We start from the raw sequence: 72,089 nt of genomic DNA, 5'->3' as shown, positions 1-72,089 counted from the left end.
TCCAAACCACAGAATATCTTGTAGCTATTATTAAAATAAGTGAATTACATTAATGTATAAAACAAGTATGTGGTTTTTTGGTACCAAAAGTAAGCTGCAGGGGTCTAATCCAGTTATGCTGCACATATATGTGTTTAGATAGCTAGGTAACTGTCACATACAGTTCCTCTCCATGGATGGATTGAAAATGAAAGTGTATTTATTATTTATCATCTATCATTTTTTATTAGTTTGAATTTTGTACAAGTGCATTTTCTATTTACAAACAGCTGAAAATAAATTTATTTCATAAGAAAAATAGCATGCTGTAATTTAGTAATACAAAAAGGGAATATACTAAAAATAAAAGTCAGTTCAATTATGAGATTATTTTCTCTAAAAATGGATTCTTCTTTTTTTTTTTTTTTTTTTTTACTATTAGGTCATCAGAGTTTGTCTTTTAAATTGTGATTTATGTTGAGGCATCTTTATGTGTGCAGGTATAAACTCTTTGCTTGAGATCCTAGGAGCAAAAATAATAATAATGACAGTAACACAAAATGAAAACGTTAGAAGATGCCATCAATCCAAACTCTAACCGTGATTAATGTAAAATTTCTCTAAAGCTATAATGTGTCAGAGAACATACCCCACCTACAAAAAACTCACTTAAACCTAAATTGTATAAAATTGCATGTAGGGCTGCTTTTAGTAAAATTCACCTGCATTTGTGCTTGTTCAGAGACCAGTACCTCTCTTTCCAAGGCAGCTCCGTTCTCTTTCTTTGGAGGCCAGCACACCTTCCAGCCTCCTCAGGGGAATTATTCTTGCATACACCACTTGATATTTGCACCAAAGAGCAGGCGGGAGAGCCCTGGGCTTCTTTTCTCTTCAACATTATTTCAATGTTTAATGATTTTTTTGCATCTTTTGAGTTTGGGGCCCCCTCTTCTGGACAATGTGCTTCACAACTCCAATTTGCTTCTGTAAAAGCTGAGCACGAAGATGACTGAATGTTCTGGGCAAAATGAAATCAAAAACATAATTTCTAACAGTTAGTGGTAATCTTATTTCTAATGTCTTAAGTAAATGGTTTGCTGCGGTCCCACAGGAATCAGAGAAGGTCTTGTAGGCTTTAAAAGCAAGAGCTGGGCGCCTGGGTGGCTCAGCTGTTTAGCGCCTGCTTTCAGCCCAAAAGGTGTGATCCTGGAGTCCGGGGATTGAATCCCACATCAAGTTCCCTGCATGGAGCCTGCTTCTCCCTCTGCCTATGTCTCTGCTTCTCTCTCCGTGTGTCTCTCATGAATAAACAAATAAAATCTTTAATAAATAAATAAAAGCAAGAGCATCTGAAATTACAGCACGCAACCCAGACCTCTGAGCACCATCAGCTTAGAGCACTGTGACTAAGCATTCTGCTGTAACACAGAGAGACCACAAAGAAGCTGCAAAGGCAGCATGTTCAACAAAGCTGCTCCTAAGGGGATGTAAATCAGGCCTGGTGAAATCCAAATTCTTCAGAGCACTTGGGACTGTTTAGGGCCCTAGCACACATACTCTGTTATTTTATGATTTTACAGGGGCATCCCAGTATGCCCAAGCAAAGAGAGGCATCATGTCTGAAATGCCAGGGTAATGAGGCTTTGGGGAAATGGTTTGGGAGTAGGGGTGCAGCCTAGTTATTGATGTTAGAGCTCTGGTCCCCTGGTCAGGAAGCTTGATTCTCCTTCAGACTCTGCCACCAGCTGGGTGCTAGACACTGGTGGATCTACACTTCTTCATGTGTGACATTAGAAACCTAGGTCATGAGTGGTACCTTCTGCTGCTGATGACTTTGGCTGTCTGCAGACTGCTCAAGCAGGTGACTGAGATAAAACAAATCCTTCTGTGTGAGAAGCTGGAATGTACCAAACATCTGTCCAATTTTCACATGGCTCCTAGTAACTGGATTCATCTGTAGGAACAAGCTGGAAGCCATGTAGGCAAACACAGGACACCTAACTACATGATGAAACTCTTAGTAAAAAACTTTGGCTTAAACACTGTGTGGGAAAAGCCAAGTCTTGTTAACAGGGTAAGGAGGAGGCCACGGCTACACTTGGCTCTTTTGATTTTGGCAGATGTTCCCAGACATCAGAAGCCCACTAGGGATGTGGTAATGTCAACACCACATTGTCATTAACAGCTTCATTATAGGCAGGCTCATTGTTCTTGTCAATGGTTGATGGCCATTCTGATGGGTGTGAAGTGAATCTCATTATGGTTTTGATTTGCATTCCCCTAAGGACTAGTGATATCAAGCAATTTTTCATGTACCTGTTGGTGATTCATTGATATTCTTTGGGAAAAATGTCTATTTGGGTACTTTGCCAGTTTTTTAATTTGTTTGTTTAGGGTTTTTTTGCTAAGAGTTGTCTGGGTTCTTTATATATTTTGGATATTAACCCCTTATCAGAGATCTAATCTGCACATTAATTCTCATTCCATAGACTGTCTTGTCATTTTGTTGTCTGTTTTGGTGCCAAAATCAAACTCTTTTGATTAATAAAGCTTTTTAATGTAGCTTAAAATCAGAAAATGTGATGCTTCCTACTCTGTTCTTTCCCAGGATTGGTCTGTTTATTCAGGATCTATTCATGGTTTTATATACATTTTAAGATTTTTTTTTTTTTACTTTTGTAGGAAATGCTATTGGAATCTTGATAGTGATTACATTGAATCTATAGATGGCTTTTGGTAGTATTGACATCATAACAATATTAATTCTTCCAATCTATGAACTCAGGATACCTTTCCATTCATTTGTATCTTCTCTTTTTTTCATCAATATCTTATAGTTTGCAGAGTAGGAATCTTTTCCTCGATGAAATTTACTCCTGAGTATTTCATTGGTTTTGATGCTATTATAAAGGAGATAATTTTCTTTATTTCTTTTTCAGATAATTTGTTGTTGGTGTATAGAAACACTACTAATTTTTTGTTAGTTTTGTATCCTACAACTACTGAATTTGTTGGTTAGATGTAACAGTTTTTTGGTAGAGCCTTCAGGGTTTTCTGTATATAAAATCATGTCATCTGTGAATAGAAATAATTTTACTTCTTCCTTTCCATAATTGGTTTCTTTTATTTCTTTTTCTTTTCTGATTGTTATGGCTAGGACTTCTAGTACTGTGTTTAATTGGAGTGATGAGAATGGGCACCCTTGTCTTGTTACTCATTTTAGAAGAAAAGCTTTAAACTTTTCAGCATCAAGTATGCTCTTAACGATGGGCTTGTCAAATATGGCCTTCATTATATCAAGGTATATGCCTTCTATTTCCACTTTGTTGAGAGTTTTTATCACAAATGAATGTTAAATTTTGTCAATGCCTTTTTTGTGTACGGAAGGTATCCTGTGATTTTTTCTTTCATTCCATTCATGTTATGTATCACATTGATTGATTTATATGTGTAGAATCATCCTTGCATTCCAGGTATAAATCCCACTTGATCATGACAAATAATCCTTTTAATGGGCTGCTGAATTTGGTTTGCTAGTATTTCATTGAGAATTTTTGCATTTGTATTCATGAGGGATATTGGCCTATAGCTTATTTTCTGGTGATACCCTTTTATGGTTTTGTTATCAAGGTAATGCTGGCCTCAGAAAATGAGTCTGGGAGTTTTTCCTACTCTTAATCTTTTTTTTTTTTAAGAATATTAAAAGGATTAACAATAAATCTTCTTTAAATGTTTGGTAAAATGCATCAGTGAGGTTATTTGGTCTTGAGTTTCTGTTTTGGGGGTATTATTGGTTACTGATTCAATTTCCTTACTAGCAGTTGTTCTATTCAGATTTCCTACAGCTTCTTGATTCAATCTTGGTAGGTTGTATGTTTCTAAGAATTTTCCTATTTCTAGATTTCCTCTTTTGTTGATGTAAAGTTGTTCATAGTAGACTCTTATGATCCTTTGTATTTCTGTGATACCTGTTGTAATGTTAATTTCTCATTTATAATTGTATTGGTTTGAATCCTCTTTTTTTCCCCAGGTTATCTTAGTTACAGCTTTATCAATTTTATTCATCTTTTCAAAGAGCTAATTCTTGATTCTCTGATCCATTGGTCATTTAATAGAGTGTCAATTTCTATGTATTCATGAATTTTCCAGTTTTCCTCTTGTAATTGACATCTAGTATAATGCCAATGTGGTCACAAAGGATAATTGCTAGATTTTAATTTTCTTGAATTTGTTAAGACTTGTTTCATGGCCTAACATAAGGTCTATCCTAGGAAATGTTTCATGTGTACTTGAGAAGAATGTGTATTCTACTATTGTCAGAATATTTTGTTTGGGTCCATTTACTCTATAGTGTTGTTCAAATCTGCTATTTCCTTATTGTTTCCCTGTCTGAATGATGTATCCATTGTTGAGAATGGGATAGTAAAGTCCCCAACTATTATTGTATTGCTGTTTACTTTTGTTTTTTAGTTCTGCTATGTTTTGCTTTATATATTTAGATGATCCAATTTGGGGTACATAAATATTTGCTATTGTATCTTCTTGATGTATTGATCATTTTATCATTATAGAAAAACCATCTGTACCTTTTCATTATTTTATTTTAAAGGCTATTTTGTCTTATATAAGTATAGCTATCTATGTTTTTTGTTTGTTTTGTTTTGGGTTATTGCCATTTGCTAGAAATACCTTTTTTCATCCCTTCACTCTCAGTCTGTGTGTGTTTTTGAGGCTAAAATGAGTCTCTTGTAGGCAGCATATCATTAGATCCTGTTTCTTAAACTTCAGCTATTCTGTGTATTTGAATGGAGAATAATTCATTTATATTTAAAGTAATTATTAGTAGGTAAGGACCTACTACTGTCCTTTTGTCCATGGTTTTTCTTTCTTTCTTTTTTTTTTTTTGTAGATCCATTGTTCTTTGTTTCTTAACCTACTGTCTTTTTGTGTTGTTGTGTGGTTTTGATGTCTTTAGGTATTACTACACCTGACATCTTTGTCATGATTTTTGTGTATGTATAATTACTGCAGGCTTTTTTTCTTGTGGTACCCCAAGTCTTACACAAAATATCTTAAAATTATAACTCCCTATTTTAAACTAACAACTTGTCATTCTAGTATGCATTTATTTTCATGTCCTTTGTTCTCTTCAAATGTTGCAAGTTAAAGAGTGAATGAATCCTAAATATTGATTAAATCAAAATATTGGTTCTTGGACTAGGGAAGCCAGAGAAGTAGTGCTCATTCAAAATCCTGTTAGTTACAACTTATTTCTGTCTAGGAGGGCAAGACATTACCCTTTCACATATATTAATTCATTTGGTCCATCCAAGCAGGTGTTATTGCCCTTTATGAAAAGAGATATTTAAGCTTACACATAATAATAAATGATTTACTATTCAGCATTTCTCAGACGAAATGCCACTGAAACATGGATTATCTATTCTGAATTCAGTGGTTACAAATAGTGCCTAGAACAGCATTTTATGACACTTTGAAAAAATATTTGTTACATATATTAAAATTAATAAAGTGGATAATTGTTCAACATTTAAGAAATAAAATAAAATACATTTTAAAAAATTAAAAATAAACTCAATAGAATCCCTAAGCTTTATACTTCTACTTCTCCTTCCCCTCACATTTTAGATTATTGATGTTACAATTTACATATCTTTTATATTGTGTAATTAATAACAGATTATTGCTGTTATGGATTTTTTGCTATGTCTGTTTTCTAAGTTTTATTTTTATTTTTTTAAAGATTGTATTTATTTATTCATGAGAGACAGAGAGAGAGAGAGACAGAGACATAGGCAGAGGGAGGGGTGTCCCTGTTTTCTAAGTTTTAAACTAGAGTTATAAGTGGATTACACACCATTATTATCATGTTATAGAACTTTGACTGCATATTTACACTACCTTCTAATGTTTTTATGAAGTTAATTAGCATCCTTTTACTTCCACTCAAAGAACTCCTTTAGCATTTCTTGCAAGGCAGGTCTAGCAGTATTGACCTGCTTTTGTTCAAGAAAGTTTTTAGGGACACCTGGATGGATCAGTGGTTGAGCATCCGCCTTTGACTCAGGTCATGATCCTGGGGTCCTGGGATCAGTCCCACATCTGGCTCCCTGCAGGGAGCTTGCTTTTCCCTCTGTCTGTCTCTCTGCCTCTCTCTGTGTCTCTCATGAATAAATAAATAAAATATTTTTTTTTAAAAAAAGAAAGTTTTTATCCCTTCCTCATTTCTGAAGAGATGCTTCACTGAGTGAGGAGTTCTTGGTTGTCAGGTTTTTTTGTGTTTTTTTTTTTTTTTCAGCATTTTAAATACGTTGTTTCATTCTATACTGGCTTGAGAAGTTTCTGTTGAAAACTTCATCTATAGTTTTAAGGGGATTTCCTTGGATGTACCTTTTGTCTTTTCTGTTGATGCCTTCAAAATTCTCTCTTTTTATTTGACTTTTAGTCAAATTTAGTTCTAATGTATCTGGGTAGCCATATTCAGGTTCAACCGATTTCAGTCTCATGGATTTTGATGTCTATTTTTCTCCCCAGGTTTGGGAAATTTTCAGCCATAATTGATTCAAAGATAATTTCTATATATCCCTTTATCTTTCTCTACTCTTTATGGAATTTCCATAATGCTGATATTGTTGGAAGTTTTTTCCTTTTTTTCATTGTGTCTTATAAATCCCATAGGCTTTCTTCACCCTTTTCATTCTTTTTCCCTTTGTCTGGATACTTTCAAATGTCCTATCTTCAAGGACATGGATTCAGTCTGCTTTTGAAGTACTCTGTTGAATTCTTCAGCTCAATCACTGTATTTTTCAGCTCTAGAAATTCTGGGATTTTTTTAATGGTTTCTATTTCTTTGCTGAACTTTTTGTTTCATTTATACATTATTTTCTTCATTTCATTTAGTTGTCTCTCTGTGTTTCTGTAGATCACTAAACTTATTTAAGGGGATTATTCTAAATTCTTTGTCTGACAGGTCATAGATCTCTATCTCTGTAGCATCAGTTATTAGAGCCTTATTAGTTTCATTTTTTAGTGTCATGCTTGCCTGATTTTTTGTGATCCTTGAGTCTTTATGTTGGTATCTGTGCATTTGAGAAAGCAGGCTCCTCTTCCAGAATTTACAGGTTTGTTTTTACAGAAATAGTTCTTCACCAGTCAGCTCAATTTGGATTTCTGGATATGTCTGCTGATAATAGACAGGTGGGAACTGCTATTAAGGTCTATTTTGGGGTAAGCTCAGGTTGGAGGTGATTGTGCCATTAGCTGGTAACAGCTGGATTGGACTGCTGGCTTGGATGCCTGCCCATGTGAGGCTATAGGATGGCCTCCAAAGTCATCTGGATTTGTAGATCAGGACTGGGTAATATATTTACCAATATATGGGGCTATTTAGCCATAGTGGGGCTATGATTTAACTTCCCTGGCCTGGCAGGGTAGCAGGCAAAAACCAGGGCCTACATGACTTGTTCTTTGGGGACCTGAAGCAGGCAAGATTGTGCTCTAAATTCTCTGGTCAGATGAGGCCATGAGTTTTGCTCTGTAGAAAGAGAAAGCCACAAGCTGTACTCTTTGTTCAAGTGTCACTGTAAACCAGGCTGATAGTTGGGCCCCCAGCTTCTCATACACTCTGATTAGGTTCTCTAGTCAGGCAAACTGAAGGCTATATTCAGCAATGAGTTGGTCTAGAAATTAGTTTGACTGCCCATGTGCAGTGAGAGAAGCAGCTCCAAGGCTGGTAAGGCTCTGCTTACCTACCTGTTGGCTCTAGCTTTGCTGAGTTACACAATTTCCAGGTATTTTCAACAGCTCTTCTATTTAGATGGAGCCAGGAGCCATGCCCCATTGCCAGTGGGTCTTTGACCCAGATTCTCTGGGATCTGGGCATGGGCAGATAAGGTTATAGGACAGCAAAGTGCTCATTCAAGGACCTGAAGCAGGCAGATCTGCACCCCTGGCCACACTGCACTACTGATTGGTTCTGCAGGGGAGCAAAGCCACTGATTGGAACTACTATTTGGGCTTTACAGGTAGAAACTCAGTCTGCCAATATCTGAGTGCTAGATGCTGGAAGCTGCTCCCCCTTCTCTGCCACAATCAGATTCCCAGTTGTTGACCTGCAGATTCCCCTGTAATTCCTGTGAGGCCAGACCAGAGTAGAGGCCCCCACAAAGTGACCCACAACACCGGAGGAGCTGGATATCATCTCTTAGCTCTATTTTCCCACTGTAGGCATAGGCACAGAAGAAACCTCCGTGCTTGGGGCTGTGCCAGCCTAGGGGAAGGACAATACAATCAGTATGTATCTGTTTCCCTCACCCCTCTACCGCAGTCTGCTTATCTGTGCAATAAAGGGGGGTGCTTCAGCCTTACTCCCATGTTCTAGAATTCTCTCCATGGTATCTTGTTCATGAATAGTTGTTAGTCATTCTTCCTTTGAGAGGAAGTGAATTCAGGAATGACCTATGTCACCATCCTGGTGACATCACTTTTTTTATTATGAATTATGTATTTATTTATTTATTTATTTATTTATTTATTTATTTATTTGAGACGGAGAGCACAAATGGGGAAGGGGCAGAAGGAGAGAGAGAAAATTAAGCACACTCCACGCTGAATATGAAGCCCAACACAAGACTCAATCTCATAAGCCTGAGATCACAACTTGAACAGAAACCAAGAGTCATTCAACCAAGCCACCTCAGCACCCCTAAATGTTACAATTTTTTCAGTAATGGAGTTATTTTTATTTTACCAAGATTATTCAGACTGTGAGTCTGACTTTAATATGTTTATTTAAGCATTTTTAAAAAAGATTTTATTTATTTATTTATTCATGAGAGACACACACACACAGAGAGAGAGAGAGAGACATAGGCAGAGGGAGAAGCAGGCTCCATGCTGGGAACCCATGTGGGACTTGATCCTGGGCCTCCAGGATCACGCCCTGGGCTGAAGTCCCCTCCAAACCACTGAGCCACCCAGGCTGCCCTATTTAAACATATTAAACATATATTTTTCTCTATGATATTCCCATTATCTACAGTTCCAATAATGTTATATCTAATTCCGCTTGTATTTTTCATCACAAAGGTTTGTTTTGGTATGTTTTGTGGAATTTAATTGTTAAAACAGATTCCTTGGAATTTTATCTATAAAAATTATTTCAGTATTGTTTTTAAATTAAATTATTGTATAAAGGAATTTCATTCATTTTTACCAAGCCCCTGGTGAACATATTTGGAGTTTGCTGTTTGGCACCATGTATGTTGTGTGAATTATACTCGTATGTACATATAATAGTGGGTTTGTAGTTTGGAATGCTCTCGAAATAAATTAGGCTGAAATATCTATTTTTGTACAGTATAGGATAAAGTATTTTCCATTTCTCAACTGCTAACGCTATTTTTAAGTGAGGTCTTAAATTTACAAAGAATATCATATTGAATGGCTCACTGTTTGGAGCACCACCAGACTTCATCTTGCCATAGGTTGAGGATCAAACCTATGCCCCATAAACTTCAAACTCTTGTACACCAGACATTTGCAAATTCCCTACATAGTGAAAGTGGCTTCAAAGCTCATTAACGTTCCCATGCTTGTCCTTTATAATGTCAGAATTTCAATTAATTTACTGCTAATTTACAAATAAATTGAGGAGTGAATTTTATTTTATCTAAAATTTTTATGTGTTCTGCATTTGGAGTATGCTTCTGAACACATAAATTCTGTCATAATGTTGAGAGTAGAATCCAAAGTCATATTTCAGAATTTAAAACATGTTCATAAAAAAATAGTCCATTTGTACATACTTTTAAATTTCTTGGCATATAGTTTTCTACATTATTCTGTTATTAGTTTTCAATTTGTGGTGATCATAAAATTATATCACTGTGTGTTGCTAATATTGTTTTCTTTTTCTATTTTTCCTAGCCTTATAAAACATTTTCTTATTCAATTAAATTTTATTGACAAACACTCTTTGATTTTGTTTTGTTTTGTTTTATTCTTTATCATTGTTTATTCAAATTTCATCACGGCCTACCATTTATATTCTTTGGTTGGCTTTGTTCTTTCTTAACTCCTTATCTTCAAATATGTATCCTATTATTAAAGTTAACATATTTTGTTTTTAAATAAAAGACATTAGAGATATGAATTTTCACCAAGGTTCTATTTTAGTGGCAGTTTGAGTATAAGCATCAACTTTGTAGTTTTCCAATATATAGCACAGCACAGTTACTTAGTTTTTAGAATTAACTTATAATTCTATCACATTACATTCACATAACATATACTTATAGTACAGATTATTTGAATTTTGAGACTTTATTTTTATATTATTTTACAGACACTAAGTAAATACATAATTATTAATTACAAGTATCTGTATTTTATTTTGATCATACATATATTTTTCTTTAATATTTTACATAGTATTATTACTTTACAGTTTGCTTTATTTACTTATAAAGTTTTCTGGTGCAGCTGCTTGAAAATAGTATGGAGGTTCCTCAAAAAGTTAAAAATAGAACTACCTGACAACCAGTGATTACACCACTAGGTATTTATCCAAAGGATACAAAAGTACAGATTCAAAGGGGTATGTGAACCCCAATGTTAATATTAGCATTACCTGCAATAAGCAAATTATGAAAACAGCCCAAGTGTCAATTGACTGATGAATGAATAAAGAAGATGTAGTGTAGTCCACAATGGAAAGTATTCCAGTGTATATATATGTGTGTATATATATATATATATATATATATATATATATATATTCACACTGAAATATATATATATATATATATTTACTCAGCCATAAAGAAGAATGAAATATTGCCATCTGCAATGACATGCATGGAGCTAGACAGTATTATGCTAAATGAAATAAATCAGTCACAGAAAGACAAGTACCATATGATTTCAGTCATATGTGGAATTTAAGAAACAGAACAGATGAGCAAAAGGGAAAAAAAGAGAGACACAATCCAAGAAAGAGACTCTTTTTTTTTTTATTGGAGTTCAATTTGCCAACATATAGCATAACACCCAGTGCTCATCCCATCAAGTGCCTCCCTCAGTGCCCCTTACCCAGTTACCCTCACCCCCCGCCCACCTCCCTTTCCACCACCCCTTGTTCGTTTCCCAGAGTTAGGAGTCTCTCATGTTCTGTCTCCCTTTCTGATATTTCCCACTCATTTTTTTCTCCTTTCCCCTTTATTCCCTTTCACTATTTTTTATATTCCCCAAATGAATGAAACCATATAATGTTTGTCCTTCTCCGATTGACTTATTTCACTCAGCATAATACCCTCCAGTTCCATCCACGTTGAAGCAAATGGCGGGTATTTGTCATTTCTAATGGCTGAGTAATATTCCATTGTATACATAGACCACAGCTTCTTTATCCATTCATCTCTTAATGTACACCGAGGCTCCTTCCACAGTTTGGCTATTGTGGACATTGCTGCTAGAAACATCTTGGTGCAGGTGTCCTGGCATTTCACTGCATCTGTATCTTTGGGGTAAATCCCCAGCAGTGCAATTGCTGGGTCGTAGGGCAGATCTATTTTTAACTCTTTGAGGAGCCTCCACACAGTTTTCCAGAGTGGCTGCACCAGTTCACATTCTCACCAACAGTGCAAGAGGGTTCCCCTTTCTCCACATCCTTTCCAACATTTGTTGTTTCCTGCCTTGTTAATTTTCCCCATTCTCACTGGTGTGAGGTGGTATCTCATTGTGGTTTTGATTTGCATTTCCCTGATGACAAGTGATGCGCAGCATTTTCTCATGTGCTTGTTGGCCATGTCTATGTCTTCCTCTGTGAGATTTCTGTTCATGTCTTTTGCCCATTCCATGATTGGATTGTTTGTTTCTTTGCTGTTGAGTTTAATAAGTTCTTTATAGATCTTGGATACTAGTCCTTTATCAGATATGTCATTTGCAAATATCTTCTCCCATTCTGTAGGTTGTCTTTTAGTTTTGTTGACTGTTTCTTTTGCTGTGCCAAAGCTTCTTATCTTGATGAAGTCCCAATAGTTCATTTTTGCTTTTGTTTCTCTTGCCTTCATGGATGTATCTTGCAAGAAGTTACTGTGGCCAAGTTCAAAAAGGGTGTTGCCTGTGTTCTCCTCTAGGATTTTGATGGAATCTTGTCTCACGTTTAGATCTTTCATTGATTTTGAGTTTATCTTTGTGTATGATATAAGAGAATGGTCCAGTTTCATTCTTCTGCATGTGGATGTCCAATTTTCCCAGCACCATTTATTGAAGAGACTGTCTTTTTTCCAGTGGATAGTCTTTCCTCATTTGTTGGTACTGTACATAGAAAACCCAAAGACTCCACCCCAAGATTGCTAGAACTCATACAGCAATTTGGCAGCGTGGCAGGATACAAAATCAATGCCCAGAATTCAGTGGCATTTCTATACACTAACAATGAGACTGAAGAAAGAGAAATTAAGGAGTCAATCCCATTTACAATTGCACCCAAAAGCATAAGATACCTAGGAATAAACCTAACCAAAGAGGTAAAGGATCTATACCCTAAAAACTACAGAACACTTCTGAAAGAAATTGAGGAATACACAAAGAGATGGAAGAATATTCCATGCTCGTGGATTGGAAGAATTAAGATTGTGAAAATGTCAATGCTACCCAGGGCAATTTACACGTTTAATGCAATCCCTATCAAAATACCATGGCCTTTCTTCAGAGAGTTGGAACAAATCATCTTAAGATTCGTGTGGAATCAGAAAAGACCCCGAATAGCCAGGGGAATATTAAAAAAGAAAACCATAGTTGGGGGCATCACAATGCCAGATTTCAGGTTGTACTACAAATCTGTGGTCATCAAGACAGTGTGGTACTGGCACAAAAGCAGACACATAGATCAATGGAACAGAATAGAAAATCCAGAAATGGACCCTCAACTTTATGGTAAAGAAACAGACTCTTAACCGTAAGGAACAAACCTATGGTTACTAGAAGGGAGGTAGGTGGAGGGATGGGGAAAGAGGTGATGGGGATGAAGGAGGGCACTTGTTGTGATGAACACTGGGTGATGTATGGAAGCACTGAATCCCTGTTATACACCTAAAACTAATATTGCACTGCATGTTAGCTAACTGGAATGTTAGTACAAACTTTTTTAAAAAATAAAGGTTTATTAATACCTCCATTAATATGTTTGGGGATTATTTATTACTTTACTATTTTCAACATATTTTGAGTGAACATTCTTAAGTTCATAGGTATTTTGGATAACTGTTGCTTCTTTGAAAATTGAAAGCTTTGTTGTGAATTGACCTCTGTGTTATTTCCAGTTTGGGGCTATTATGAATAATGTCGCTAAAAAAAACTCTTGAACATTTCTTGGATAAATATATGTCTGCATTTATGTTGTGTATGTGCTTTCACATTTGTGCTCTGAGCCCTTTGCCTGGGAAATTAGACTTCCAAGGCTTACTGGTTAGGATTCCATGTAACTGGCACACCTTCAGCAATTTCAAGGCCTTTACAGCTTTGCTAACAATTATTATTTGTGGGGGGGCTGAGAAAAAGAAGTGGGGATAAAATGGTCTCAGACAGTTCCTTCCTCCTCCCCACTTTTCAAATTCCAGAGTCTCTTCCTAGAGACTCATCTTAGAAAGGGTATCACTTCTCATTTACCTGCTCACCTCTCCTATTGTTCCACATCCATTATGACAGTGAAATATTAGCAATTCACAGAGGAACTGATCTTCTCCAGAAAGAGAATGCACCAGGAGTCTTGATCCTTCAGAATTTTGTCAGATAATAAAGACAAGGGTCATGCAGCACATTTGAGAGTGGATTCTGTAGTAAGCATGTTACTTATTTCCTGTATTTTTTTTAAGATTTTTTTAAAGTAATCTCTATTTTTAAGGTGGTGCTCAAACCTTGAGATCATGAGCAGCACGCTCTACCGACTAAGCCAGCCAAGCACCACTATTTCCTATATGTTATAATAGTTAGACATCCTGTGACCTGGAAAGACTGCCTATCGGAGGGCCAGCTAATTCCTAAAAGTAATACACAATTCCCCTGGGAATATCCTTTCAGAGAGGTCTGGAGCATTCAGGGTGGAGTGTGGACTTAGGCAGGAGTATACTCTTTATATGCAAACCAACCAATTCAAAGGCCACATACATACATACATTATCTAATTTTCACACATTAAGACATTTCCCCCCCACCCTAAAATCACAGTAGGGTCAGGTAGTAGGCACTAGAGACCACCCCTATCACTCAGGGTCCAGTGAAACTGCTGAACTAACCTATTCTAACCTTGCTCAGACTTGCCTACCCTGTCTTGACCATTCCTTCCAAGGAAAATGCAATAAGGGCCCTGAGTCATGCTCTTTCCTTGCTCTTTCGGCCTCTTGAATGACTGTGGTACTTATCAATGACAAACATGCCCAGCCACTTGGAAATCTAAGTAATAAACTTTCCTTTCAAAGGCAGTTGTCTCCAAGTCTGTCACCTTACTATAACTGATTAAAACAATTTTCAGGATGTTAGACTACAGAGGATAAAATATACCTGGATCAAGTCATATTTACTGATATGGCTGTACCAGCTGTGGATTCAGGAATTAATGTGTTAGCTTTGAGTCTGTGGGAGAAGCTCTGACAGTTTGCCCAACTGGTTTATTGAATCAAGGATTAAATGTTGGTCTACAGTACATAAGATTGAGATTCCAGAATGTCCAATGTATACTTAAAAGAATAGACTGGAAGTTCATGGTGATGTGAATGATAGAGTGAATATATTACTTGTGTTGCCCTATACTCTTTAAACAGATCCCAAAGAGGCCTGGAGAACACCCTCTCAATCAACATGAAATGCATTGAAGAGGGAGACACCTGAAACCTTGAACAGCTCTATGATGACCATATTTTTAGGTTGAAAATGATGGCAACAGACATCTATTGAAATAGGTCCTTGAATTTCATTGAGAATTGAGCTCATTAGGAGTGGTGGAGCTCCAGTGGCAGCATTTAACTCTCAGTGGCAAGATGACTTCAATTAATGTAATAGGTGCAGCATGTCCACAAGTGATGGGAACTAGAGCAGTGGTTCTCAAATGAGCTTTACATTAGTATTCCTTAAGGCAAACTTTGAGAGCCAAAAAGACTTGTAGGGATTTTTCTTGGGGGCTTCTGGATTGTTAGGTCCACTTAAATGAATTAGATACTGATTTTACCATGACACTTCAAGTATATATTGTATACATATATTTTCAAGACAAATGTGGAGTAAAATAACAGAAGTCACCATAATAGATATTTATAGCTGCTTTCCCACTTTTCTGATACAATCCAGTTTAGACTAGAGGCTTCATCTCAAGGACAGCCTGGGTTTCTTAAAGTCTTCTATATCATAGACGCCCACACATAGAGAGAATCTTTCCCTTCGCATTCCATATGGTAAGGCATATACCAAGATGTCTGCATTTTTGTGGGGAGGGAAGGAGATATCTAAATATTTTCTGTTGTTCTTATATACTGCTTATGGAGTGATACAACTCTCTAGAGATCTAAAATGTGATCATGTTCCTTTTCTTCCAGTGGAGAATTTTGGCTGGAATCCGTTTCAGTATGGTCCCAGAAATGAAAGGGATACATTTTCTGGTTACTTCCATAGGCCCAGAATATATAGTGGGATTAGATATACTCTATAACTCTATAATGAGCTGATCTCTGTGTCAATGGAGTAAGGGTTAATGAGGGAAGAGAGTCTAGGAAGAAGTTATTAGATAGCCACCAAAGCACTACAATATACCAGAGGGATAGCGGAGAGCGGTGCCACAAAAAATAAAAATAAATTTAAAAAATTCATAATTTGCTACAGTGGTAGTCTCTATACATCCCCATTTATTTCAACTCTTTGGCTGATAAAAAGCCAGATGATTTTGGAAAGTAATTCAAGAACCATTAATTTAATTTGGTAGTAATGCTATTCATGGTTATGATTCCAGATGTGATAAAAAAAATTTAGCATTTTACCTGCCACTCCTGAATAAGTGTTTACTCCTCTATTTTACCAATATGGAAAACCAGAAGTGGGCACCCAGGTGGTTCAGTGGTTGAGCATCTGCCTTCAGCTTGGGTTGTGATCCCCAGATCAAGTCCAGCATCAGGATCCCCAGAGGGAGCCTGCTTCTCCCTCTACCTATGTCTTTGCCTCTCTCTGTGTGTGTGTCTCTCATGAATAAATAAATAAAATCTTTTTAAAAAAGAAAACCAGAAGCCTTTGCTTTTATAAGGGACAACTGAGTGTGATCACTGTTTTGAGTAGGTCTATATCAACTCTTCTGCTTTATTTTAAAACAATCTGGAGGAACCTTGACCCTCTTGATATTTCAGAGAATATTACTTTGGTCTATAAGAGATGACATTATGTTAATTAGAAAACTGGTGAACAGGAAATAGAAGCCCATTAGATTTCTAAGTAAAAAGTATTCATAACAATCAGTGGAAATTGGGATTTAAAAGTAAAAGAACTATTATAAAAATGAAGTCTCTAGAGGTTCGGTAGTCTGAGTATATTCAAATAGCTCCCCAAAAGTGAGAAACAATTTGTTGCATTTTTGCAATCCACCACATAGGTGATGCCAAAGGCTTGATGGGCGTTGTTAAATTCCGGAGGCAAGTTACAACAATTTTGGATAAGCTACTTTGATCTATTTTTTGGATGTCCCATAATGCTGTCATTTTTCAGGGGGGTTGGAGCAACGGAAAGTTCTGCAGGTAGTCTAGAACATGATGCAAACTGTGTTGTCCTGTGAGCCTTATGACCCACTGGACTCAATAGCATTGTAAAGGTCTCTGTAGTCAGAGATCAAGTGTGGAACCTCTAGTAATGCCCACAGAAGGAATACAGTCCAGACTCCTAGAGTTTTGGAATTAGGCATGCTTTCTGCTTCTGCTGAGTATTCTCCATTGAAACAAGCAGCTTCTTGGGACACATGGGGGGCTCAGTGGTTGAGCATCTGCCTTCAGCTTAGGGCGTGATCCTAGGGTCCCGGGATCAAGTCCCACATCAGGTCCCCCACAGGAGGCCTGCTTCTCCCTCTTTCTGTGTCTCTGCCTCTCTCTGTATGTCTCTTATGAATAAATAAAACCTTAAAAAAAAAAGAAACAAGTAGCTTCTACCTTGATACTGTGCCCTTGTACAAACTAAATTACTGATTATGAGATGGTGAGAGACTATGTGACCAAACTTCTCTGTCATTACCTGCTATAATCTGTGTGTGATGCTGGTACTCTGTTAAAATAAATGGTAAATACAAGACTGACCAAAATAGAACCAGAAGATGTAAGCACACTGCTTGAGTAAGTGGTTTACATTTGAATGGTAACTACTCCTACTCCTTAACTCCTTGTCTGTCAACTCTCCTTATGGTCTTGTGGGGAGCTTGCTATACTGGGTTAACAAAGGAGGGAAAAATCCATTTATAGATAAGTCTGCAAGGTATGGCAACATAGGCTGTAAGTGAAAAGCTGCTTCCTTACAGCCACACACAGTCAGGGTCACCCTGAAAAGGTGGGGTGAAGGCAAATCTTCCCAGTGCACAGAGTTTGGGAGGGATTTTGACTAACTGTATTTGCTGAAGAAGGGATGCCTTAACTTTATATTAATGTTGATTTATGGCCAATGGCTCCTTACCTAAGAGTAAGAGAGGACTAAGAAAAAATAGGCTGGAAATTTGGTATAAAAAGGTCTAGAGTGAAGGTGTATGGATAGAACAGGCACAGAATCGAGAGATAGAAATGTGTATACTGGGGATAGGAGATTAGAAGATGGATGAGAAGCAGATTTGCTTCACCTCTCCCTGTGCTGAGCCATTGGCTAGCCATGGCAGAGCTCTTCAACATAACATCTTTGCTCTGAATGGAGGGGCCTTTATTGCCAGACTCTGTTAATATTCTCCCCTTTCCTTCAGAGGGTGGTAATGTCTTCCTCTTGTCACCAGTTGGTGCTTCACCATCCCCTCTTGGTTTCCCTTAACCCTTTCTATGCTTTGTTAAGAGTGGTTTATTAAATTTTCTCAGGTGTCTGATGTAAGGATAACACTTATTTGTTGTTCAGATCCTGATTGATAGATTCCCATCACCAACCACAATCATAAATTCCATTGAAGTAGGGGTTTTTATTTATTTTATTCTCTCCTTGTTACTGTGGTATATAAAATGATGTATGTCATACAGCACATTTCCAAAAAGTATGTTGGATGAATGTATATATTGACCACTTTCCATTAGTAATCTGTATGTTAGCTCTAATTTATATAGCTCCACCAGCCTTTTTGTACTTAACTATTTTTTTAATATTTTATTTATTTATTCATGAAAGACAGAAAGAGAGAGAGAGAGAGAGAGAGGCAGAGACACAGGCAGAGCAAGAAGCAGACTCCATGCAGGGAGCCTGACGTGAGACTCGATCCTGGGGCTCCAAGATCACCCCCTGGGCCGAAGGCAGGCGCTAAACCGCTGAGCCACCCAGGGATTCCCCTATTTTTTAGTTCATTAAAGAATGACAAATCATCATAAATATTGGAAAAAAGCAGGCAAATTTGTCATTATTAGCATGAAATCCAAGATAACTAATAGAAAATCTAGTGAAACAATAACAGAATTCTGCAAGAAATGCTGTTAATGCATAAAAATAGGCAGCTTTCCTATATGTAAATAAGTATATTTGTTTTTTTTGTTTTTTTATAAGTATATTTGTTAGAAAATATTTGAAAAGTTCCATTTATAATCATATCAAAAATCAAACTGAAAATAGTAAACTTAGTTGAAATGTTTATGTATGTAAACATCTGTATGAGCATCTATAAGAAAAACTATTAACTCATGATAAGAGATTTAAAGAGATAAAAGATTATATTGATGTTAGACTGGAAGATGTCATTGCAGTTATAAAATATATCTAGCCAATTAACTCATAAACACAGTTTGATTCTAATTGAAATCTCAACATAAGTTTCTTTAGAGGTTGGACCCTAAAAAATTATGTTAAAGTTTATTTAAATGAATAGCACATGAGAACAGTTAGGAAAATTTGGAAAAAGTACTAGTCATGAGAAAGGATTAGCTTTACTTAATAATAAAAGTCATAATAAGGCACGCCTGGGTGGCTCAGTTGATTAAGCGTCTGCCTTCAGCTCAGGTCATGATCCCAGAGTCCTGGGATCGAGTCCCTCATCCAGGTCTCTGCCCAGCAAGGAACCTGCTTCTCCCTCTGCCCCCTGCTTGTGCTCTCTCACTCACTCTTTCTCTCTCTCTCTCTCTCTCTCTCAAATAAATAAAAATCTTTAAAAATTGAAATAAAGGTCATAATAAAGCTACAATAATTCAAATAGTGTGATATATGGTAAAATGATACACCAAGGGAATAGACCATAAAATCCATAAAAAGATCTGAGTAAATGAGTCTTTAAAATATATATATATATACATATATATAAATACAAATGTAAAAAGTAATATATCTCACATTTATAGGGAAATATTGAGTTATTTTTAAAAGAATTTATTTATTTATTCATGAGAGACACAGAGAGAGAGAGGCAGAGACATAGGCAGAGGGAGAAGCAGGCTCCATGCAAGAAGCCCGACGTGGGACTCAATCCCAGGACTCTGGGATCACGCCCTGAGCCGAAGGCAGATGCTTAACCACTGAGCCACCCAGGCATCCTGAAATATTGAGTTATTATGTCACACTTGGGATCATAATTAATTTGGGGAATAAATATGTATCTCTCAATCTTTACTTCAAAATAAATATATTCAAAGTTTAGGTATAGAATATATGAATTGCATGAAAAGAAATTAAAGTTGGGACAGTCTTTCAAAACATGGCACAAGTCCCAAAGGTCAAAAAATAACACTGATATAACTAACTATGTAAAACTTAATACCACTTCATGGCCAAAAACAAGGGTTTGGTGGGTCCTCTGGCTGCTGAGCATTAAGATGTGGGTGTTAAGACAGGCTGGAGGATGAATATTTTAGGAGATGGTGTTTTATATGTGTGTGTATGTGTACATGTGTACATATATAAACATATACATACATATATGACATCTCCATAAAGAATTTTGAAATTTTCTTTCAAATGTTCATATTTTGATTCCCTGTAAGAGTGATTAGTAATTTCTGAGTTATAGATGCAGCTTTGCTTTTATTCCAGATGCCTAATGCCAAGTTCTAAGGGGGTTAATTGAATATTCCACTCTTCTCCATTGCTTTGCAACACCATTTCTCCCACATGAAGTTCTCAAGTTCTCTTGTTCTACATCTGTACATGTATCCTGCAAAGTCTTATATTAAAGTTGCATGATTTGCATCTCCCTGAACATTTGCTTATGTCATTTTTTATGCATTAATTACTTCTGAAAAGTGTGCTTGCATTCCCCTCCTTTTTTTCTTTCCTTTGGTCAAAAGATGGTTAGTCTTTTATTGGATTTCTGTCCTCCATTTTCTAATAACATATACATCTCACATCCTTAATCATAAGAGATATTTTTATGTCCTTTGACTTCTCTTGGCCACTTGAACTCCATAGGCACACAGGTGAAGAACTCATTTAAAATTTTGTTTGCTACTTTGCACTACTTTCCGCACAGAAAATTAGAATACCGCAAAATAAGCACCCATTCTTCCATTTTAAAAGTTATTTGCCATATATGCTAAAGTCAATTACAATTAAAGTCAATTTACAAATGTATAATTTCAAATGTATAATTTCAATCCTAAGTACTTATCTAGCCGTGCCTTTAAATAAATTACTATATTTCCTCTGTAATTCCCTTATTAGTTTCATACCAAACAAGACTAACTATGTGTTCCTTAATATTCCTAATTCCCAGCCCATATTCGAATTTCCCAAATTGTCTCTATAGTCGGTGGTTGGGGCTGTTTTTTCAGTCGGGATCTGATCCAGGGGCAAGCACGGCATTGGATTGCAAGGGTCACATTGAATGTGGCGGCTCTAAAAGAACGTGGGGAGAATGATGCTCACCCACAATATTTCCCGAAACTCTAATAAAGCCAAAAGGATCGCTCAGTCAGCTCAGGAGGCGAGCGGAGAGGACTATGGGAAATGTAGTCCAATCCCCAGGGATCACCGCGCGGCACTCTGGGAACGGGTCCTCCGGCCTTTCCTCCGCGCCTGCACCTGCCCAGCCCCGCCTCCCGCTCTCGCAGCTCCGTCCTCGCCCGGGGGAGGTCCCAGAACTTTCGGGGTTGGGCGCGCCAGACGCTGCGCACACCTGGGGCCAGAGCGCTGGGGGGCGGGGCTCAGCGCGTGCGGGGCGCGGCAGGTGGGAATTTCCGAGGCCGGGGCGCGCGCCGGGCCCCGCGGTCACCGTGGGCAGGTGGGGTGAGCCCCGCCAGGAGCAGGTGCTCGGTGCCCGCGGGGCTGCCTGCAGCTCGCCCCGTGAAAACCCCGCTCCCCGCAGCGGGAGGGCGAAGCGCGTTCCTAACGTTGACGGGAGGCGAGTCTGCGGGGGAGCCGCAAAGACCAGGTAAGTTCCAAGTCGGCCACCTGTAACCCGGGAGAGAGTCAGGTGGCTCTTCTGGAACTGAGGATGATGATGTCTGATTCGTGACGCGTCTCCGAGTTAGGTAGGAGCTCACCTGGGCAGGCTTCAGGCTGGCGCCGGGTCCAAGTAGCAGCACAGGTATTGCTCCTGTGGGAAACCTAAGTCTCATATTGGTGGGATGTTAGAGAGTCTGAGAGGGCCAGCAGGGTGTCCACCGTCCCGTCCCTTTTACTTTGCCCTCCGGGTCCGCTAACGCAGGAGGTAAAATGATACTGCACAGTGGATAAAGGTGGAGCCAGAGGTTTGTTGTTGTTTTCTGTGTTAAAATTAATGAAAGAGCAAGTGGTTGTCCTTTCGTATACTTGAATCTTTTGCTTTTTCTATTTTTTTTTTTTAAGTTGAAAGAAAAAGTGTAGAAACCTGCAGGTATATATCCCCATAATCAATTCAGGGACTCCATGTGGACAGTTTTTGTTGGCTCTGCATGTTCCACGTGTTTTCAAGGGTCCATATTCCCAATCCTGTAGGGAGCCTGCTGCCCATCAGGGATGCTGAGATTTTGTGCAGGTGAATTTAGGAGCTGGGAGGTAGGGCACTTGATCTCGACTCCCTCCTTTTCTGTCCACCCCGCTGAACCTTGCAATCTCCCAAGAGGTGCAGAAAATGAACACATCTTGGGTGAGTATTTTATTCATTTCTCATATTGTATTAGGATGGATTTAAGAGGTTTATAAAGAGTCCATACATTCAGAAAAGTAGAATTAAATTCAGATCAAGTTAAGCTTTACTTTTTTACACTGTTTTACACTGTTTACCATTAATTCTGACTTTTAACATTAGGATGCAAGTAGGCATCCTTTATTGGTATAAGTAGAGTACCTCCTATTACAGATTGCTAAGATGTTGTTTTAGTTATCAGCATGCAACAGTTATGTTCTAGTTGGCCCAAATGTGAAACTAGAATTTCAGAGTCTCAGGTGGACTCAGATTTTATGCTGACATTGTATTCGAAATCCCATGAGTTAAGGAAACATGTACCCAATTTTTTGGTCTTTCTGCTTCTGCGTACCCAGCTGTCTTTTTTTTTTTTTTTTTTTTTTGAATTTTTGGACAAGTAATGTATTCATTTGGCTCCAAGATACATACTGAGAAGCCCTACTCCTGCTAGCATCCCTGTTCCTACCTACATGGTGTCCTCTACAATTGTCATTGGAAGTTTATCATACCATTCCATTGTTTATTTACAATAACACAATTAAATATGAATGTATTTTAATTTCCTTCCCATGCTTAACCAACAGTTATAGCATTCACGTATTCTTGCTTTAAAGTTTGTTTTTTCTTAAATATAATTTGGACATTCTTCCATATTGATATTTAAGCATCCTCATTTTTAAAAATATAGCTCATAGGCTTCTATTATGTAAAGATACTAATTATTTAATGGGCTATTGAAAGACATTCAGGTTGTTCATAATTATATATGTTTGTATGGGTGAAAGGATAGGCTAAAATGGTCAGAGGTTAAATGCAGTTTCATTTTATTAAATATTGTGTAATTGTCCTCCATAGTCATTGTTATATTTGTATTCCTGCATGTGAAGTGCTTATTCATAATTGGTATATTGAGCATCTAATGTGCTGCATACAGTGTGGTAGTTAACTGCATAAACAGCTGACAATGATTTAGGCCCTCGTGTAACTTACATTCAGGTGATGGGTGATCATAAACATAAGAGACTTTATTATTGGATAATTGCCGTAGAAGAAATAAAACAAGGAGCATGTTGTGAGGACCAAATTTAATTTTAAATAAATTGATCAGATAAGCTTCCCTGAAAAGATACTGGAAGAAATATTTGACAAATGTGAGGGAGGAAGACTAGCAGGTATTTACAGAAGAACACTTAAAGCCAAGGAAGCTGCCAGTCTAAGTACCCTGAGGCAGCAGAAACCAGAGGCCTACAAACAGTGTGAACAGCAAGCCCGCCAGGATGGCTGCAGCATAGCTGAATGGGTAAAAGAGGACAGACAGATCACGTGGGGGCATTGAAGGCCATCACACTTTTCATCCACATAATACGTTGAGACCCACACATGCTGTTGCATCTTTCAGAAGTTTGTCCCATTTTCCAATGAGTGGATCTATCATGATGTGTTAATCCATTTACCAGTTGATGGACATTTGTGTTGTTCCCAGCTTTTGGCTTTGTGAGTAAAGCCACTGTAAGTGTTCATTATTCAGTCTTTTTTGCATGGACACATATCTTCATTTCTCTTGAGAATATGATTAAGAGTGTGTGGGAGGCTGGGTCTTGTAATGTATGCAGGTTTAACATCATAAGACACTGCCATACTGTTTCTTGAGGTGGCCCTGCCATTGAGATTTCCAGATGCTCTGAATCCTTGCCAGTGTTTGGTATGAAGTAGTGTTGTGGTTTTTTGTTTTTTGTTTTTTGTTTTTTGTTTTTGTTTTTTTTGGGTTTGGGCTTTTTTTTTCCCCCCTTCAATTTAAGCCAGTCTGCTAAGTATGTACAGGTATTTTATTTTCAACTTAATCTGATGTCTAATGATGTTGAACATCATTTCATTTATTTGCTATCTGTACCTCCTCTGCATTGAAATGTCAAATCTTTTCTCAAATCTTTCGCAGTTTTTTTCTCATTGAATTTTTCTTATTCCTAAATTTTGAGAGTTGTTTAGATGTTATGGATACAGGTTATTCATTGGGAATGTTTTATGAATGTATTCTAATCCAGTGGCTTATCTTTTAATTTGCTTAATGCTGCCTTCTAAGAACAGACATTTTTAATTGATCAATTTAAAATTTATCAAAATTTATCAAAATATCAGCCTTTATGGGTGTTGTTTTTGTTGTTTTGTTCTTGGTCCCATCTAAGAAATCCTTGCCTAATCAGGGTCACAGATACATTCCTGTGGTATCTGTTAAAAGTTTATAGTGATTGGATTTTACATTTACATTTATGATCAGTTTGAGTTTAATTTTTATGATACAAGTTGTGGCTGTTCAAGGAAAGGTTTTTTTTTTTCCTGTCTTATGAAGCTTTATTACTTCCAGTACCATTGGTTAAGAAGGCACTTTATCTCCGTTGAATTGCCTTGGCATCTGTTGAAAGTCATTTGACTGTGTATTTGTCCATCTATTTCTGGACTCTGTTATGTTGTTTTGTGTCTCTCATTTTGCCTTTACAACACTGTCTAGATTATCATTGATTAACTACATGTCATGAAATCATGTGATGTGAGATCCCTGGGTGGCGCAGCGGTTTGGCGCCTGCCTTTGGCCCAGGGCGCGATCCTGGAGACCCATGATCGAGTCCCACGTCAGGCTCCCGGTGCATGGAGCCTGCTTCTCCCTCTGCCTGTGTCTCTGCCCCTCTCTCTCTCTCTCTCTCTCTCTGTGACTATCATAAATAAAAAAAAAAAAAAAAGAAAGAAATCATGTGATGTGAGTTCTTGAACTTTTTTCTTTTCAGAATTATTTTGTATCTTCTAGGTCCTATACTTCTCCATTTAGAATCGTGGTCTATGGGGCACCTGGGTGGCTCAGTAAGTGTCTGCCTTCGGCTCAGGTCATGATCCCAAGGTCCTGGGATTCAGCCCTATGTTGGGCTCCCTGCTTCACAGGGAGCCTGCTTTTCCCTCTGCCTCTCTTTCTGTCTGCTGTCTCCCCTGCTTGGGCTCTCTCTGTCAAAGAAAAACAAACAAACAAAAAAACAAATAATTTAGAATTATTCTGTCTATTTCATAAAAGCTTCCTGGGATTTTTGCCTGTGATTGTATGAGATCTACCTGAGGAGAGCTAACAGTTGATATTGGAGCATACTGAGCTTTCCAATCCCTGCATACACCATAGTTTTTCATTTATCTAGTGATAATGTGGGTTAGGAGCTATGAAAGGACATGATCTGTTTTGCATTTTAGAAGAATCACTGGCTCCTGTAAGAAGTGACTTTAGTGGGGCACTGGTCGAAGCAGAGATAGTTTAGGAAGCTAGTCAAGTGATTCAAGAAAGAATCCATTGTACTAAATTAGCACTGAGGATATCTTGAGGTGGCCAGAATCTGGATATATTTTGAAGGTGGTACCAACAGTAGGAAAGTACCACTTTCCCTGTAGCCTTGCAAATAGCATGCTGCCAAACATAGGAATTTTGACAATGGGGTAAAAACCTGTTTTGTGTCATATCTCAGTTTAGTTTGATAACTGTTGTTTTATTATGAGTCCATTTTCACTCCCTTTTTTAAAAAAATTGTATGATCTTTATTCTGATTCTATTTTGTGTTTTGATCTTGTATTTTGAGATTCACCTTTGTCTGCAATGTAGATTGAAATTTTTTCTCTAATATGCTCTATTTGGGACAAGTTTATAATTTCTATCTTTTGCCATAAAGAAATTTAGTTTTTATGTCATCAACGTTAGCAACCTTTTCTTTCATGAATTCTGGGTTTTGAGTCCTATTCAGATGTTTTCCACTTTTTACCCCGAGTCTTACTGAGATATAATTGACATATGATATTGCAATAGTTTACGTTGTGCACCAAAATGATTTGATATATGTATATATTGTAAATTGGTTGTCACAGTAAGTTTAGTTAACATACATCACTTCACATAGAATTTTTTTCCTGATGAGAACTTTTAGAATTCATTCTCTTAGCAGCTTTCAAATATACATGCAGTATTAACTATACTCATCATAGTGTACATTATATTGATTATATTATATCTAATGCCCAGAACTTATTTATCTTGTACCTGGAAGTTTGTACCTTTTGCCACCTTCGTGCAGTCACCCCAGTTACCACTACCCTCTACCCTCTACCACTACCCCCTCAACCTTCGTGGTTGCCTCTACCGTCTGGCAACCATGAATCTATTCTCTCTATATATGAGTTTGGCTTTTTAAAATTCTACATGTGAGATAATACAGTGTTTATCTTTCTATATCTGACTTATTTTACTTACTACAAGGCCCTTAGTGGCCACCATATTGTGAATGGATGGTTTGTTTCTTTTTTATGGCTGAATAATATATATTTATGTATGTGATATATATATATGTGATATATTTTATATATGTAATGTGGGTATATGTATATACACATATGTATATCCCCCATTTTTTTTATCCATTCATCCATTGATGGATGCCTAGGTTATTTCCATGCCTGGCTATTATAAATAATGCTCCAGTGAATAAGGGGTGCTGGTACTTCCTTGAAATAGTTATTTCACTTCCTTAAGATATATATTCAGGGGTATAATTGCTGGAGCAGATGGTAATTCTGTTGTTAATTTTTTGGGTAGCCTTCATATTGCTTTCCATAGTGGCTGCACCAGTTTACTTTTCCAACCACAGTAACAAAGGTTCACTTTTCTCTACATCCTCACCAAGACTTTTTTCTTGTCTTTTATATGATAGCCATTCTAACAGGTGTGGTGATAATCTCGTTGTGGTTTTGATTTACATTTACCTGATTATGAGTGATATGGAGTATCTTTTCATATGCCTGCAGGTCATTTAGATGTCTTCTTTGGAAAAATGTTCAGTTTCTCTGCCCATTTTTTTTTTATCAGATTGGGGATTTTTTTGCTACTGACTTGTGTGAGTTCTTATATGAAGAGTTTTGATTATTAATCCCATATGAGTTTTTTATTTGCAAATATTTTCTCCCATTTAGAAGGTTGCCTGGTGATGGATTCTTTGTAGTACAGAAGCTTTTTAGTTTGATGTAGGCCCCCTTGTTTATTCTTGCCATTGGTATAAATCCAGAAATCATCACCAAGATCAGTGTCAAGAAGCTTAACTCAGGGTTTTCTTCTAGGAGTTTTATGGCTTCAGGTCTTACATTCTTACATTTTGATTTGCTTTTTGTGTATGGTGTAATATAGTGGTCCAGTCTGATATTTTACATGCAGCTGTCCAGATTTCCCTTCAATTGAAATGACCATCCTTTTCTCACTGTATAGTCTTGTCTCTTTGTCATAAACTAATTGGCCATATTTGTTCATTTATTTTGGGGGCTCTCTGTTCTGTTCCCTTGGTCAGTGTGCCTATTTTTATGCCAGTACCATACTGTTTTGATTACTGTAGCTTTATAATATCATTTGAAATTAGGGAGTGTGGTGTGTCCAGCTTTGTTCTTTTACAAGACTATTTGCACTATTTTGGATCTTTTGTGGTTCTGTACAAAATTTAGGATTTTTAAAAAAGATTTTGTTTTTTTTATTTGAGAGAGAGTGAGCATAAGCTGGGAGAGCAGCAGAGGGAGAAGCAGACTCCCTGCTGAGCAGGGAGCCCGATGTGGGGCTTGATCCCAGAACCCAGAGATCATGACCTGAGCTAACAGCAGATGCTTAACCAACTGAGCCACCCTGGTGTCCCTAGGATCTTTTTTAATAATAATAATTTTCCCAATCCATGACCATGGAATATCCTTCTACTTACATCTTTTTCATTTACTTTCATCAATGTCTTATAATTTTTATTGTATAGATCTTTTACTTCCTTGGCTACATTTATTCCTAGGTTTTTATTCTTTTTGAGGAAATTATAAATGGGATTGTATTAATTTCCCTTTCCTTTTCCTTTTGTGGTATATAGAAACCATTGATTTTTGAATATTGATTTTACATACTGCAACGTCACTGAATTTATTAGTTCTGGCAGTTTTAGTGGAGTCTTTAGAACATCTAACATTATATCACCTGTAAATAGAAACAGTTTTACTTTTTCCTTTACCATTTGGATTCCTTTTTTTTTTTTTTTTTTTTTCTTTTCTTTTTCTTACCCAATTGCTCTGGACAGAACTTCCAGTACTATGTTGAAGAAAAGTGGCAAGAGGGGACATCTTGTTCCTAATCTCAGAGGAAAAGTATTCAACTTTCCTCATTGAGTAAGATGTTATATATCGGTTTATCATATATAGCCTTTATTATGTTGAGGTATATTCCCTCTCTACCCACTTTGTTGAGAGTTTTTATCATGAATAGGTATTGGATTTTTGTCAGATTTTTTTTCAGTATTTATTGAAATGATCATATGATTTTTATTCATTTCGCTACTGTGGTATATCATATGGATTGATTTGTGGGTGTTGAACCATCTTTCCACCCCTGAAAGAGGTTCCACTGATCATGGTATGTGATCCTTTTAATGAATTACTGACTTAGGTCTGCCAATTTTGTTCAGAATTTTGTGTCTGTGTTCATCAGGGATATTGACCTGTATTTTTCTTACAGTGTCCTTGTCCAGTCTTGGTATCAGGAATGCTGTCTTTGTAAGATCAGTTTCAGAGTATTCCCTCCTCTTGTATTTTTTAGAAGAGTTTGAGAAGGTTTGGTATTCTTTAAATGATTAGTAGAATTCACCAGTGAAGCCATCTTGCCCAGGATTTTTGCTTATTGGGAGGTTTTAATTACCAATTCAGTCTTCTTGCTAGTAATCAGTCTGTTGAGATTTTCTAGATTGTCCAGTTTGTTGGTATTATAGTTGTTCATAGTAGTATTTTGTGAACCTTTGTATTATTTTGCAGTATCAGTTCTAATGTCTCCTCTTTCATTTTTTAAAAGATTTATTTTAGAGACAGTTCAAGTGAGGGCAGGGGCAGAAGAGGAGGAAGAGAGATAATCCCCAAGCAGACTCCCCATTGAGCATCTGAGGACCCTGAGATCATGACCTAAGCCAAAAACAAGAGTCAGCACTTAACCAGCTGAGCCATCTAGGTGCCCCTCTCTTTCATTTCTAAATTTATTTATTTGCATCCTCTCTCTCAGTATCCTGATGAGTCTAGCTGCAGATTTGTCTATTTTATTTGTCTTTGTAAAGACCAGGTCTTAGTTTTGTTGGTCTTTTCTGTTGTCTTTTTAGTTTCTATTTCATTTATTTCCATTCTGTTTTTTTTATTATTACCTTAAAGGGTAAAGTGAAATTGCTTATATGAAATCTTTCTGTTCATTAATGTAGGCATTTATCATCATGAATTCCTCTCTTTAAACTACTTTTGCCATGTCTCATAAGTTTTAGCATGTTGTATTTCCATTTTCATTTGTCTCAAGATATTTTTTTGATTTCTCATATTATTTCTTCTTTGCCCCATTGGTTAGTAGCATGTCATTTAATACCCACATATTTGTGCATTGTCTAGAGTAATTGCAGTTTATTTCTAGTTTTATACTGTGTGGTCAGAGAATATTCTTAATGTGATTTCAGTCTTCTTAAATTTATCATATGTGGCCTGACATATGATGTATCCTGGAGAATGTTTCCAAGTGCACCTGAGAAGAATATGTATTTTGCTGCTTTTAGGTGGAATGTTTTATAAATGTCTATTAAGTCCATTTGGTATAACATGTAGTTTGTCTTATGTTTCCTTATTGATTTTCTTCCTGGATGATTTGTCCATTGTTGTAGGTGGTATATTGCAGTCCCAAATGATTACTGTATTCCTGTTTTTACCGTCGGATCTTTTAATTTCTGCATATTATTAGGTACCCCTGTGTTGGTCATAAATGCTTACAAATGTTATATCCTCTTGTTGGATTGATCCCTTATTATATAATTACCTTCTTTGTTTCTTTTTTTTCTTTGTTTCTTGTTAGTCTTTGTTTTAAAGTCTGTTTTGTTTAAGTACAGCTAGTCTTATTTTCTTTTTAATTCTATTTACATGGAGCATCTTTTTTGCATCCCTTCATTCTCAGTCTGTGTCCTTAGAGCGGAAGTGAGTCTTCTGTAGACAGCATGTAGTTGTAACTTAAAAAAAAAAAAAAAAAAAAAGCATCTCTCCAAGTTTTGGCATGCTCGTTTGCCCTATGACCTGATTGCTGAGGTAGGTCTAAGAGTGTTTGTTGATTTTTCAGTTTATTTACCTTCTACTTGTTAGGATGGAATGGCAACTTCTGAACTCCTTACATGCTGCACCAGCGAGCAGTCAACATGTTATAGATTTTTAATTTAGCTGTTCTTATTTAGAGAACATACCCTGTGCTGTCAGTCCTTTTTAATTTACAAAGACTTTTGTTAAGAACCAGTATATAATCCTGGTCTCTGTTCCATGTGTACATAAAAAGATGTATTTTGTTTTTAGACCTAGTGTTCTATAGGTGAGAATTAATTCAAGCAGCTATATTGCCACAAGTCTTCTCTATCTATATCATTATGTATTCATCTCCATGTACTATTAATGATTGAGAAAGAAATATCTTATCCAACTATAACTGTGCCTCATTCACCTGTCCTTTTCGGGATTTGACTCCTATATTTAGGTGCAAGTTTTTATTGTATTTTAAATTGGGGGACGTTTTTCTGGGATTCAGTAAATCCTTGCATGTTGGTTTGATATATTCAAGACTTGCTTTCAACTTTTGTTTTGTTATATTCAAGACTTGATTTCAGGGGATCCCTGGGTGGCGCAGCGGTTTAGCGCCTGCCTTTGGCCCAGGGCACGATCCTGGAGACCCGGGATCAAATCCCACGTCAGGCTCCCAGTGCATGGAGTCTGCTTCTCCCTCTCCCTGTGTCTCTGCCTCTCTCTCTCTCTCTCTCTTTCTCTCTCTCTCTCTCTCTCTGTGTGACTATCATAAATAAATAAAAATTAAAAAAAAAAAAGACTTGCTTTCAACTTTTGTTTTGTTTTAAATGGGATCCAGAACACACTTTAGGACACTTTTTACCTCTTTTAAGGCAGCACATACTTCCAAGACCAGAGTACCCAATCTCCTGTTTAGTAGGAGATGTTCTCTGTACAAACTCGTCACCTTTCTGTTTATTTCAGAGGTTTTTCGATCTACTCTTTTCAGGTGGTTCTTTTTGTAGCCTTTGGTTACTGTTTTTGGGTAGATTCTCTGCCTGCTTCAGCTGAAGACTCAAGGTGACCCTGCTGCACATGCCGCTAGTTCTCTATCAGCTGTTTCCAGTATTTCACACCAGAGATGGTCATTAGCCTCTGAATTTCTGGTTCCATCTCCTCAACTTACTAAGACCTCTGAGTTCTGTTTTGGGATAGTACTGTGACCTGAAACTCCATTTTTTTCTTTTTTCTGGGATCCTGGGCCTGCATGCCTGTTTTCTGCTGTTGCTTCATCATGGCAAGAAGTGGAAATCCCACACACACCCTTTTTAAAGCCTAATGCATGTAGTTCTTATTGAGTTCAGTGCTATGTATACTTATGATTTAGCTCAAGTAGATTAATACTTTTTGAGCATCAGAAAAAATGCTTTTGTTGTCAACTCTGCAAAGAAAGCTTCAAATTAGCACCTTTGTTGTGCCATCCTTGAAAATATACTTTCACATTCGGAATCATAGAAGCCCATGCAACAGGCCCAAGTCTTAAGTTATATCCCATTTACAGGGTATTGCTATACAAAACCAGAAGTGATCTTAAGGTTGGAGCAAACAGAAGAGCCATTCTTATTAGTGAAAGAATTTCTAACCAGGAGATCCACAGGTGAGTTACTAAGTACTAGTAGAAAGTATTAAGGGTAAATTAGATCTAGAGTGGTCAGTTAGAAATGTCTACTATGAAATAACTTCAACACTTTCTTAGCCCCTATGCTTGTGGATGTTTTGGAAGACTGTATCATCTCCAGTAGTATATGGAAGGAGAAGGTCTAACACAAAGGATGGATACAATCTTTTTTTTTTTTTGGATGGATACAATCTTGATCATTTTCTCATCTTTAGAAGCTGGGAGCCTAAGTGTATATCATTTAAAATTGACAAATCAAGTGATAGAGTTATTATTGAACAGTAAAAAAAAAAAACTAAGAAATATCATAAAAACATGTAAAAGTGGAGGTTAATAGGAAGAGAGAGAAAAGATTTAATGAAGATAAAAGTAGAAATTAGTGAGTTGGAAAACAATAATTATGTAAATAATAACTAGCCTAAAGGCAGTTCTCAGACAGTCCTAAGAAATAACTATGTAACTATGCAGACATATCTAGCAACAGAGTAGTGTGAACATACATGTAAGATAGATAGAACTGAAAATTATGAGAGATATTTAATAGACTTTAATTAGATTTCATGTTCATAGATTGGGTAAACAATTTTTAAAATCTTTATATTATATATCTATGATATATATGTATGTATTAAGATATATTCATATGTGTTAATACTGTTAGTATATGTAAAGATGCAGTATAATACCAAGTGATCTCTTTTGGTTTCTGCTTGTTTTTGTGAAACTTGGAAAGCTGATTCTAAAATTTATATGGAAATTAATACATACATACATAAAAATAACATTTATATGAAATAACAAAGTCCCAGTAATAATTTAAAATACCTTTGAAAAACAATGTTGTGGGACTTTCTCTGCCTGGTATTGAGTGAAGCTCTTGTCAATACAATTAGTTGTACTCATGTAACTATAATTAAACTACTGAAATATAATAGCCAAGGGATATACACATTTTAAACACGTGACTTCTTATACTCCTACTTTACGTATACGGCAGAAATCAATCTGGGGTAGAATTGTATAAGGTGAAACAAAATATTTTAGGAACTAATATAGGAGAAGATCTTTATCACTGTGAGTGGGGGGAAAACTTAAGACCAGAAATCACTTAGCCAGGTAGGAAAAAATGATAAATTTGACTACATTAAAATTAACCATTTCTGGGTGTTAAAAGATTATATAAAAACTGAGGATGCAGGTCACAGAGTAGCAGAATCTATTTCCGTGCATGTAAGCAATATAATACTAGTATCCAGAATCTATAAAGTGTTTCTGCAAGTCTGAGGAAAAAGGTAGCTTAGTGAAAAATTGGGCAAAAGGCTTAATCAGAATCTTCCCCAAAAAGAAAATCCAGTTACCTGGAAAACATGAGAAGAAGTATTTAATCTGATTAACTTTGAGAGAAATATGAAAAAAGTATCATGTTGCCACTCTACATTTATGAAATTGGCAGAGAATAAGAACTCTAACCTTATCGGGGAGTGGACAGCATTCGAGACCCACATCCACTGGTTATAGAAATAGAAACTGGCGAGATTGCTTTTGAAAATGGTGGATATCAGAGTAAATGGAAACAAGCCAAACACCCATCAACAGATGAGTGCAGAAGTAAATTACGTTTATTTTATGGTATGTTACACATTAGAGATAATACACTAACTTATAAACTACAGCAAAATCATGGGGGAGTCTTGCGCACAATATTGAACCAATGAGCAAAACAAAAATGATTATGGCAAGCTACATGATTCAATTTTTATAAAGCAGATTGTAAAATTAAATTACATATTCTATGGAATGTATACACAGTTTGTAAACTTTAAAGAAAAAGTAAAGAAGGTATTGCTATGAATTTCACTATGAAATATGAGTGATGTGATGTGTGAGCATGAAGAAAGTTGTTGTACTCCAGACACAATACGTTGGTCTCCCCTGATGTAGGTTTGCTGTGCTCTTTGATGCGGATGGTGACTTCAAAGGTGTTTGTTCTTTATCATTTGTTAAACAGCACGAAAAATTTTATGGTTTCAGAGAGTTTGACAGTTACAAGATAAACAATGGGAGATGATACTTGCTACAAATATTTGTCACAGAGGGTTTGCTTCAGTAGATAAAGAATCCAGATCACATGTCTCTTCACCACAGAGACCCATTACAGTATTAAACTCAGGCAGTCCATGTCTTTTTTTTTCCTCCAAAGCACTCATTATCTAATATACCATATATCAAGTATGCATTATATTTTGTTTGCTGTCTGTCTGATTCTACTGGAACATATGCTTTCTGAGAAGGTTTTTTTTTTTTTTAACTGTTTTTGCTTACTGGTTCGTCTCCTATGTAATTTGGCATTCAGATAGGCTTACATTATTGAACTTCTAAGAATTGCAAATATAAAAATCAATTCATTAGAAAGAAAGGAAAAGTAAGGTGTAAAAATGGCTAATAAACATGAAAAAATGTGTAACATTTTTTGGCAATCTCAGGAATGCAAATTCATACCACAGTACAGTGATTTTGGACTTGTTCCATTAGTACCAAGAATAATTAAGAGATAATGTAAGAGAAATGTCCACAAGGCAGGCAGTGGTGTAAATTGGCACAATTACTGGGAAAAGTTTGAGTGTGCTCATAAAGGTGAGCATACATATTCCCTGTGACAGCGATCCATTCCAGGTTTATTCTCCGGAAAGACTTGAATGTGTTCAGCAGACAAAATGAATGGCATTCTGTGGCATCAAGACTTTTAAAAGTACAAATCTAGAAATAGATTCCATATTTATTTATGAACCAACTTAAAGATATTTTGAAACAATGGACCATTATATAGTTATAACATGGATAGATCTAAGAAACCTGACATGAAGAAGCATATTCTAAAAATCTACATTAAGGAAAATATCATATTAATAATGCTTGGAAATATAGTAAAAACTAAATGTAGATTGTGTGTGTGTGTTGTATTCTACCAAAAAGAATATTCTTTTGGGATGCCTGGGTGGCTAAACGGTTTGGTGCCTGCCTTCGGCCCAGGGCGTGATCCTGGAGACCTGGGATCGAGTCCCACATCAGGCTCCCTGAATGAAGCCTGCTTCTCCCTCTGCCTGTGTCTCTGCCTGCATATCTCTCTCTCTCTCTCTCTCTCTCTCTCTCTCTCTCTCATCTCTCTGTCTCTCATGAATAAATAAATAAAATCTTTATATGAAAAAAAGGAATGCATGGTAACTTAGAGAAATAATATGGGCAAGATTTTTTTGGAATGACTCATTTAAGGAGTGTCAAGTAGTCTAGACTATACCCCCAAAATATGATGGACTTCTGTAATACTAGCTAATACAACTAATATTCCTGAACTAGTATAAAACTATGTTTTCCAGAATGTCTCCCAACTCTTACCTGATAGAAGCTGGGGCAGTGGTTTTAGGGACCATCTTAAATTTTCAGTATAGGCCCACATCGGGCTCCCTGCATGGAGCCTGCTTCTTCTGCCTGTGTCTCTGCCTCTCTCTCTCTCTCTCTCTCTCTCTCTCTCTCTCTCTCTCTCTGTCTCTCATGAATAAATAAAATCCTTAAAAAAAAAGATTTTCTGTTTCTCCTTGTTTTAGTCTTGGTAGGTTATGTATTTCTGATAATTTATTAATTTTATCTAAGTTATCCAATTTGTTGGCATATGATTGTTCATAGTGGTTTCTTGTAATCTTTTTTATTTTTGTAATTTGTCAGTAGTTTTCCATCTTCTTTTTCCAATTTTAGTTATTTGAGTTTTTTCTTTTTTTCTTAATAGCCTAACTAAAGAAAGATTATCAATTTTCTGGACCTTTGCAAAGAGCAAACTTTTGATCTTGTTTTTTTCTATTGTTTTTCTAAAATCTGTTTTGTTTATCTTGATGCTAATTCTTATTGTTTTGTACCTTTTAGGTTTGAATTTTTTTTCTTATTAAAGTTTAAGGTTACATTTTTGATCTGAGATCTTTCTTCTTTTTAAAATGTGTTTACAACTGTAGATTTCTCTCAGCATGTGATATTTCTGCCAAGAATTCTCTTGATAATCTTGCTGAGGATCCCTTGCATTTGATGAGTTACTTTTCATTTGCTACTTTCAAGATTAGCTCTGTGCTTTGGCTTTCAACAGTTTGATTATAATGTGGCTCAGTGTGAAATAAAGTATCTTAATTGTATATAACATCACTGTCTATGTAAAAAACTCTAGAGAAGCTGCAAAAATATTCTTAGGATTAACAAATTAATTTGGCAGAGTTACAGCACATAAATTCAATATCCAAACATCACCTCTTTTCTATATACTGAACTCAACAGCCAATTGAAATTTGAAATTTAAGAAAAATTATACCATTTATATAATAGCACCAACAAATGAAATACTTAGGTGTAAGTGTAGTAAAATATATGGAAGTCTGTTTGCAGAAAACTACAAAATGCTGTTGAAAAAAATCAAAGATCTAATTAAGTGAAGAGTTATACTGTGCCTCAGTATATGAAAAACTTGACTGTGAAATTTTGAAAACTAAATGAATTGAAAAACTTGACTGTGTTCTGATTTGATCTATGGGTTGAGCACAATCCTAGTCAACAGAAATATCTTTTGTGGGCATAGACAAGCTGATTTTAAATGTATGTGGAAAGAAAAAAAAACCCTAAAATATCCAAAACAATTCTGAGAAAGAAGTTAGAGTACTCAATATTAGCCTATTTTAAGACTGACCATAAAGCTACAGTAATCCATACTGTGGCATTGCCAAAGGACATATAGAGGCATAAATCAGTGGTGTAGTGAGCCCAGAAATAGATCAACACAAAGATGTTCAACTGATTTTCCATTAAGGTGAAGGACAATTCAAGGGAGATAAGATGGTCTTCTCAGCAAATCATGTATTATTTAATTGGATGTCTGTGTGCAAAAAAAAAAAAAAAAAAAAAAAAACTAAACACATTTCCTCTTACCTTTCACAAAATTAATCTAATAAAAATTGATCATAGGCTTAAAAGCAAAATACATAAGGAGAAGAAAACACAGGAGAAAATCTAAATTCTGAACTTTAGTGATAAGTTTTTAGTTAAACAGCAAAAGCACAGTCTATGAAAAAAATTGAATTCAGTCTTACCAAAATTAATTCAGTTTTGTGTTCAACTAATGTATGTTGTATTAGTTTTCTTATGTGGAACTACCCTTTCAATCCAGGGACAAACCTTGCCTTGGTCATAGTATATAATTCTTTTATTTTTTAAAAAGATTTTACTTATTTATTCATGAGAGACAGAGAGAGGCAGAGTCATAGGCAGAGGGAGAAGCAGGCTCCCTGCAGGGAGCCCAATGTGGGACTCAATCCCAGGGCTCCAGGATCACGCCCTGAGCCAAAGGCAGATAGATAGATGCTCAACTGCTAAACCACCCAGGTGTCCCTATAATTCTTTGTGTATGTTTGTATATTCTGTTTGCTAGTAATTTTTTGAGGGTTTTTGCTTGTAAAACAATAAAGAAAATTAGTCTTAGTGTTCTTGTGGTGTCCTAATGGTTTTGATATCCAAGTAATATTGGACTTAGGAAATGAGTTAGAAAATGCTTTTTCTTCTATTGTTTGGAATACTTTGTGAAGGGTTCATGTTATTTCTTCCTAATGCATTTGGTAGAATTTACCAGTGAAGCCATGTGGTCCTGAGCTTTTCTTTGTATAAAGTTTTGCTTTTGTTTGGTTTGTTTTGTTTTGTTTCATTACTGCCTTAGTCTCTTTTCTTTTTATAGATGTTAGATAACCTATTTTCTCTTGAGTCTGTTTTGGTAGTTTGTGTCTTTTCTAGAATTTTTTCTATTTCTTTCGAATTATCTAATTTGTCCGTATAGAGTTGGTTACAGTTTTCCCTTAGCATTCTCTTTCTGCACCTTGGTCATGATATCCCTCCCTTCATGCTTGATTTTTTAATAATTTGCTCTTTCTTTTTTATGTGTTCGACTTAGGTAGATGCCTGTCAATTTTGCTTATCATTTCAAAGAACCAGCTGTTGCAATTATTGATTTTATGTATTGTATTTTTATTCTCTAATTTATTAATTTCCACTTTAATCTTTATCATTTCCTTACTTACTGCTTTGGATTTAGTTACTCTTCTGTTTCAAGTTTCTTAAGGTAGAACAGTACATTGATTTGAGATCTTACTACTTTTTTTTTTGAGATCTTACTACTTTTTAAATATAGGTGTTTACAGCAATACATTTCCCACTGAGCAGTGCTTTTACTATATCCCACTTTTGTTTTTTTTGTTTTTTTAATTCTATTTAGTTAATATATAGTGTAATATTAGTTTCAGGAGTAGAATTTAGTGATTCTAACTACTTATATACACACTTACCACATACTTATAACACTCAGTGCTCTTCACAACAAGTGCCCTCCTAGGTTTATTTGGTATGTTAAATTATGTGGGAAGCACTGTCGCATAGGAAGTGATGATGAATCTTTTTAGGTTACATATGTATGCATATATATTACCAACATTAAGTATTCCAGAAATTTTTTGGAGTTTCTGGAAATTTTCCAACTTAACCACGAGCATGTTGAAGTCTTTGGCCATTTACAGACCATTATTGTTTTACTTGGATATTTCTGCAAAAGTGAGATTCACTGAAAAGACCCTACCAAGTGCTCTTGCTGACTGGCACCACTGTCAAATTACAAGATGTTGATACCTGGATGCATATTTCATAAGTGAAGAAGGCTCTACTGACATCCGGTCCTGTGTAAATGCAGTAACTATTCCTTGGAGAGAAGGAATCAACAACCAGCAGGTTCCCAAAAGCAAATCCACAAATCACAATTCAGACATCTAATTCCCCCAAAAAAAATGAATTTGCCTATCTATCTGAATTTGGAAAAGAAATGTGAAATTTTACGTTCCTCTTCACCAGGCATCACAGATAGAGATCTGGGAAAGCTCATTTTGGTAGGAAGTCTCACACTTTACGGTCTTCTGCTGGTATGTAGAATCCCATCTATAGGCTCAGGAGTGATTAGGGTATCCCACCAGGTCTCATCCTGGCCAACAGAAACTGTAGAGGAAGAAAGAATTTTCCCTCTACTCTTTAGGGTGAGTGCTCAGCTCATACCTCTTATTCTATAGGGCACCTTGTAAATGGGTAAACAAATCTGGTTTCAAAGTTCTCCACTGTGGTTACTGTAATTCAAGATTGTCTTTAGTTAGGTTAACCTATTTGTTCAGTCTTAATATAATATGGTATACATCTGAGGCCTCACACTGGACCCAGCCTGCTTCTGTTGGACCCAGTCTGACCCCAGACCCAGTCCAGGTGCACCTGGCTGGCTCAGTTGGTTAAGCTTGATATCAGCTAAGGTCATGATCTCAGGGTCATGAAATTGAGCCCTGCATCGGGCTCCATACTGGGTGTAGAGACTGCGTAAGATTCTCCCTCTCTCCCCCACCCTCATGCCCCCTGCCACTACTGCTTGCCTGTGCTTGCTCTAAATGAATAAATAAATAACCAAGCAAGCCCCAGTCCAGGAAAATAAGTGCACAAAGTCTGAAAGCTCATAATGCAAAAGCTGTACAGCTAGAATCTAAGATAGATTCACTTACAACCTCCAGAGGCGTCAAGGAAACAGTGAGCTCAAGGGGCTCAGTGATTTACCTGCTTGCTTGTTGCCCATTGGGACCATCAGGGGTCTCCTTCAGTTCCCTATTCTGACACTAGAACTTTTAAAAGATAAACTGAGGCATATCAAAAAATTTTGTAGTTTATTCGGCCAAAACTTGTTTGAATTAGGCAGCATCCATTTAGCAGATAGAAAGGAGTTCTGAGGAACTATACCAAATGAATAGTCTGCAGGGAGTAAGAATAAGAAAGTTCTACAAAGGCAAAAAAGTAGGTTGGTTATCACAAAGTTACTTTCCTTTAGAGGATGACAGGCGTCTATCAGGCAGATAGTGCTGACCTGGTGATACTGATTGGCTGGTTTACCAGTCCATTTGAAAGGCTCCTGGGTGGCTTAGTCAGTTAAGTATACAACTCTTGATTTTGGCTCAGGTCATGAATCTCAGGGTTCTGGGATTGAGTCCCGTATCAGGCTTTGCACTCAGCGGGAGGTCTGCTTGAGGATTTCTCCCCATCTCCCTCTGCCTCTGCCCTGGCTCATGTGCATCCACATGCACATATGCTCTTTTGCTCTCTCTAAAATAAATAATCTTTAAACGAAAAAGATTCTATTTCAGGGAGGGGTGCCTGGATGGCTCAGTCCGTTATAGGTCTGACTCGATTTTGGCTTCGTCATGATCTCAGGGTTGTGAGATCAAGCCCTCCACACTGGGTGTAGAGTCTGCTTAAGATTCTATCTCTCCCTCACCCTCACCCTCTCCCCCCACCCCTGCACACACTCTCAAAAAAAAAAATCCATTTCGAGGAGACCCAAAACTAATTAAGTTGTCTGTTAAACTGTTTTAAACACCAAAACTGTTTTGGTGACATGGGGCTTAGCATAAGCAACTCCATTTTGGCCCTATTATCTTGTTTTTAATGTCCCTTTTCTGCACTTACAGAATGTTCTAGTACAGAGCCCTTCTGTGACATGATTTCAGGAGAACCAGAATTTATGCAATTCAGAAAAAGAACTACATTTTAAATATATCCCATTTTCCTGAAGCACCTTAAAGTCTTCAAGAAAGGCAAAAAGGAAATAATGTGGCAGGTATCAGGGAGAAGTCTCCTGCTGCTTCTCTGTTTAGGAGAGTCTAGCCCCCAGACTTGGGTCTAGCCACTATGACATTGAAAGAGGTGTGTGTTGACATCCTAAACCAATATTTCTGGTGCCTTTCTTTTTAGTGAGAATGCATATGCAGAATGCAAGTTGGACGTTCACAGTGATCTCACAACCCAGCAGCCTTAGAGTCTCTGTCTCTTTCCCTCTCTGTTCTCTTCTGCTTTCCTCAAACTCCCTTCTTCTCAGCTACTTCACTGCTATCAACTATTTGTGTCTCTCCCAAAATTCATATGTTGAAGTGCTAACCCCTAGAATGATAGTGTTAGGAGGTGGGATCTTTAGTATGTGATTAGTTCATTTGGGAGGAGCCTTCATAATTTGGAGTAGTGTTCTTAAAAAAAAAAAAAAAAGACTTCACAGGCTCCCTAGCCCCTTCTGCCAAATGAGATTACAGTGAGAAGATGGCCATCAACAAGAACGAAGACCCTCACCAGACAAGAACCATAATCTTGGATATCCCAGCCTTCAGAATAGTGAAAAAATAAGCATCTCTTGTTTATATGCCACCCAGTCTAAGGTATTTTGATACAGTAGCCCAAAAAGACTAAGACACTCACCTGCTCCCTCTTACCTTTTTTGATGTGTACCTTTTCATTAATTCCTATAGCCTCTCTTCCCCCTGAAGGAGTTAGTGAAAAGTAGGAACTGTCAGAATGGAGACAAAGTGACTTGGTACCTTCTGTGTTTCTGCACCAGGATTTTTGGTTACATTATTCCCCAAACAACCCTGAGAAGTGGACGTTACTATCTCCATTTTAAGAGGAAAAAACTGTGGTTCAGAGAGCAGTACCTGATCTGACCAAAGACACCTCTTTAGGAAGAGAAGTCATGTACACTCAGGTACCCCTGCCTCTGCCCACACTGGTGGTGTGGCCTGGAGTTATCAGTGCTTGCTCTCCTGCATGTTTCACCTTGCAGGGGCTTGCCCAGCCTCTCAGTGGTCTACCTAATTAATTAATTAATTAATTAAACATCTCCATAATTGCTGTAACTCTATAATACTGTGCAGGAGGCTAGCCATACAGACATGTGCATGATGGGATGGAGTGACAGATCAGGCAAGGCATCGGATGATGGGTCCCAACTAAGACAACTCACAGGACAGGAAGCAGTGTGCAGTATATGGCAGAGGAGAAAAGGGCTATAATTAAGTACAAGGGGAGGTCTGGCCGCACTGTCTTTTTCCACTCAGATCCAGTTCCCACGCTTCTGTACCTTTTTTTTTTATGATAGTCACAGAGAGAGAGAGAGAGAGAGAGAGGCAGGCTCCATGCACTGGGAGCCCGATGTGGGATTCGATCCCAGGTCTCCAGGATCGTGCCCTGGGCCAAAGGCAGGCGCCAAACCGCTGCGCCACCCAGGGATCCCATGTACCTTTTTTTTTTTTTTAAGATTTTATTTATTCATTCATGAGAGACACACACACAGAGAGAGAGAGAGAGAGAGGCAGAGACACAGGCAGAGGGAGAAGCAGGCTGCATGCAGGGAGCCCGACATGGGACTCGATCCCGGGACTCCAGGATCACGCCCTGAGCCAAAAGCAGGAGCTAAACTGCTGAGCCACCCAGGGATCCCCCTGTCCTTTAATGTCACCTGAGACATTTGTTTCTACCAGAGTTTTTGCCTATTGCCCAAGGCAAGGAACAAGAATAAATGGCACTTTCTTCATCTGTCCCATACTTCCCTCTTTCCTCCCCAAAGATGCTGTGAAGGCATCCTGTATCCCAGCTCATGGCCTCTCCATTAGCTGACTTTCTGTCTCCTGGCTGGCAGAGCTGGAGTTGATGGTATCTGTAGGCAGAAAATTTATGGACTCCGTTGGCAGTGATTAATTTTCTGTGTGGGCTTCTTAATTTTAATTCATTTGAGATTTAGTTTATTTATATGGTCATTTGTTTGTAGCCTTTCCTAAACTCTGCCCTTAGAAGGCAAAAGAACAGAGAAATAGAAATTCTAAGAAAGAGCCAAACAGAAATGCTAGATGTCAAAAACACTATAACAGAAATAAAGAAAAGACTACCTAAGGGAGTCTACTACTAACAAAGACTACTAGTAACTGGACAGGATTGAGGAAAGAACCGTTGAGCTTCAGGATATTTTAATAAAAGTTCTAAAACTGAAAAGCAAAGAGAAAAAAAGACAGTATCTAAGAATATAGGATAATTGCAGAAAGGGTAACATACAGTTAATGGAAATGTCAGAAGGAGAAGAAAAAGAGATTAACTGAAGCAATTTTTGAAATACAAATGGCTGAGAATTTCCCTGTTACTCTTGCCAAACACTTGTCAAACCACTGATCCAGGAAACTCAGAGAAAAAGCAAGATAAGATAAATCCCAAAACTATACCTAAGACATGTCATTTTCAAACCATAGAAAGCCAGAAACAAAAAAAGTCCTGAAAAATTTGTTTTAAACCACTTTACCTGTAGTGAAGCAAAGATAAAAATTATATCCAACTTCTCAGAAACCATGCTAGCAAGAAAGAGAGGGGGTGAAGTGTTTAGTGTGATAGAAAAAAAGCCTCACCAACCTAGAATTTACATACCCTGTGGAATTATCCTTCAAAAGTGAAGAAGAAATACTTTCTCGGACAAAAATACACAAACACACACTATATATATATACATATATATATACACACACACACACATATATGTGTATATATGTATATATGTGTGTATATATATATTTAAATATATTTTTTCTTATTATAATGTATTTGTAGTACCCATGGAGCAGTATTGTGTTACTTGAAAGTAGATTCAGGTTAGTTTTAAATGTGTATTGCAAAGTTTTATTAAGAAATGTAAAAACAAATAAATGTTATTATGCTAAGGAGAGAAATTAGAATCCTATAAAATGCCCAGTTAAAACCACAAGAAGCAGAAAAGAGTGGAAGACAAAAATAGAAACAAAGAATAAAAGCAACAAATAGAAAACTGTTATAAGGGCTGAGTGGCTCAGTGGTTTAGCACTGCCTTCAGCTCAGGGCATGATCCTGGAGACCTGGGATCGAGTCTCACATCAGGTTCCCTACATGCAGCCTGCTTCTCCCTCTGCCTGTGTCTCTGCCTCTGTGTGTGTGTGTGTGTGTGTGTCTCTCATGAATGAATAAATAAAATCTTTTTTTAAAAACTGTAATAAATTCAGACATTAATCCAACTATATCAGTACTGATGTTGAACATCAATGACCTGAATGCAGTAATCAAAAAACATTGTCAGGATAGGTTAAAAAAAAAATGACCTAACTACGTATTGTCTACAAGAAACCTACTTTTAAAATAAAGATGCATAGGGACACCAGGGTAGCTCAATGGTTGAGTGTCTGCCTTTGGTTCAGGTCATGATCCCAGGGTCCTGGGATCAAGTCCTGCATCGAGCTCCTGAAGGGAGCCTGCTTCTCCCTCTGCATGTGTCTCTGCCTCTCTCTCTCTGTGTCTTACAAATGGATAAATAAAGTCTTTAAAAATAAAATAAAGACACATGTAGATTAAAAGTAAATGATGGAGAGAGAGATCTTATGCTAACACTAACCAAAAGAAAACAAGAGTAGCTATATTAATTTCAAACAGAATAAACTTCTGAACAAGGAAATGTATCAGGGGTAAAGGGAACCATTACATAATAATATAATGGGTCAGTTGTTAGAGAGGATGTAACAGTTTTTAATGTGTATGAACCTAAATACAGAGTGTCAAAATATGTGAGGGAAAAACTGACAGAACTGCAAGAAGAAATAAATCAATCTACTCACTATTGACTTGGGGACTTCAGCACTTGTCACAGAAATGGGCAGATCCAATGTGGAGAAAATCACGGAAGATTTGCTTGACATCAACAGCACCTTCAATAGACTAATTCATCCAACAGCAGCATGTTACACATTTGTCTCAGATTCACATGAAACTATTTAATAGTCCACATTCAACCACAAAACACACAATTTTAAAAGGATATTAATTGTGCAATATCTGCTCTCAAACCACATGGATTAAGCTAGAAATCAATAATCAGAAGATGGTTGGAAATTCTCCAAAACACTTGGAGATTAAAGTGTACTTCTAAATGAGACATGGGGCAAGAAAGAAATCTTGAGGAAAATTTTAGAAATGTTTTCAACTAAATGAAAATGAAAACTAATCAAAATTAATGGAACATAGTGCAAGCAGTGTTTAGAGGGTAATTTATATCAGTAACTGCGTATGTTGAAAAAGATCTAATATCATTAAAACTGCCCCTTAGGAAACTAGAAAAAGAGCCCATTAAGTTCAAAGTAAGCAGAAGAAAATAAACAATGAAAATTAGAGCATAAATAAATAACATTGAAAACAAGAAATCAAAAGAGAGAAAACAAATGACATTAAAAAGCTTGTTTTTGGGCCCTGGAGTGGGGGCTGTGGCAGTGCGTGGGGAGCCGGCACGGTGGATGTGGTGGCTGCAAGGCTGACGAGAAACAACTACTAAAGTTCCTGTCGAAGTAAAGTAGAATTTCATAAGAACATAATGGATGGAGAAGAGAAAACCTATGGTGGCTGTGAAGGCCCTGATGCCATGTATGTCAAATTGATATCTTCGGATGGTCATGAATTCATTGTAAAAAGAGAACATGCACTAACATCCGGAACAATAAAAGCCATGTTGAGTGGCCCAGGTCAGTTTGCTGAGAATGAAACTAATGAAGTCAATTTTAGAGAGATCCCTTCACATGTGCTATCAAAAGTATGCATGTATTTTACCTACAAGGTTCACTACACTAACAGCTCCACAGAGATTCCTGAATTCCCAATTGCACCTGAAATTGCACTGGAACTGCTGACGGCTGCGAACTTCCTAGATTGTTAAATAAAATAAATTATATAAACTGTTAACTTTTTTCAGTATTTAAAAAAATGTTTGTGGGATCCCTGGGTGGCACAGCGGTTTGGCGCCTGCCTTTGGCCCAGGGCGCGATCCTGGAGACCCGGGATCGAATCCCACATCGGGCTCCCAGTGCATGGAGCCTGCCTCTCCCTCTGCCTGTGTCTCTGCCTCTCTCTCTCTCTCTCTCTCTCTCTCTCTGTGACTATCATAAATAAATAAAAATTTAAAAAAAATTTTTTTTAAATGCTTGTTTTTTTAAAAGATAATAAAATTGATAAACTTCTAGCTGGTCTAAGAAAAAGGCGAACACACAACTTACTGGCAGCAGAAGTTAACAAGAGGATGAAACTTTAGAATCCGTGGACATTGAAAGGGTTATCAAGGCATACTGTACCCACAAATTTGATAGCCTGGATTAAATAGACCAACTCCTTGAAAGACACTATCTGTCAAAATTTACACAAGAAATAGACAATATAAATAGGCCATAGCCACTACAGAAATTGAATTAATAATTAATTTTCCAAAACAAAAAGCACCAGATTTCAGGATATAAGGTAAAGAAAGTAAATCCCTTTCTTATAAAACAGCAATGAGCTAGTGGAATTTGAAATTAAACACAATACCACTCACATTAGTACCCAAAAATAAAATGCTTAGGTATAAATCTAACAAGATATATACAAAGAAAAAAAAAAGATACATACAAGACTATATGAAGACAACTACAAAACTCTTATTAAAGATATTAAACTAAATAAATGAAGAATTTCAGGTTCATGGATAGGAACACTCAATATGGTTAAGATTTCACTGTTCCCCAAATTGATCTATAGATTTAATGCAATTCTAATAAAAATTCTAGAAATTCTTTTTTTGTGGCTATCAACTAACTGATGCTAAAGTTTACTTAGAGAAACAAAGACCCTGAATAGCCAACACAATATTAAGAGAGAACAAAGAGAGCTGACACTACCCAACTTCAGGAACTAAATGTAAAGATATAGTAATCACGTGGCACCTGGGTGGCTCAGTGGTTGAGCATCAATCAGCCTTTTGCTCAGGTTGTGATCCCAGGGTCATAAGATTGAGTCTTGCATCAGGCTTCCCACGGGGAGCCTGCTTCTCCCTCTGCCTGTGTCTCTGCCTCTCTTTCTGTATCTCTCATGAATAAATAAACACATTTTTTTTTAAAAAAAGATACGGTAATCAGGCAGTATTGTATTGGAGAAACAAAGAGATCAATGGAGCAGTATAGAAAACCCACAGTAGTATAAACACCCACAAAAATATAGTCAGATGATACTTGACAAAGGAGCAAAGGCAGTACAATTGAGAAGATTGTTTTTTCAACAAATGCTGGAACAACTAAATGTCTACATGCAAGAAATTAACCTAGACTTTACACTTTTCACAAAAATTAACTCAAAATAGATCACAGATCTAAATATAAAATGCAAATCTATAAATCTTATAGAAAATAGAAAACTTCTATAACATTGGGTTTGGCAGTGATCTTTTAAATAAAACAATAGAAACAATTCACAAAAGAATTTTCTGGACTTCATTAAAACTTTTTATTTCTGCTAAAATAATGTGAAAAGAATTAAAAGACAAGCCACAGACTTGGAGAAAATATTTGCAGAAGACATCTGTTAAAGGACTGTTATATAAAAAATATAAAGAACCCTTAAAATTCGGGACGCCTGGATGGCTCAGTGGTTGAGCATCTGCCTTCAGCTCAGGGTGTGATCCCAGGAACCCTTTGCCTATTCTCTCTCTCTCTCTCTCTCTGTCTCTCTCTCTCTCTCTGTCTCTCTCAAATAAATAAATAAATAAATAAATAAATAAATAAATAAATAAACAAACAAAATCTTTTAAAAAAAAGAAAAGAAATCCTTAAAATTCAGTAAAAAACTCAATTTAAAATGGCAAAAAAATCTTAACAGACACCTCAGCAAAAATACAGATAGCAAATAAGCACATAGAAAGATGCTTTGCATCTTATATTATCTGGAGAATTCAAAGCAACCATAAGATACCCCTACACACCTATTAGAATGGTCAAAGTTCTAAGCGCTGACACTGAAGGATGTGGACTAACATTCTTATTCATTGCTGATGGGTCTGAAAAATGGTACCACCACTTTGGAGGAAAGTTTGCTATTTTCTTAGAAAACTAAACATACTCTTATCATCTGGTAAGTCATGCTCCTTGCTGTTACCTAGAGTTGAAAATCTCTTCTTTACATAAAAACCTGTAAACAGACATTTATAGGAATTTTATCCATAGTTGCCATAACTTAGAAGCAACCAAGATGTCCTTAAGGATGTGAAGAGGTTAAAAACAAACAAACAAACAACACTAGGATATATCCAGAAAAAGGAGTGTATTACTCAGTGATAAAAAGAAATGAGCTCGGGATCCCTGGGTGGCGCAGCGGTTTGGCGCCTGCCTTTGGCCCAGGGCGCGATCCTAGAGACCCGGGATCTAATCCCACGTCGGGCTCCCTGCATGGAGCCTGCTTCTCCCTCTACCTGTGTCTCTGCCTCTCTGTCTCTCTCTCTGTGTGACTATCATGAATAAATAAATAAAATCTTTAAAAAAAAAAAAGAAAAGAAAAGAAATGAGCTATCATGCCATGAAAAGGCATGGAAAAATGTTAAACACATATTACTAAGTGAAAGAAGTCAATCTGAAAAGGCTGCATATTGTATGATTCCAACTATATGACATTCAGTGACTCCAGCTGTATAGTCTTTGAGCATATGAAAAGGCAAAAGTAGGATGACTAGAAAAAGATCAGTGGTTGCCAGGGTCAAAGCAGATGGAAGGAGGTTTAGGCAGAACACTGAAACTTCTCTGTAGAATACAGTAATGATAGATGTGTGTCATTGTACCTTTGTCCAAACCCATAGATTGTACATGGGGATTGAACCCGAACATAAACTTTGGGCTTCAGCTGATTGTGATGTGTCAATATAGGTTCATAAATTGAAACAAAAGTACCACTTTAGTGGAGAATGTAGATAATGCTGGAGGTTAATCATGTGTGCAGACAAGGGGGATGTGGGACAAATGTGTACCTTTCTCTCAATCTTGCTCTGAACCTAAAATTGCTATAAAAATAAAATTTATTAAAAACTTAAAAGCTCTGCCTTTCTGGACCTTCTTTATCAGGGAGACTAAACAGAAGACAACACACAAAAATTGAATAAATATTTAACATCGTTCTCTTATTATTAGGAGAGCATCTTCCTTCTTTGAGATAGGAAACAAAACCTTCTTTGTTCTGGTGTTTCCCTATAATGGGCCTCTCCTTCTTCATCTTGGTGGCATCATCAGCTGTCAGTCCTTTGGGAATCTTTGTCTCTTGGGTTTCCTCGCTCTTTGTAGGGTGAAAAAGGCCAAGACCTCATACCACTGTCCATGTTTGTCAGGCCCATGGAGGAGAGGACACAAGTAGGAGCTGGCTCTTGGCATTTCCAGTTTATGCGTAACCCAGTTGGAGCTCAGCCACTGACTGGTGCCCTGGCCCTGCCCTCCTTCTGCCCTGTCAGGCTGGCTGTGACATTGCCTAGAATCACCAACAGAGCTCCTGTCTATATCCATTTGGTTATTTCTCAGGGTGAGGCCTTGGTTCCCAGTTATTTCTCCAGATTTAGAGGTGTTTAGTCTCATACTTTTCTTTTCCCCAAATATTTTATTTCACAGAGAGAGTGTGAGAAGACCAGAGAGCAGGGGGAGTGGGAGAGGAAGAAGCAGGCTCTCTGCTGAGCAGGAAATCCAGCACAGGGACTCAATCCCAAGATTCTGGGATCATAACCTGAGCTGAAGACAGAGGCTTAACCGACTAAGCCAACCAGGCAGCCCTTGTAGCCACACACTTCTCATCTCATGGTCTGTTGTGCCACAAAGAGGAAGAAGCAAAGGTAAGTAAAAAATCAGACCACCAAGCTCTCTCTGGCTGCAAGGGGGACCACAGGAGGAAGACACAGGGTGGCTCCTTATTTGTCCACCTCCCACTCCAGCACCTATCTGTAAGCGGGAAGAAAGCCCATCTGCTGTGGGGCTGTGTTGATTGATGACAGAGCCCCTTGCTCCCTAAACAGGTGAGGCTTAGAGCCTTTTCTTCTCTCCCTCATCAAGTTCTGTTCCTCACCTGAGCAAACACCTCAATATGATGTTTTTCTTCCAAAGTACACTTAGTACAATAACAAATCCAGGATGTTTGACAATCATCTTAGTAGTAGCAATTATTCCATCTTCTGCTCAATGCATTGGATACATTTCATGAAAATTTGCATTTTTTGAAACATTGGGCTTGAACTCAGGACCCTGAGATCAAGAACTGAACTGAGATTAAGAGCCATACAGTTAACAGACTGAACTGCCCAGGTGCCCTGGGAACTTGCGTTCTTAATCCTTACTGGCATCAACCCTTATTGGGCTTCAACCCTCCCGAGATCTGAGCCCTCATATCAGGTTGTTTCCTTTGCTCCTCATGAGGGGTCACAGGAAGTGTTGTGTTTGGCCTTCAATTCCATCTGGCAGGTGTATCTCTGCACCTCTTCAGAGGGGACACTGTGTGGACACCTGGTTCTGGTAGCTCCATCTCCCCTGTGCAAGATTGTGTCAGGCTTATGGGTTAGTGTGATGTTGAGGACGGAAGCTAAAATCCTAGCCCTTTACCCTTAAGGTTTCACTGCAGGTGACAAAGATGGGAGTTCTTGGCAAAGAAGTCAGCCCATAAAGACACCTAAGACTGGAACCTTTGGGAAAAATAGAGCAAACCCAGACTGTTAAATACACTTTATAGAATCCAGTTGTGAGGCCCAACACACCTTCTGAACATCCTTGGTTCCCAACTGGAAAGTATTTGAGATTCTTGAGTCAGTGCTAGTCACTAAACATGGTGATGCCTCTGTGCAGGACAGTACTTTTGCACATAGGTCTTGCCAGTCTTTGCTTGCATGTTCTGTGCCTCTAGCAGCCTGACATTCTGCATTCAGGCTGAATCACTCTTCATGTAAGAATTTCAGTGTAGAAGGTGAGGAGTTGAGCCAATGTAGCCCAAACGTCAGAATCTCTGGAGCTGTTTTCCTCTTGAAACTCATAGCCCAGACTGGCCTAGATGGAGTAAAAAGCTGAGCCCTGCACTCCAGACAATGGCCACTGCAGTATACTCTGCTCAAGCCTCCCCCAGCTCATAATTAGCAGTTCTAATTCAGACACCTCTCCTTCCCCAAATTAGGATTCTGCTCCAGATTCAGAAGGAATTATATCTGATGAATCCTGGATATCTCCTCACCTCCTTTCCTAGTACTAATGGAAAAAGACCCGCAGATCTCTGGATCTTCAGCATCACAGAAAAACTCCACATACTGTGCCATGGCCTTGGTGACTTGTGATGTCTTGTGTTAGCCTGAACTCTGCCACTACTCTGTAATGCAGGTCTTGGTTTCCATGCTTAGCTTCATTCACAGCCCTAGGGCTCTTCCTCATGTCTGTTACAGGGCAGGAAGAGCTTGTCAGTTAACTGAACCAGGGCCAGGAATCAGTGTTGGCCAGAACCAGCCTGAGGTGGTAATAAAAACCGTGTAATTCTGAGAGAAGACTGATAAGATTGAATATTCCGATTCCCTGCCACTTCAGGTAAAAAGCATGGAAATTCTACTGTCCTGGCCATTGGGGGGAATGTCCAAAGGGTTGAGAAGACTTGTACGAGATGGTAGGACAGAAGAGAGACAATCTCATTCTTTGGACAAGTTGTTTGTTATGTGTAGGGTCCATAGGGACCAAGAAGACAAACAAGGGAATAGAGAAATGGCACAGATACAATCTAGGTAATGATACACAGGTAAGGCCTAAAGGGACTGACCTGAGAAGAGGTAGGCCCAATACATTCCTGACAGGGTGCATGTTAGCTAATAAAAAATATCAACAAAAGAGAATCTTCAGGCCCAGTCTCCTCCACAGGCTACAGAGGCTATTAGTCTTCCCCACAGAATTCAGCCTCAGATACCAGACGCCCTGGGTTGCCTATCATTGATCCAGGAGGAAAGAGAGCATGGCTGATCCAGTGCCCCTTCACCTCTGCAGACACCATCACCTCATGGAAGCACTGGTCTAGATGTGTGTGTCCAAGGATTTACAGTTGTCTGAAAGGAGATGTCCAGCATGGTGACTGGCTTGCTTCCAGATAATCCCATATACGACATACTGATTCTAATCATAAGGTCAGGAGTTGGGCTCTGCCCTAGTCATGCCTAGATGATGACTTTACTCCTTTCTCTACTTGGCTGAATAAAGTGTGGGAGGTGTTTACTGTGAGGTCCCTCTTAACGTGTCTCATCAGGCCAAACCCTCCATGTGAAAAGCAGAGGAGAATAATTAAATATGCCCCTTCCCAAATACTGAGATGCCCAAGATTTACCTCATGCCCATTATTCACTGAATGGGACAGATCCTGACTGTTCTGTGAATCTTTAATACTGAATTAAACTGGAGCAACTCCATTCTTTATTTTTAGGAAAATAAGGTCCTCACTAAAGCTTTACATTTCTGTCCATTTCTGAATTATCTCATCCCATGGTTTTTTACCTATGAGATGAGGCTTATTGGGGCAGGTCAGGAAGACCTGCTCGGCAGGTCTGACACTTTGAACTGCAGTGGACGGGATAGCACTAATAGCACTGTTTTCTGAGCCACAGAAAACAAGCTATGGTTTAAAAAGCAACTAAACTACAAATGAAGGAAACTCAGTCATTAACCCTAGAGCATCAACACCCACACCCACTTCTGCTCCAGCTATCCTGCAAGTGACCATGGCACAAAGCACCCCAGGACTACCTGGTCATGTCCTCTTCAGCTCCAGCCATCCCACCACTGTGCCCCCACATGGACACCTTGGACACCCCCCAGCCCATGCCCATGTCAGCTCCAGTCATCCTGCCAGGGTACCCCTGTACCTGTTGTCTTACCAGGGAGGCCTCAGTGTAGAGTGCCCTGAGACCTCCAGCCATACCTGCTAGAGCTCCTGCCAGCCAGCCAATGCCACAAGGCACAGCGAACCGAGGGAATGTTCTTACACAAGGACACTTCTTCGAATCTGTAAGAGATAGCTATTGAGCCTGATTCATAGAAACAAAATATCAAAACTAAAGATACAGAAATATATGCTCCAAATGAATGAATAAGACAAAACATTAGAAAAAAAAACAAAATAAAACAAAGATAAGCAATCGACCTGATAGAGTTTGAAGTAATGGTCATAAAAATGCTCACTGGATTTGAGAGAGTGGATAAATTCAGAATTTTAACAAAGAGAAAGTATAAAAACCAATCAGTTTTTTAAAAATACAGTAACTGAAATGAAAACACATTAGAGCAAATGAACAGCGATTAGAGGATGCAGAAAATGGATCAGTGATCTAAAAGGGTATGGAAAACACCCAAAATGAACTAAAGAAAAAGGAATTTTAAAAATGAGAGATTAAGGGACCTCTGGGACAACATCAAGCATCCAAACATTTGCTCTATAGGGGTCCCAGAAGGAGAAGAGATAGAAGAAGGGGCATAAAACTTATTTGAAGAAAATAATACCTAAAAACTTCCCAAACTTGGGGAAGGAAAAAGACATCAAAATCCAGAAAGCAGAAGAGCTCCAAACAAGATGAACCCAAAGAAGTTTACACCAAGACACATAATAATTAAAATGTCAAAGATTAAAGATAGAGAATCTTAAAAGCAGCAAGAAAAAAGCAACTAGCTGTAGACAAGGAAATCCCATAAGGCTAACAATTGATTTTTCAGCAAAAATTTTGCAGGCTGGAAGAGAGTGGCATGATATATTTGAAGTGCTGAAAGGAAGAAAATCTAAAATCAGTAATACTCTATCTAAAAGATTATCATTCATAATTGAAGGAGAGATAAAGAACTTCCCAGACAAACAAAACTTAAAATAGTTTATCACCACTAAATTGGTACAAGAAGTAGGAGCTTCTTTAAGTGGAAAACTATAAGAAAAGTATAAAAGAAAAAAATGTCATGCATAAAAGGAAATTTATACTAAAGATAATAGATCATCAATCAGTTATAAAGCTACTGTGAATATTAAACAAAGTAGTAAAATCTGTTATATCTAAAAATTAGTTAAGGGATTTACAAAATAAAATGTAAAATGTGACATCATATACATAAAACATGGAGGAGATTGAGTAAAATTGTGGTGCTTTTGTTAGGGATTCACACTTATATGACCATCAACTAAATATAAATTACTGTATACTTAGAATGTTATATATGAACCTCATGGTAATCACAAACCAAAATCCTATAATAGATACACACAAAAAAAAAAATGAAGGAAAAGAAAGCCAAGCATAACACTAAAGAAAGTCATCAATCACAAGAAAAAAAAAATAGCAAGAGAAGGAACTACAGAACTACAAAAACAACCTGAAAACAATTAATAAAATGGCAATAAGTACATATCTATCAATAATTACTTTATTTATTTTTTTTTTATCAATAATTACTTTAAACGTAAATGGTGTAAATGCTCCAACCGAAAGACAGGGTGGCTATAGTGGATAAAAAAACAAGACTCATCTGTGTGCTGCCTACAAGAGACTCACTTCAGACCTAAAGACACATACACAATGAAAATGGAAGGAAGAAAAAGACATTCCATGCAAATAGAAATTCTTATAAATTTGGAGTAGCAATACTTTTTTCAGACAAGACTTTAAAACAATGATGGTGGAGGAGGGTTAAGATGGTGGAGTAGGGCAACCCTAAGCTTGCCTCCTCCCTCGAACACAGATAAATAACATATTCTGAACATCCCAAGAAATCAAGGTCTCAAAGGTCTTAGAGAACAAAGATGCACATCTACAAGTAGAAAAAACAACCCATGGAAGGTAGGAGCTGTGGAGAGCTGATGTGGAAGAGGAAAGAGCCCTGATCTCAGAGGGGAGAGAGAGAGAATGAAAACAAGCACAGAGAACTGCACAAGAAAACTCTTCTCCAAAACCATTGACTGGGAGAAGGAGAGGGTTTAAATACTGCCAGTTTTTCATAACAGTGAAGTGCAGTCTGAACTTCCGGAAGTCAGCACCATCACTAGGGTTGCACCTGGTGATCTTCTCTGATGGGGAAGGAAGGTAGAGCCCTGGCAATGGGCAGCACCATCTGAGGATCTTCTGGGTCACACAGGGAGAAGCAGTTTCCCTGCTTGGAGTACATTTGGTAGAGGTGATATATGGCCTCTTGACCTTGTGGGTGCCATTAAGCTGCCCTGTTCACCAAAGACACCGGCTTAGGGCAACAAACCCTGGCACTGCTGTGTGTTGCAATTTACCATAAACTTCAAAACACTGTGTGGTCCTGCAGCTATTTTCTGGGATAAGCTGGCACTGGTCACAACACGGAGAGACCCTTCCCCAGAGGATCAGCATTGGGTCCGCGTCCTGGGGACCAGTGTGGGGTTTTGAAACCCAGCCTCATCTGTGATAAAAGACAGGAGTGTTGCACCACCTGGCATGTGGACAGGGTGAAAGCAGGGATCTGATGGAAGCTGGGCACACAAGAGGGGTGATTGCTTGCTCATCTGTGAGGGCTTCCTAAAGCAGGAGCTGCTCATTCTGGAGACAAAAGTGGAGTGAACCCATTTTCACCACTTGCCCACCTCAGTGAGAGAAAAGTAGCACCACCATGTGGAGACCAGAGCTGCTTAAACCCAGCCCCCTCACCCTCACCATGCATCCTGCAGGTGCATCTCCCCTAGGGTAAGTAGAATCTGAGAATCTGAGCAGCAGGCCCCCACATGTACCACATCTACTGACCATAGACTGCTACAAAGCTTCAGCTCCAAGGAGAACAGGACATAGCTTCCTTTATGGTTTTTCATTTGTTTGTTTTTGGATTTGTTGGGGTTTTTAAATTTTTTTTAAAAAGGCATTTTTTAAATTTTAATGTTTTTAAAATTATTTTTAATTTGTTTTATCAAGCTTCTCTTAACAAGCAGACCAAAACACACTTACAATCTAGCTTGCTTTCTTCTTTTTAAATTTTAATTTAATTTTATTCGACAAGACAGAGGAATGACAAGACAGAGGAATTCACCTCAAAAGAACAGGAATAAATATAGCCAGGGATTTAATCAATATAGATAAAAGAAGATATCTGAACTAGAATTTAAAACATGAATAAATGAAATCTTTTTAAAAAATGATGACTATAGATAATATGTACAGAGCCCACTGAGAGGAGGCACATGGAAACCAGGCATTCTGTCCATCAGGTTTTAGGCCCAGGCCTGTTTCTCCTTTGCTATTCTTCATGGGTGATGTGTAACAGTAGTGAGAACTTCTGCAGGAACACTTTTTCGCTCCAAAGTTGGGAGAGTAAAATTTGTTATAGAAGGGTTCAGCATATCAGATACTGGAGAAAGAATGTTCTCATGCTTCCAGTTTGTTTGAAGATATTAGTCTCATTGTAATGTCAGAAGCACCCATTCCAGCCCTGACAGCAATCCCCAGCATAAACCGTATATCTGCTTGTCAACATGAGAAGAGTAGGGAGAGGCAGTAAGAATATGAAGCTGCTGTGTCTGCTCCTAGGTAATGTGGCTAATGGTGTGACTTCAAGCAAAGTCACTTCACCTCTCTGAGTCTGTTTCTACATCTGTAAAATAAAAGTGATAGGTGTCATGACCCCTGGGTTGACATCTAAAACTCTTCAATGCAAAGACTGGCTTACAGCTTGTTGCCCCAGGGACCCTTGCTAGCTCAGCAGACCCTTGCCTCTTCCCCTGGCAGCTGCAGCATAAGCTGGCCTCCTGCAGCAACAGTATGAAGAGAAACAGCAGCTCTTGCAGTCCCTCCACAGTCAGAGCTACAGACCTATGAGGCACTTTATGGCAATTCCAAGAAGGGACTGTAAGGTATGTATTGTCCCTATCCCCCACCCTTACTTAGGATGGGAGTGAGGTTTTTACCTTGGGAGTTGTAGACATCTGGAAAGCTACAGAGTTCTGTCTCAGAAAGACCCCTAACCAGGTGTGGGGCTCCCAAAAAGAAGATAGGGAGCCTTCATACAGAAATACAGAGGCTGATGACATGAGCAAGACCCAGCCCACCCATCCCTAAAAGCAGGCCACAGAAGTCCAACCTCACCTACCTAGATGTCCAGAAACAAGTCAGTCAAAGTCTAAAATATACAAAATTTGTTTTAAATATAAAGGATGTCTTGGTGGTACTATCATTTGAAAAGGTCTTGAATAATGTGAATAATCCACACTGACCATCCATGCAGCCAGTGTAGCAGCAGTGTAGCAGTGTAGCTCCCACATTGACCTGTCCCTAGGGAGAAAATTATTATTTTTTTAAAAGATTTTATTTATTCATAAGAGATGCAAAAGGGAAGCAGAGCATAGGCAGAGGGAGAAGTGGGCTCCCTGGAGGGAGCCTGATGTGGGACTGATGCCCAAGACCCTGGGATCATGACCTGAGCCAAAGGCAGACACTTAACCACTGAGCCACGCTTGTGCCCCCTCCCAAGGAGAAAATTAAAAAATTAAAAAAATTATAGAAATACCACTAATAGAACCTAAATTTCAAGCCTCGATCTGAGTTTTAAATTCTTTGAGCACTTTTCACCACCCGCTGAAATGAGAATATTTGTATTCCAATATTTGAGAATCTTCTTACATTTCCCCATGCTTTTTCAATCAGAGGGTATTCTAAATGTAAATTTAATAAATCCAAGCAGTCTGTAACAGAGGGCTGATGTCAATATGATGAAAGTCAGCAAATACAAACAAAGTCCTGAGCTTGAGCACTAATATCAGTGGTAAAAGTACAAGAGGATGTGCCATCTGTGAGCTTGAGGATGAGGGAGTTAGGTGGGAACACAAACACACAAAGAACTTGTAGATCAAGGTTGCTAGAAAAGCCACCTGACACCACAGTTGTGTAAGAGAGGTGTCCTTATGGTGAGACCATGTCGGAAATACCATTAGATTATGAGGCACCATCTTGTAAAAAGGACATTGGCAAACCAGGGAATATAACTAACACAGGGACCACAATACTGAGGGACCAGAAATCTCAAACTGGTTGAAGAAACTAAAAATGTTTAGGTCTAGAAAGGATGATGAGGGGGTGAGAACTAGCTTTAAATACTTGAAGAACTTCATGAAAGTGAAGAAGAGTTGATGTGCTTTGTGTCCCTTGGAGAACAGAACAAGGGGCAAAGGGTGCAGGTTCATGGATTCTACTTAACTGATGCTTCCCTTACCGCTTGAGCCTTCTACTGAAAGAATGGCTGGTTTTGTAAGGAGTAAGCTCCCCGTTCAGGCCCTCTTTACATAGAAAAGATGGTTTGTCAAATATCACATGGAAGCAGTTCTTGCTTTGGGTGGGCGGTTGACTCCCTACCCTTTCAATTCTAAGTTCTTCTGATTATATGTTTTAAAATTCCTTAAGCAATCGGGTTTATTAAGAATGTTCACTGTTGGGCGAACTTTGAGTTTTCATAAAGCATGACTGAATTTCCTAATTTGCTGGTGAGCCAGAAATTGAGGCAATATAGGGGGAACAGCATGCTGAGAGAATAGCTTATGTACGAAGTCAGGGGAGCATTGGGTCCTGCTTGCCTAGAGGAGAGCTGTGTATTAGGGGGTGTGAGAAGTCAGGGCAGTTGAAAGAATGGTTGCCAGCATATAGAAGACCTACAAGGCTGGATGAAAGTGTACATTTTACATAGCATACAATGGAAAATGAGTATTTTTTCCTGAGTACAGTAGGTACGTGATGGACACACAACTCTCTGATGGTAAGGCTGGTGGGACAGCTGGAGTCAGGAGACCTTAGAACCAGGGAAACCTCCTGAACGGGGGAAGTGAAATGATGAGAGTCTAATCTAGGTGCTGTCAGGAAGATTAAGGGGAATACATAGTAATAAGAGCTTTGTGAGAATTTGGATTTAGAGAAAAAAACAGAGGAACATCTTTGGGGTTAGTCTCTGCAAACAGCTTCACCCAGAAATACCTCCCTTTTCATGTCTTACTTTCTCTTTATGGGTCTTTAGGATTCATTTCAAAACTACTACCACTAAAGCCCCATAATCCCTTATTCTTAATTCTACAATCCAGTTAGATCTGTGAATTGAAATCTTTTTCATGCACTCGGTGACAAAACATAACTGAATTAACAAAAGGATATTCATGGCCCTCATTTATCCAACATAGCTCCTTGTGGGAATATGGATGCGTTTGATGAAGGCCTGTAACCAGTATCACTGGGTCATGTGAAACATGGCATATATGGTAAATGCATCCCATTATATCTCCCGTCAGTACTTATCCTCAGATGGTCAACTCAGGGGAAACAGGACCCCACTTCCTAGGAATGGGGCACCCAGTCCCCACACTAGAGCTCCTCAGCAGTTCCAAAAGCACATGACCAACAGTGCTCTGCTGGCAGTAGGGCTCAACTAGCCCTACACCCAGATGCACACCCAACCCAAGGCTAGGTCAGCTGGTCACCATCAGGCTGAGTGTCAGTCTACACCACAACACACCAATGCTTTGAATCCACATGGTGAAGCAGTGGCTTCCAGGTACCATATCATGCTTAGCCTAGCACCTCCTATTTCCATTATTTTATGATCTCCAAAGTGTGGTGGCCTCAATCTAAATACACGTGTCCCATTTCATCATCTGAACTCCTCTGGGGGGGTGGGGGTGCCTGGGCCTAATGACCAGACCAAGCCACTGAAAGTCTTGTGTAAAGTAAACCAATGATCATGCGTATGTGGCTTTTGTGCAGAAGCCTAGCCTGTGTGTCATGGTGCTTTAGAATGTGTGTATAAGTGTATGATACATAAGCATATGTGTTGCCATAGCAATATGCTGACAGTCAATATAACTGGTGAACAGGGTCCATTAGAGGAAATGATACACAGTTCTTTGGGTGGCTAGAAAAGCAAAATGTTATAAAAGAAACATTTTTCCTTCACCTGCTTTGTTTCCAATTTCAGCACAATCTCCGAGCTGAGTGTGCAAGAGTAGGAAAGATACACTTGTTGAGAAGCTCGTGGTCTAATGCTTGAAATCTAAGTTTACAAGAATATGTTTTTTCTTGTCATTTTGTAAGAATCCCCAGGAAAGAGATGAGAGAGCGATTCTTAGATGTGGGCCGACTTAGAATCAGCAATGGAGATTATAGAAGCCACTTCCTGGGCTCTATAGAGTCCCAAGAGATTGAGCTGGTGTGCGGCCCTAGAATCTGCACATTTGACATAAACACCCTAGGTGGTTCTGATACAAGTGGGCTGTGGACCACAGTTTACAGAACCTTCTACAACATTGTGTCAAAATTGTAAATAAATTAGTTTTACTTTAATTAAGAACCCATCACTGGGAAGTATATGTCATTCCATAAATGTTGACATAAAAATGTTTAAATAAAAAATCTTTAAATATTCCTTAGTTGTGTCCTTTTGCCTTCCAACACTAAAATAAAACTATCACTCCACAGTTATTTCCCAGAAACAGTTGAAAAATTAAGACTACAAACAACCACTGTCACCACAATCACCACCACCAAAAAGATCCACCAACAGACTCCTGCCTGCGGTGGAGACATGCCCCACTTCCATGATGGATGGAGTGGCCTCGACATCTGCTTTCACACCTGGTGGCTTCAGGGCTACATGAGCATGTTTGGCTGTCAGTATGGAGGAGCTCAGTGGCAGAATCAGCAGAATGGGTGAAAAGCCAGCAAAGCCATAAAGTATTAAAGTAGCAAAATGTGAGGCCTTCCTACCCTGTGCTTATTCAAATATCCCAGAAACTTTACCTTCATCCCTGTGCTGCTAGGTCTGGTAGGTGTTGATAAAATAATCAGTAATCAATGAAAAACTCAAATATTTGCCTCTAAGATATCTATTTTATGTGCATAACATTTATAAAAAGCAACAATATATCATGTAAATCTCAGATCTGCTCAGGATCCAGTTACAAGTCCTTTTTCGAGAAAAAACCTAAAACTATTCTCACATTCCACTCTCAACTGCTCAGGATCCAGTTACAAGTCCTTTTTGGGGAAAAAACCTAAAACTATTCTCACATTCCACTCTCTAGTGTTAAAAAGTAGTTCCCTACCCTAAGAAAGCTAGTTGCAAAAAAAACCCCTACATATCTTTGAGAGGAGAATGCTCCAATATTTAACTTTCTATATGTTAACATCCTTTCCCACTATGCGACAGAAGCCGAGCCCATTCTTAAGAAAAAAAAAAAAAATCTGTGTGACAACCACAGTCTTCCAATTTGTATAATTCACCTAAGAACCATGTTGCGCCCTGTGCAGGGATCAGGGTGTGATCCCACAGGAAAGAATGGAAATGAAAAAGAGGCAAGTACTTCATGTAACACTTAAACATGTAAAACTAGCTCTTGACCTGACACTCAACCTGCAGAATGTACGCAGGATTTATTACATCCAGCAGATCCTGTTCCTACTCCACCCAATCACATTTGTATTGGTTTCTATTACTGTCCTAACAATTTACCATAAACTCAGTGGCTTAAAAGAATGCACATTTACTATCTCACAGTTCTGTGGGTTAGGATTCCAACCAGGGTCTCACTGGATGAACATCAAGGTGTGTCACCAGGGCTGCCTTCCCTTCTGGAGACTCTAGGGGACAGTCTGACTCTTTGCCTTTTTCAGCACCTAGAGCCTCTTTCCCCATTCCTTGGCTCATTGCCTCTTTCCCCATCTGCAGCGCTAGCAACAGCAGGTTGATCCTCCTCACAAGGCATCATTCTGACCTTTTCTGCCCTTTCCATTCACAAGGCCCTCGTGTATCTACATGGGGGGTTACCTGGACAATCCAGGATAACCTCATCTCACGGCCCTTAACATAAAGCACATCTGCAGAGTCCCCTTTGCTGCATGATCGATCATACCCACAGCTTCCAGGGACTGGAATGGGGACCTCCTAGGCAGGAGAGGGCATTATTCTGCCTACCACCACACTATTGACTCAGGTGCCAGCTAATAAATATTGGAACTAAAAACATCTTTTCTAGGAGAGAAAATCAGTGAAAATACCAGTGAGGGTGACAAAACATGAGAGACACCTAACTCTGGGAAACAAGGGGTAGTGGAAAGGGGGGGGGGGGTTGGGGTGACTGGGTGATAGGCACTTGGCGGGATGAGCACTGGGTGTTATGCTGTATGTTGGCAAATTGAACTCCAATAAAAAGAAATAAAATAAATAAAAACATATTTCCTAATTTTGTCAGTTTAGTAAAATCAAGCCACTACGCCAGAGCACAATCCAGAACAGCAAGGGAAGACGAAGCCAAATTAGAAGCCTAGAAGTGCACCATTCATTGATGACCATAAAATTGCACAGGTACTGGTCCCTTTGGAGTAGTGGTGGTGTTTTCCAGACGTGGCTTTCCCCCCTGCAAAGGCAGACTGATTGTAGAAGTCTGGTCCAGGGCGAGGAGCGCGGCGGTGGCGGAGCCCGTGTGCCTGGGACCCCGCTCGCCTCTGGCCCCGCCACCTGCCGCCCCGAGCGCGGGGCTCCCTGGGCGCCTCCCCCGGAGGCCACCAGGCGGCGCGGCGGGCCCTCCCCGGGACTGGCCTGGAAAGGAAGCGGGCAGCGGGGGGATGTGCCCCGGCGGCGCGGCGCGCTTGGCGGTGGAGGCTGAGCTCCTCGGGGGAGGCCGTCCTCCTCCTCCCGCGTCCTCCAGCCCAGGCTCCGCGCTTTCCCGCGGGCGGCAACGCTTCCCCCGCGGTCCTCGCAGACCCTGTTGGCGTCCGTGCGCGCGCGGGCAGGTGCGCAGGTGCCCAGGTGTGCAGGTGCGCGCGGGCCGGGAGCGCCCCTGGGGCAGGAGGTTCAGGGAAGAGTGGTGACAAGAAACGTCTAGGGAGGAGGCAAGAGGAGCACCCGAGCTGAGATACCCAGGTGAGAAGGCAGCGGGAGGAAATGTCCCATTTATGAGGGTACAGCTCTTCGTGTTGGGCTTATTCCTTCCTTTCATTCCAGGCTTGTCTGTCCCTGTGGGGTTTTTTCAGATGCCTGGAACTTGACTGGACCACTCACTTGGCTGTGAGTGCGCCTCTAACTGGTGTGCTTCCCCAGCACTGCGTGTTACAGTAACAGGCCAACTGGGTGTGCCCAGAGGTCTTACTGGGTGCTCCTGGGATGCTTAGGGAACGGCCCTGTGGGTGGAGCCCTTTCTGGCGTTTCCTTCTGAGCAGCGCAGGGAGGTGCCTGGGAATCTTTGCCCCTCACTTCCTTTTTTTTTTTTTTTTTGTATATTTTTTTTTATTGGAGTTCGATTTCCCAACATATAGCATAAACACCCAGCGCTCATCCCGTCAAGTGCACAGAGGTCTTACTGGGTGCTCCTGGGTTGCTTAGGGAAGGGCCCTGTGGGTGGAGCCCTTTCTGGGGTTTCCTTCTCAGCAGCACAGGGAGGTGCCTGGGAATCTTTGCCCCTCTCTTCCTTGCTTGGGTTACAGCCCATCCTTTTGGCAAAGCGGTTGTCTCTTGCTCACTCCACAGGGGATAGAAGTCAGTCTGAGCCCCAGGGACACCCCACGAAACCTCAAAGTGGGGACTTCCCATCAGGCCATCTTAAACTTCCTTTGGAGGACCTTTGAACAGAAATGATCAAGTCTTTAAAGAATGTCTTCTCGGGTTACCTGGGTGACCAGTTGGTTGGGCTTCTGGCCCTTGATTGCAGCTGGGTTGGTGATCTCGGGGTGGTGGGAGCTGCCTAGTGTGGGGTTCTTGGAGTTAACCAGAGTCTATTTGGAATTCTGTCTCCCACTTCCTCTGTCCCTACCCCCACTTGCACACCCTAAATAAATAAGTAAATAAAATCTTAAAAAAAAAAAGTCTTCTACAAAGGTATGTCATCTGGCAAAAATCATTTCCACCACAGACCTCACAGGAACACCCACTCAGCTCTTGGACAGCAGGTCATGGGGCTTCTTGCAATCCCGACAGAGTCAAGTAAAAACTGGTGCCGTGCTTTTTTAAATACAAACCTTAAGGGTTTTCTTCCTTCAAGGGTTCTCCCTAGCTGTGGGTGTATTCTCTGTTCTGTAAAAGTATCAGAATCTAGATCGACATTTTCCAACCTTGATTTGATTTTATTTTTTAAAGGATTTTATTTATTTATTCATCAGAGACACACAGAGAGAGGCAGAGACACAGGCAGAGGGAGGAGAGCAGGCTCCATGCAGGGAGCCTGATGCAGGACTCGATCCCAGGACCCCAGGATCACGCCCTGAGCTAAAGGCAGCAGACGCCCCACCGCCCAGCCACCCAGGTGTCCCTCCAACCTTGATTTTAAAAATAGGGGCACTACACCAATGCAGAGTAATAGGAACTGAATCTGCTCTTCTGCCTGCAACAAGAAAACAACACAAACAAAACCAGACAAAATACATGAAATGCAGATTTTCAAGATACTGGACATCAAGTGAAAGAGGTTGGTAATCCCCAAAGGATGGGGAACAAACACATAAGCCTTGCCATTGCTCTCATTTACTGCCTGAGAGAGTTTCCAAGCAAAGTACAGGGAGGGGAAACAAGAGGAGCCCAGTGGACCTCAAGGTGAGGAGGACCCTGTGCTGAGTCCAAGGAGGCAAAGGTAGCTAGAGGCCACAGGACAGGGTACCAGGGAGGAGAGAACTGCAGAAAGCCAATCAGGAACATCTGTCTAGAGGCCCCTCCAGCATGCAGCACTGCATGCAGTACTGACCAGGGCCTCCATATGTGGCAAACTACCCAAGGTCAGGGGTACGTTATCTGAAAGGACGGGGAAGGGGGCACCTGGGTGGCTCAGTCAGTTAATTATCTGCCTTCAGCTCAGATCATGATCCCAGGGTCCTGAGATTGAGCCCCCATCAGGCTTCCTCAGCAGAGAGTCTGCTTCTCCCTCTCTCTCTGTCCCTCCCCCTGCTTGTGCGCTCTCGCTCCCTCTCTCTCTCAAACAAATAAATAAAAATTAAAAAAAAAAAAAAAGATTAGAGGAACAGTGCCTGGCACTTTTTTTTTTTTTTCAGTGCCTGGCACTTATACAGGACTGGGAATGGTGCTTGTTCCCAACAGATAGACTGGAAGAAAAACAAACAAAAAAACCTTCATACTTCATGGAGAGAGGGGAGTACTAGCATGGAGTACTCAGGGAGGTCTTCCCTTAGGATCTGCGAACTCATTAGGCCTGAACTATGCACTGCTTTGGACCACTTAACAAATCCTGAGAGCAAGACCTGAAATGATCAAATTGTTTCCAAGTAAAAGCATCTTTGAACCAAACGCAAAATTTATAGGAACATGAAAATATTCAGCAACCCACAAGGTAAAATACAGAATGTTTGGCATTGCATCAAAGATTTTGAGGTATGCCAAGAGGCAGAGAAATGACCCTTAATGAGGAGACCAGTCAATCCTTTGAAAATGACCCAGAGCTGGCACAGATGTTAGACTCACCAGAGAAGGACATGAAAATATTTACTAAAATGGTAGTCCCTAAGTTCAAGACATTTTAGTAGACTAATGGAAAGTATGTAAATAACCCAATCTAACTTTAAGAGATGCCAGTGACAGTGTCTAAAAGGAAATTACCAGAAGGGATTGACAGCAATTAGAAAATGCAGAAGAGGGCAGCCCTGGTGGCCCAGCGGTTTAGCACGACCTTCAGCCCAGGGTGTGATCCTGGAGACCTGGGATCAAGTCCCATGTCAGGCTCCCTGCACGGAGCCTGCTTCTCCCTCTGCCTCTCTCTCTCTCTCTCTCTCTCTCTCTCTCTCTCTCTCTCTCTCTCTCTCCCTCTGTCTGTCTGTCTCTCTGTCATGAATAAATAAAATATTTTTTTAAAAATGTAGAAGAAAGACATTAATAGGGCCTGTATTGGGTCTGCAGATCCCTTTGGTTGGCACTGCCCCCTTCACGCCACAAAATTTTCCAACCCGTGAGCACAAGATGTCTTCCCATTTCTTTGTCTTCTTTAACCTGGTGCAGCAATGTCATGGAGAAGTTTTCAGTGTGCAAGTCTTTTGCTTCTTTGAATAGATTTATTCACAGATACTGTTTTGGGTATTACTGTAAAAAAAGTTTTCTTAATTTTCTTTTCAGATTGTTCCTTGCTAATGTATAGAAACAACTGGTTTTTGTCTATCTCATGCCCTGCAACTTTACAGAATTAGTTTATTGACTCTATTAGTTTTTGAGTGTGGGTTATTGAGGATTTTTCTGCATATAGGAGCATGTCATCCCCAAAAAGAGATTGTTTCATTTCTTCTCTTTCACACTATTTTTGCTTACCTTCAGTTTTGAAAGATATTGGGCCAGGTGTAGATATTGGGTCTACCCTGCCACAGGCCACCCCTGGACTTTGCAGGTCAGAGATGAGTGAGGTTCCCTATTTTGGGTCACCTCCGCCCAGGAGTCTTGGATCAGCATGTACAGTTCCGGCCAGGAGAACAGATCGGGGAGGGGGAGGAGGCTTGTTCTGTGCAAGCCCAGCTCCAATTGGAAGGATTTCAGTGACCCCTGAAAGCCTCTACAGGGATGGCTCATGGCCTGGGAGCTGCCAGGACATCAGAGGTCAGAAAAAGACAAATCCCGAAACACCCAGCCCAAAGACCCTGTGTAGACATAAGAGGAGATTAACTGAGCCAGAAGTCTTCTCCAACAGGATTGTGAGCCTCAACATGGGCACAGGGCCTTCAGTGGTCACTGTGGTCCTTCCAGTTGGAGCTACCTTTCCAGGTGGTGCCCTCTGGATGTCTCTAGAACTTTTACCTGGTTCTAAACAGCTGCCATAATAAAGGTTTTTAATTGCTGCTTTGAACAACTTTTCACATCCCTCCATTCTGGGATTCCTCTGGGACAGAAGCCACAAGTCCAAAGTTGAGTCCTTGGTCCCGCTGCACTGGACCCCAAGCAGAATGCATCTTTCACATAGCACTTATGGGTACCTCCTCGGTGGCAGGCACTGCTGTGACTGTATCTGTCCTGAGCAAACCCTAGGTCCCTGCCACCATGGAGCTTCCACTAAAGGCTTGAGGGTGGCCTGGTGGGGGTACAGCTGGTCAGTGTCCTTCCCACTGCCCACCCACACCCTCTCACTTTGAGAGGGAATTTGCAGTGAACAAAACAGGTGAAGCCAAACAAGAATAGGAAACGTGACTTCAGCTTGAAAGACTTTGGTCTTCCCCTGGAGCTTAGTGGCTTTCCAGGCATCCCAGAATGGATGGAAGAGCCTTGGATCCAGTTTCCCTGCATCACAGGACGCAACTCACCCCTGCTGGGTGTGGCAAGGACCCAGCCCCATACCCCCAAATCACCTTGAAGCAATCTGGTCAGTCCTAGCAGATTTGCAGCCCAGCAGATCCTTGCTTCTCCAGCAACCGGGCCTCCCCATCTCTACACTTGGGAGAATCACCAGCCAGCAGCCCTGCCCTGCCAGGGCCATGCAGTCCAGGATCCTCCAGCTCTGTCTTCAGGGACAAACAGCTTGCACATTTGCAAGCTAGGGCTTTCCCTTGGGCATCCTCCCTCTCCTCTGAGAGCCATGAGCAGCTTCTGAAGACCCTTTCTGTGTTTGAGATCCCTGGTGTGGACTTGGATAAAACTTCTGTACATGAAAAACTCCATTTTGAGAAAAGCTCCATTATCCTTTTTGAAACACATAACTAAGAAACTCGAACTGGACAGACCTTTAAACTGGGCCAGAAGTGGCTACCGTTTTACAAGCAGCTGCTCTTGAAAATTCAACAGGTCAACAGTCATCTGAACCATAAATCTTTTGGTAATGAACAAGGCTGTAGCCTCAGAAAAATATTCGGGGTGTGGGCATCCAGCATCCTGAGCCCATTCGGGTGCTCATGATCAAGCGAGAGCTCCACAGATTTGGAGCTGACAGGGTGCTGACTGTACATCTGTTGGGCACCCCAGGTCAAGGTAACTAAGGACAAGTGGCTGAAGAGGAACAGTCACAGCAGCAGTAGGAGCCGTGAGCTGTGGAAGGGTTGTGTGGGATGGTTGGGGGTACCCCAAGAGATATCTGGGAAGCCGTGATATCTGGGGAGCTCCAGGCCACAGAGAGGCAACCAGTCCCAAAGAGAACTGAATAGTCCTTAGTGTAAAATAAAGCCCCAGGAAGACACTCAGAGTGTGGGCTCCCTCCACCCTAGAGGCTCTGCATGCAGGTGGTTGGCTAGGCCATATGTCCACAGGCCTGGGGTGTCCCCTGCAGCCCCAGGCCAGCTCACAGCAGGCCAGGATATCTGGGACCTAGAACAGGGCAATGTTGAGTGAGACTGGTTACCAGGAGGAAACTGTTGGGAGTCCCAGGCACTAGCCTTTGCTAAGCCTTAACTAAGTCTTAACCTGCATAATTGGGCCTATTCCCCTTCAGGGAAGAGCTGGAGAACTTGCATTGTCCAGGTTGGGACCTGACCACGGGTTGGGTGGCCTTCAAAAAGCTATACCCAAGGGACCTTGAGCTCTGGAGAAGCTTGGCGCGAGCACACACACACACACACACACACACACACACACACACATACACACACACACACACACCGTATCCAGGCAGTCTGTCTAAATGGTGACTGTCACCAGTTTAAAGCTGTCACCTCAGCAAGATTTTCAGTGGATGGGTTTCCTGTGCCCTGGAGGCTGTGCAAGTGGTTGAGGATGGGCCTGAGCTCCCGAGACTGGGCTCACCAAGGCCAACTCATATGACCACGTGGCCAGATAAACCAGGGGAGCCAGGCACCTGTATCAGGGAAGTTCTAGGGATAGGCCAAGTCACAGGAGCAGGTGCCTGGGGATGCACGTCTGCCTAATTTCAGTCCAAACCTACAGGAAGGCATGTATCCTGCTGGAAGGCAGAGATGGGGAAATGTGGACCGACTAGGTACGGAAAGTGTGTCCACGGGCTGTGCAGGGCAGAGCACCTGCCACCTGGAACAGGGCATCTGTGGGGAGAGGCCAGGTCACAGGAGCAGGCTGGCATCGGATTCGTCGGAAGCTTTAGTTGACACAAACACACACGTCCCCCTGAAAGCCAATCTAGAAGCAACTGCACTGCATTGCCAGAGCCAGTGGGAGCTGGCTGACAGGGGTAACCCTCCCGCAGAAGGGGGGGCCTTGATTACCGGGGCCTTGATTACCGGGGCTGCTGGGGACCCCATCGGGCAAGCAGTCCAAATGAGGACTGACTGCCACCACCTTCAAGCTGTCACCTCCCATAGACTCTCAGGGTTGGGATCCCTCTGATCAGGAGGCTCCCCTGGTGGTTCAGGACCCGCCTGAGCTCCACAGGCCAGGAAGGCCCCAGATTCCCCCAAAGGGGCTGAGCAGGCACCTTCTGAGCATGCGTGAGGTTTGCAGATCCAGGGAGCTAGGCAACAGGGTGAGCATGCAGAGAGGCGGGTCTCTGGGGTGGGCCTGGGATGGCCCACAGCTTCTGCCCAATCCCAGACCTTGTCCTACACAAATGAGCGTATTGCTCCCCCAGAGGTAAAGCAGGAGGAGTCTGGCCTGCTTTGCCTGTGGGGCCTGGGGGGGGGCTGCCGGGGTGTCCTCCCCCTCATGGAGGAGCCCTGATTCCTGAGCTTGGGACCCCACCAGGCAGGCAGCCAGTCCCACTAGGGCCTGTCACCATCCATTTCAAGCTGCCCCCTGAGAAGAGTGTTTGGAGGGAGGGCTTCTTCCACCCTGGAGGCTGTTGGGGTGATTTGGGACTGATCCACTGGCCTGGAGGTCCTCAGCTGGCTGACGTATTCTCGAGGCGCCCAAGTCAGGGGAGCCAGGGACCTGGGATGTGGCAAATGTTGAGAGTGGTGGCATCTCAGGGACTGGCTATTGGGGGCACATGAAATCTATCTGCTTCCTAGCCTGAACCTGCACAAATAGGCAGGTTTCCCTTTAAGCCTAAGCTGGAGGAAACTGACCTGCCTTGCCAGGGTGCTTCTGGCCTGGATCCTCCTCCCATAAGAGACACCTGGGTGCCTTGAGTTCTGGAGGAGGCAAGGACTTAAACAGGTGGCCAGTCCAAACTGGGGCTAATTATCACCAGTTGAAAGCTGCTGCTCAGGAATTTTTGTGGAATTTTATTAATTAAATTGTAGGCTCTGTGGGATATAGTCCCATCCTAACATCGGTGGAGGAAGGTCTTTAACAAAAACTGAATTAGTAAGAAATATTTGTGGGATTTTGATCCCAATGACCTGATGGCTAGGCAGGTGGTTCAGGACCGGTTCACCCCTCATGGGTGCAGAGGCTCCAACTGCCACTGGTGGGCTGATGGGGCGTGTACTGCACATGGGCAAGCTGGGAAGTCCGCGTGGCCAGTGATTTGGAATAGGGCAAGTGGCTGGAGAAACTGGGTCTCCAGAGTAGGCCATCGGGGTTACAGTGCACCTGCCTATTCCAAGCCTTATCTGACACAATTGTGCACATTCTCTCTGAAGGCACAGATGGAGGAGTCTGGATTGCCAGGACCTGGCTTGTTGGGCTGCAGGAACTTCCTTCACTGAGAGACCCCTGGGAGCCTTGATTACTGGTAAGCCTGGGGCCCATCCAGCGGCCATTCCAAAGGTGTATCTCAGAAAGATTTTTGGATGGTTGGCTGCTTATAGCCTGGAAGCTATGTAAGTGCTTCAGGACCAACCCAAGCTCTGCAGGCTTGGATGGCACCAGGTTGCCCTCTGTGGGCTGACGAGATGCTTTGAGAGCATGCTCCAGCCGCGAGGGTGAGTATAGGCAGGCATCTGGCCCAGGGCACGTGTTTGGAGAGACCAGTTCGTGGGAGTGGGCTAGCAGGACACACAGCATCTATTTCCAAGTGCTAACTCACTCAAATGCGCATTTCCCTCCTAAAGGCTGAGCTGAGGAACCTGGAAGCCTTGCAAGAGCTGATTCCAGCATGCTGACCATGGTGTCCTCAAGCAAGAGACACCTGCAGAAACCCCGACTACAGAAAGTAAGTACATTTGTCTCTCACCCATTTCAGGGGCTGCCTCTAAAGGACCCTTAGGGGTGAGCACCTTCCATACTGGAGACAATGCAGGTAGTTGGGGAGCTGACAGGGTGATGTGTGAGCCTCCCAGGTCAGGGGAGCCAGAGACTTGGAACAGGGCAATGTCAGGGGAGGTTAGAAGCAGACTCTTGGGGGTGGGAGGGTACCTGCATCTGCCTGAATCCAAGTCCCAACAACACAAATGCATATATTCCCACGAAGTCTGCTTGATTTGGGGAGCAAACAGTGCTCAGACTGATTTTGTCTTTGCTGACAATGTCTGTAACACCGGTTCACTATGCAGATATCTCCAGCTACTAGCACACAGGGCAATGCTTTTTAATTTACCATTAAAGAAATAACATATTCCAAACTAATGCTAGACTAATCACAGGCAAAGGGAAATGAAAGCGATAAAATTCAAATGTATTTGAGGTATATTTTTATAGGAATCGGCCCTTGGAGAGACACCTGTGCCAACCAAGATCTGGCCTCCAGCTGCCAGAACCAAAGTAAAAGTCAGGTGTTGCGAGAGCACGTTTCTGGAGAAGGAGGGCACTGGTGTTGATGGGCCAAATGTAGTTCCCTGAGGGGCCCTTGCATGGCTTTTACCACTGCCCATAAGAGGGTCTCCTTTTCCTTATAAGGAGTTAATTGTTTCACGGTCTTAGGAGAGAGATTTTAGGTCAGCAGAGTGTCGCTTTGCTAGGACCGAATCTCCTCGGATAGACCTTACAGCTGTCAGAGTTAATAGTCTAAGTGTCACTCTATCATAGTTGCTTCTCCTGTGTCTTCACTGACAAGCCCCCAGGGGGGCCCCTGCAGCAGCCAAGCTACTGAGTTCTTACAGGTGAGGGCATGTGGGATGATCCCATCCTGACACAACTTTCTGCTTTCTTAGATCAAAGCAACTTTACCCCTAAAAACAATTTTGGGAGGGAATTCACCGGAAATAAGTGGATTTGAAATTATATCACATCAACACACAACAATCCACCCTGTGATTTCAAATCACTCACACAGTAATTCACACTGGGGCCTAATTAATGCCTTGTACAAATCCAAGTCCACAGAAACGTCAGTCCGCCCTGAGATTGCACATCATTTACGGTCTTAATCACACACTCAGTCACAGTTTGTGAGTATTTTCCTTTTGATGCACGTTCTCAGACCCATACTTTAATTACCAGCTCCAGCACCTATGTACCTAATATGATCACTATAAGCACAACAAAGAAATCTTGAACATGACGCTGTATGTAACCGTCAAATGATCAAAGGTTAAACTTCTTCTTTTTTTAAAAA

The 72,089-nt window shown here is 39.9% G+C and overlaps 1 protein-coding gene and 1 long non-coding RNA gene across 2 annotated transcripts; both read left to right on the top strand.

Moving 5' to 3' along the window:
- Nucleotides 1-21,392: 21,392 nt before the first annotated feature.
- On the top strand, nucleotides 21,393-70,742 carry LOC129500524 (uncharacterized). Its single transcript, XR_008662560.1, has 3 exons — nucleotides 21,393-21,556; nucleotides 70,237-70,328; nucleotides 70,648-70,742. It is a non-coding gene; the product is annotated as an uncharacterized LOC129500524 (long non-coding RNA).
- LOC129500523 (elongin-C-like) lies at nucleotides 45,313-45,693 on the top strand. The gene has a single exon (XM_055311056.1). The coding sequence runs from the start codon at nucleotides 45,355-45,357 to the stop codon at nucleotides 45,691-45,693; it is 339 nt and encodes a 112-aa protein (XP_055167031.1). The 5' UTR covers nucleotides 45,313-45,354.
- Nucleotides 70,743-72,089: the final 1,347 nt, after the last annotated feature.

This window comes from Nyctereutes procyonoides, unplaced genomic scaffold, assembly GCF_905146905.1.
Source record: "Nyctereutes procyonoides isolate TBG_1078 unplaced genomic scaffold, NYPRO_anot_genome, whole genome shotgun sequence".
NCBI lineage: Eukaryota > Metazoa > Chordata > Mammalia > Carnivora > Canidae > Nyctereutes > Nyctereutes procyonoides.
Note: the sequence above shows the minus strand (reverse complement) of the source record. Positions and strands in the feature narration are given on the sequence as shown.

Excerpts from the sequence above, each read along its gene's own strand:
- LOC129500523 (XM_055311056.1), top strand. The coding sequence starts at position 45,355 with ATGGATGGAGAAGAGAAAACCTATGGTGGCTGTGAAGGCCCTGATGCC.